This window comes from Lactuca sativa, chromosome 7 (assembly GCF_002870075.4).
Source record: "Lactuca sativa cultivar Salinas chromosome 7, Lsat_Salinas_v11, whole genome shotgun sequence".
Lineage (NCBI taxonomy): Eukaryota > Viridiplantae > Streptophyta > Magnoliopsida > Asterales > Asteraceae > Lactuca > Lactuca sativa.
Window position 1 is genome coordinate 59,700,279 of NC_056629.2, and position 72,089 is coordinate 59,772,367.

Genomic DNA, 72,089 nt, shown 5'->3' on the forward strand with positions numbered 1-72,089 from the left:
TGTTGGATAAGGTGTCTAAGTCCATAACTTATTTGGTACATACTTGACCCGGCCCGGCATGGTCCATTTGGGTTTCACTTCACCCAAACGATTTATGGATAATTTTATGAGAATTGTATACTTACGATTTATTAATATATTATAAGTTATAATATATTAATATGAAGTCATGTTATTTAATTAGTTTTAGTCTTAAATTAATTATGAATTAATTTAAAGATTAAAAAGAAGACTGATTAAATTATGGGCTATTATATTTTATATAGTGTGGGCTAATACTAATTTGTTAATGGGCTAAGCTTATATGAAAGTCCATGGATGATCCATGGAGCTTTTAACCCACGGATCCTTGGAAAGGAAAAGACATGGGTTATTAGGGTTTCACCCTAACCATGCACACTACATAAAGAAGCATATGATGCAAGAAATGTGACACTAGTAGTGTGAGACTTAGTGGTGGCCGATTCCACAAGAAAGTATACTACTCTCTCAAAGTTTTCCAAGTGTTTGTGGTGATTTGTGATTCCATTTGAGGCATTCACACTATTGGTGCTTGGCTCTCAAACTCCAAACAATCAACCATCATCAAAAGGTATGTATTTCTACTAGTACTTTTATGATTCATAATCCTTATGCTATGCTAGTTAGGAAGAAACCTTCGAAGTTATTATTTGCATGTATTTTAGAAGAAAACATAGATCCAAGGTCATAGATCCAAGGTTTATTAGGGTTGCATGCACACTTAGGAAGTGTTAGATTGCTCAAAACCCAACAGTAATCCCTTTATGAGCGGATCCGCTTTTGATGGAGTTTGTTCATATGTGCTATTTATATTTCCATTTTGCACTATTATGTTAACAGAAGGAAACTTGATGTCAATATGCTTTGACTTAATAGAACTTCTGTTGTTGGAATATAACATTGCTGACTCATTATCACAACTTTAGTGGTCTTTCAATACCAATAATGTGTAGCCTCGTGACAAATTTCCGCAACCATATTCCATGCTACAAATTATGATGCCATTATGGAAGAAGCTACCGAAATTTATTCCATGAAATGGCTCATTATGCTAAAAATGTAAATGTATCCCGATATGGATCGGTAACCATTTTGGCATCTAATAAAATTAGATTCGTAAAAATGATCTCCAAAACATCTTATTTCCTATAGTTGAGCATATAGCCTTTTGTTATGTATAGATATCTCAAATCTATTTGGTTGCTTTCTTATGATCCAAACATGGGTTCCATAGATATCTGCCCAAAACCAGAAAGATAAATTTACTCCCACTTAATCTGTGATACACAAAATCATCTACTGTATTTACCTCAAAACCAAAAGAGATAATAAATTGATGAAAAATGTGGTACCACGCATAGGATATCCAAAGTTGAGGTTGTTGAGTTTGTGTATTCAAAATAAGAGGTTTAATAACATTGTCGATCACCGATTCATAATTTGCATACTATTGAAAGCAATAATAGGAATCAAGATTGATTCCTCCTTAAGGACAATGTTTTAACCTTGTTTCTCACCTAAACTCAACATCTTCAAAGAATGTTGGTCTACCCAAAAATGCAAGGTTAATATCCGTGAAATTGAGAATTAACATAATGCCATCATTCCATTCCTTAAAGTTAATATCATTGAGTACATAAATCATAAATGAGATCAATTTTAGCAGATATAATACCATAATTCAAACATAAGCAAATCTATTTTTATGCTCATTAATCTATAAACCGTAATCAATAAATTCAATTTATTACATCTCTACAAGGTATCGACACAACATTAACATCAAGTCTTTGGACAGTGATACTAATTTACAAGAGATAACCTTGTTTTAGAGATAAACATCAACAATAAATCATGTCAATTAACGAGCCCCTCTTTGGATTGACTTATTAATCACATGGAACCAAATAATCGCCACATGTTTATCACTACATATATGTTTATTTGGCTAAATGTCAGTCTACCTTTGGGTCGGCTGATACCCGCATTAATGAAACACATAAACTATAAATTTTAATAATAAGAATTGACAATATATCATGTCAATTAATAAACCCGTCTTTGAATTGATTTATTAATGACATGTAACTTAAAAAATTGTCGCATATTTATCATCAAACATGTGTTCATCCGGCCAAATATTAATCCACCTTTGGGTCGATTAATATTCGCATTAATAAACACAAACCATAAAATTTAAGTTCTTAGAAAATTAATTTTCACAAAATGGATCACTTTGGCGATACATTATGTCAATAAACTTTCTATAAAAAATGATAAATAAAATAAAATAATAATATCATAACTGAATTTATTGACAACCCACAAAGTAATATTTCATCGTAAAGGAAAATTAAATTACATACTTTTCCTTTTGCTAAATTAATCTATAAGATGACCATACTGAACAAATTTATTCTGATACCGCATTAAATGATTTCATTATTATCATAATTTAACATAGGACCAGATTGAAACAAATAATACAAAATAAAACCAAAGGCAGTAAATTAACAAAGACAATATGTCAATCTGCTTGGAAACTTTTAAATGTGGTATAATTTAATAATACAAAATAAAACCAAAGGCAGTAAGAAGAACTATAGCCATTTGGATTGAAAAGCAAATATAGTGAGCCGTCACAATTCAAAAGTTTTCTTTATTACATTTATATGTAGCGTAATGCACCAAGTAAAGTAAAAAGAAACCAGAAAACCCTCCGCTTAGTTTTCAACGAGGTTAACAAGAAAAGGTTTTCAAATAATAACTAGTCGTTCAACAAACATGTATGTTATAATCAAAATAGTAACCCAAAATTTCTATTAATAGATTCAAGGAGGCTCTGATACCAATTGTTGGTTATTTTGATAACCAAAAACTTAAACGCGGAAGCATGAACTTTGGATCTTTTGATCTCGAATCTGTCAAAAGAAAACTTTAAACATAAAAACGATTACATACCTGATTTCATTATGATCTTTGGATCTAAAGAACTAGAGTTGGGTTTTCCAGTTGATTTCAAGAGCTCTCTCTAAAATCCCTCAACAAACCCTAAACGAATTTACATGTGTATTTTCGTGTATCTTGATTGCTCCTCATCACATGTATATATAGATGGAGATATACCCTAATGTGATAAATGGAAGAGATCTTGAGGATCTTGAGTCAAACCGGGAACTCAACCCACAAGGTAAGTAAATATTCTATAAATCGGTCCATCAGCAATTTATACTCTTACCATAATAACAAGATTTAATAATATATCGTACATATTTATGAAGTGGTCCCATAATTATCCAACAAATATCACACGTTTTGTTGACAGAAATGGAATGGAATTCAGTTCCATTCCTTTGTATATTTCTGTTTTTAAATGATAAATGGCAAAACTACTCGTTTTTAAATGAATATAAATGATAAATGGTTTTAAATATTATAAACAATGATAATTACCCTTTGGAAAAATATGTATTCTTAACAAGGAGATGCTTGGATTTGAATTCCTTAGGACTTAGAATGAAATGTTGGAATCAAAAAGGATTTTGTGAATTCCAACTCAATTAAATTCCATAGTCTTTTACAACCAAACAATGGAATGGAATTACAAATCCCATGGAATCCAACAAACCAAACACCAAAAAGATTTAATTGGGTTATTTTTTAAATGATAAATGACAAAATGCAATTCTTTAAGATAAAATTTATATTGTCTTTTGATGCACTCGATTTTGTAAAAAATGTAATCGCTTTCGGTTTAAGTTTCCACAAAGAATTTGATCAATTCTTTAAAGTTCTTTGTCAACATAGAAAAGGCGGCTATCACACAACGAAGATATATAGTATATGCTCGGAAGTTAGAAATTGGAATCTCTACAAGTACAAGATGACTTTTAATTGTTTTATCATGGAATTGTTTTTTTGTTTACTCGTTGTTATATTATTATAATACTTTTATATTAATTATTGGTTTCACTTGATTTTGTTAATTTCTTATAATTTTTTGTAATTTTTCTGATCTTTTAACTTTGTTTGTATTTTACAAATATTGAAGTGAATTATTTGTAAATTTTAATAGTAAAATAAATGATGCATTTTGTCTTTAACATTTATAATCTTTAAATTTAAGTATTCAGTTTGTTTATAATTTGTAGTTTAAATACTAAGTTCTAATATAATTGTATAAATATCTAGTTTTTATGAGAATTTTTAATAGTTCATAAATATTTTTGTTTTAGGATTTAATGCAACAAGTAAATGATCATTTTACCCTTTTGTTTAAAAGTGATTGCTGAGTAAGAAATGACTGTTCAATTTAGAAACTGTTAGAAATTAAAATTAAAAACTTAAGCCATTAAGATGGGTGATATGTATTTTAAGTTAAAATTAAAAAATAAAAAGAACACAAACAAATGTAACAATGCTGTTTCATTTTAAGACTATCAGGAAAGTGGAGAGTATGGATTTCAAAGTGATGACGGTCAGAGGTACAACTTCCAAACAGACAAGTGATATATAACGATGATGGTCAAAGTGATGATGGTCAAAGTGTTGATGATCAAAGTGATGATGATCAAAGTAATGATTGGAAAACTTCTAGTGAATCCGATTAAATTAGGTAGTATGTGTAATTCTATGAAACTTTTATACATTTCAGATGAATGTTATGGTAAATGTAAGACTTTAAATGTTTTGAGATTATATTGTATTTTAATATTTTTAGATTGTATTGTATTTTAATGTTTTGAGAATGTATTGTATTTTAATATTTTGCAATTAAATTTACCGATTTAGCTATTTTGTAAATTTACTATTGTTTTAACAATTTGGAAAATTATAATGATTAAAAGGAGCTATATGGGCATACCTATAGAGACGGTACGTATGTTTTTATAGGGGTATCTATAGAGACGACATGTCGTCTCTACAGATGCATCAACCACGACGTTCCACCGCTGCTATAGGATGAAGACTACCCACTACATATCCATCTATGGAGACGACTTATTGTGTCTATCGCTGCATCTATGGAGACGACATGTTGTCTCCATAGCTGTATGGATGCGATGATAGATTAATCTATATGCACGATCTGTCGTCTCTATAGTTGTACTTGTGGAGACGACAAGTTGCTTTATGGATTAATCTATAGAGACGACTTGTCGTCTCTATAGCTTTATCAATGGAGACCAATAACTTATAGCGACGAGTCAGTATAGGACGACATATCATCACCAAAGGCTAACAATTGCGACGAGTTTATTAGCGACGACAATGCAGATCTATTGCGACGGGGCTATGGAGACGAGAGCTATAGGGACGACATATCGCCCCAGACACCTATAGGGACGACTTTTGGAACCTATAGAGACGACAATTGTCGTCCCTACAGGTCCCGTTTGTTGTAGTGCTCTAACTATATTAAATTAATAATTGATTCTTTAATTCAAATTTCAAATTTTAAATTTCACACATTAGTTACATTAAATTAATAACATTAGAATAAAAAATATAATAAAATTAATATATATCATAAGATGATATAATTTCATGTATTTGTTTAAATCAACGCTTATAATTTATATAACTAAAAATATCTCTTAATCAATAATTTATTTAAAATAAATTATTTGAAATAATTTCTTAATAATTTTGAATCTTTATTATAAAAGTTTAATTAATTTTATAACCGTGATTCTCACGGGTTATAAACTAGTAAATGAATAAGTTTATTCTTCTATTGACAAATGTCATGATATTAGAACTTCTCACTAATATTATATGTCACATATCATGTCATTTGTCAACCTATTAATTATCAATTTTAAATTTTAAATTTTAAATTTCTCACTCTAATTACGTTAAATTAATAATTGATTCTCCATTTTAAATTTCAAATTTTAAAATTTTTCACTCTAGTTATATTAAATTAATAATATTATATTAAAAAATAAAATAAAATTAATACAAATTATAAGGTGATATAACTTCACGTATTTATTTAAATCAACGATTATAATTATATATAAATAAAAAATTATCTCTTAAGTAATAATTTATTTAAAATAATTGATTAATAATTTTGATTTTTTAATCTTAAAGTTTAATAAATTTTATAACTGTGGTTCTCACGGGTTATAAACTAGTACCCATATAAAGACACACTAGAAAAACGAAATTTATTTAGTTGATCATAACACCTGTTATGTCCTTTTGTTTTAGAGCAAAGTATAAGTTTAGTCCTTGAGTTCTCATCTAGAGTTGCAGTACACAAATCCAGACATAACTTTGAGGCTGAATGGTTTTAGAACCAAATCTTGTAAATGCAACTTCATTAAGTTTTTAGAGAGTCTGTGTTTTCTTAGGTGGAATGAAAAAGGGTTTCAAAGCATGTCTAAAGGATTTTATTGGTTTAGAAGGGGCATTCATGAAAGGATCTTTTCCACCAAGAGATTGACTGTAGTTGGGTTAGATTTTAACAATGGTATATACCCATTGGCATATGCCATTGTTGTGTCATAGAACTCACAAAGTTGAAAATGATTTCTTGAGTACCTGTCGGATCTATCACCACTTTCAAACTTTACTTTCATACATGATAGACAAAAAGTAAATGATTTATTTTAGTTTTCTAATTAATTTTATAATTTTTTTTAAAGTAATCAATAATTCCTACACTACCACAAGTTAATACATCTTAGTTATCATCATACAACGAATAAGAAGGCAAACATACGACAAGTTGTGGCGCTAAACTTTTTTGTATGGTAAAGTCAATTCTTTTGAAAACTACATCCATAGATCTTGGGGATATAACATTGAACTTATAATATACTAATTATCCTTTAACGTCTTTGTAGGGCTTAATTCCAACCATTTCCCTGTTGTTCCCAATTAGGTTAGTTGCTGAACACAGATTCTATTTCAAACATTTATATGAAAACATGAGGAAAACATGGAAAACTAGTGAATACAAAGAAAGCATATGGAAGTGTGCCACAACAACAACAGTGCAAGAGTTCAACCATATGATGAAAAGGAATTCAATTCATATGACAAAGAAGCATATGATTGGTTGAAGAAGATACCACCACAACATTGGGCTAGAAGCCATTTCGAAGGTATACCACTCTCAATTCAGTGACAAATTATATGCATTTGATTTTTGTTGTTCTAAGTTACTATTATGTTTGCAGGTAGACCAAACATGCTTTTGAATAACCTTTGTGAAGTGTTTAACTGTAAACTAAAAGATGTGTGGGACAAACCAATAATCGGCTTCTTAGAGTACATTATGGAGTATATGATGAAGAGGATTTGCAATGTGATTGATCAAGGTGCAGGTGCATAGACTCCAACAACAACAAAGATCATGGACACAAATACAACAAATGCTTCTCAAATACATAGAAGGGTGGAATTCCTCAAACAAGTATGAAGTAGAAGGACCATGGCAAGATCAGCATGTTGTTGACATGGGCCAAAGGGTATGCAGCTGTAGGAAATAGGAATTAATAAGAATTCCTTGTAAGCATGTGATTGCAGTGCTATTTGACAAAGCAAACAATGGTGAAGATGTTCAGAAGTGGTTTCAGTTGTGTTCTGTTTGGGCTATATATGGCTGCAAAGAATTGGATTAGCCTTTGAGGATCGATCAAAATAATTATTTATATTTACTGTTCAAAATTATTTTCAATCGATCAATAAAAGGTGCAGTGGTGTCAATTGGCTGTTTAATCCCTACACTGCTTTCCAATCTTCTGTGTAGGTCGTCTCTATTTTCTGTGTTATGTTCATTAGGAGGGGAGAGGCTTGCTTTAATTTTGATTTACTCTGTTAGTTTTAGGTACGATAACTTTTTGGTTGACCTTGTTATTGCTCAGCGTTTTAGTTACTTTATTGCCCTGTGTTTCTGGATTATTTCTTTTTTTCTCTGTTAGCTCCTTGCTAGATGACTGTTTCCATTTATAAAAGTCCTTTGCTGTTAAAAAAAAAACTATAATGGTTTAGTCACCACAGAAAATATTCAAAGAGACTGAATTGATTAAAAAAAAAAGGATAAAGAGTGCCCTCCTTAAGGAAAAGGGTGAGTGACAATCGAACAACCAAACTGTTACTAAAATAAATTGCAAGATGCGAAGTTCTTAACACTTGAAAATGTTCTACATATAGGAAATTGGTACTCCATAATAAAAGCAAAGATAAGAGTGCTAATTAAGAAGTCATCGTTCATCTAAGAGATGAACATCCGAACAATCATGGGGGAAGTACCATACCCGTCTATAAAAGAACATGCAGTGTCCACTTTTATCATTATCAAGTAATTGATCATAGCTCTTGTATTGTGTCCGAAGTCCAGCCCATGACTTTGGTTTAATAGCAGCAGAAGGATTCAAAATGCTAATAAAGAATATATATTCACTAATTGTCTTTTCGGGCAACACCCATTTCATTTCACCAAAATCAAGTTCCAGAATCTTTTCCGGTTTTGAAATCCGATCTATCAAATAAAGTTTTTCATTCGAACTTACAAGCTCTGGTCTCAACAAGTCTGGCTTCAGAAAATTCTTGATTTCGAGTGACATTGGTTCGCGTTTCTGTTTCCAATTTAGGGTAAGTTCACCTAAAGAACGATCGGTGTGTAGAGTATATATCTTCCCTTTAAAAAAATGTAAATCAAGGATGGGGATAATGGAGGAGACATGATTCCATTTTTCTTTATCCACGGTATAAATTACTATATTTTCATATAGTATAACAAACACCCACCTAGGTATCGAAGGTGAAAAGACAAGAATGGTCCTGATTCTATCTAGATAACCAACACTTATATCACGGGGGAAATTACGGAAATGAAGTTCATGTCTTGTGATAGGATTCACAAGCCAGAAGTTGCGGGTTTTCCTACTGAACAAGACCAAGTAACCACAAGTTGATCCAACACAGATCCTCTCAGCTAAATGAGAAAGGATGGGTTTGAAATTTCTTCTTTCAAAGTCCTTTAGATAGTAGCAACACTCATCCTCATTATCCTTCATAGAGATACATACGGACATGGGTGGTATGGATGCCATGAATGTTTTCCTGTTAGAGATTGCAAATGACCTCCATGACTTGCAAACTCCACTGAATGCAAAAAAATCAACAAATCCCAGTTGCATCATTACTAATAAAAGCACATCATGGTCAAGATATGACCATGATGCATCATCATGATGATGATTCTGGTTTTTAGTCATACTCCTTGTCTTGGTTATTGTCACACTTGCAAAAGGAAATACTGCATAAGATACAAGAGTTGTAAACAAGATGAATACTATCCAAGTTTAATCAACGTTTATTAACACTAACTCTGTTAATGAAACTGATTTAAGGAATATGCTATTAATTTACAGTTGGTTCAAGAACAAGTTCAAATATACAAATATACAGTGTACTCTTTATAGCATCATTCTCGGCTATGGTTTCATAGCTGTTCGTGCTTTTAATTGTTTTTAATATATAGTTAAAACCCAAAATCATGGTTATATTTGTTTTTTTAGTTTTATTAACATGGTGTATTTGTGCTTTTATGAAAAGGGAATTTTATTTAGGCTTTTCATCGATCGCATGTGAATTATAATGGAGTTGGGATTCGACAATTAAAGACGAATAATTGAAGAGAAGGGAGCCCAAAGATACCTGTTAATTAAAATTACCGATGGAGTTTTAGTTGATTATCAACAACGAACCTTCAACAATGAGTCTGCTCATGGTTTGCAAAGAGTTTCACGATTTTAAGATTACTCTGTTCAGGGTTTATAAAGAGTTTCATGAGTATAACCCTGTAGGAACTATTATTAATAATGCACTTATATAACGGGCAATATATATCCAAAATTATTTTATTTTTGGTTCATAAAAGATATCACATTTTATTTTGATTTTGTGGGTGGGGTTGGTAGATGGACAGATGGAAATTCGAATCAAAATCTTTGTTGTTAGCCAAATAATATCAGTTTATTCAAAAACGGAATTTAATAAGAATCTAAAATTTCAATTGTTTTGATTTTATCAATAAAATGTAATTTTTAATGAAATTAAAGTTCTAATTTTCCAAATCTTTGCCAAAACTAAACATGGCACGACAATGGCCTAAGAAATCACATCCATTAAATGCCGATATTTTTCCATATTGCAGTCCTGTCCATATTCCCAAATTGCAAGTGGCTCTTAGCTATATGTGATTTAGGTATATATATATATATATATATATATATATATATATATATATATATATATATATATATATATATATATATATATATATATATATATATATATATATATATATATATATATATATACCTACACATTATTTTCGGATCATGGGCCGAAAATTGGCCAGAATCACGGTCCATACACCCAAATCACAGGTAGCTTATAGATGCGATTTCAATGGCTACTTTAACACCCCACTCCCGAGTTGAACTTAAGGAGAGAAAAGAAAGGAATTGGGAGGAAATGAGAGGAAAACAAGAGAGATTGGTGCTCCCGAGTTTCATTAAAGGAAGAAATTGGAAGGAAATGGAAGGATCATTTTCCCTCCTAACTTGTCCGATTTGGAAGGATTCGGAAAGAAAGAACAAAATGTTTAATTTTCCTTTCATTTCTCTTCAACTCGGGAGCATAAAAGAGAAATCTCTTTTCCTTTCTTTTCTCTTCTTTTCTCTCCTTATTTCTTTTCTCTTCTCTTTCTTTTCTTTGCTACAACTCGGGAGCAGGGTGTAAGGGAAAAAAAATACATTTTTTTGCTATTTTTTTAGAAGTATATAAAAAATTGCTAAATTTGTATTTTTTTTTAATATTTGCTTATATATGTAATCGGTTGAAAAAATCAAGGTTCTAAAGCTCGTCATGGTTTCGCCATGACACGTCATTGCTCCAAGGCTTGTACTTGCCGCCGAGTTTTGAGAAAATGTCATTTTAAGTCATATATGTATATAAAATTTAATAATAATAGAAAATACATATAAAATTATTAATTATATACAAAATTATCGTTTTAAGTCACGCCTTACAAACGATGTGGCTCGCCACGGCTCGAAAAAGCTTGAATAGGGGTGTAAGTGAGACAATCCAACTCGCAAGAAACTCGAGACCGACTCGGAAAATACTCGAAATCGACTCGACGTTAATCGAGCTGAGCTCGAGCTCGAGCTACTCGAGTACTTTATCGAGCTGAGCTCGAGTACAAAAATACTCAGCTCGTAAGGCTCGCGAGCTTAGTCGAGCTTAATGTAATTTACATATATGTCATTTCTTTATAATTGTTCATTTATAAGATATATGTCATTTCTTATAATTATTCATTTATGACATATATGGTTGATGTTATATTGAGATTAGGTGATTAATAGTGGTTTTTTTTGGTAGTTTGGACATTTACATGTGGAATGTTTACTATTTCTTACTCAATTTAGTGATTTTGATTTTTTAAATTATTAGTTGAGCCGAGCCGAGCCGAGCCGAGCTCGAGACTGTCAAGGATTTCACGAGCTCGAGTATTTTAGTCGAGCCGAGCTTCGAGCTTGGTAGTATTCGGCTCGACTCGGCTCGTTTACACCCCTAAGCTTGATGTTTGACATTACCGACAATTCATGTCTTACATTATTTAGAGCCTTGAAAAAAACTAATAATAAAAGAAATCTTGGCAAAAACATATCAATTAACATTTTTTTTTAAATATTGACTTAAAATATTTTTTTAATAGCTTTTTTCAATTTTCAAAAAAGTTTATAATCTAAAAATTGTGGATGTTCAAGTTCTGATTAAACCATTAAACCAGAGTCATGGGCTGGCCCTCCGACACAATACAAGACCTATGATAACTTCCTTCACACCAATGAAAGTCGACAACATCACGACATGTTCTACTATTATAACTGGATGTGGTACTTCCCCCATGAGTGTGTGAATGTTAATATCTTAGATGAGTGATGACTTGTTAGTGTTGTTATCTATCTTTTAATTATGAACCTTTAGAATTCCTATATGTAGAAGTAGAACATTGTCATAACTGGCGGTGTATTTGCATTTGCAACTTATCATATGGAAACAGTTTGGTTCTTACAAGATATTTTTATACGTAATGAGCATTTGCTTTATTTAAGGACTATAGTCTGGGGACACTCTACAAAGTGTTTCACATGACAAGACCATTGGGGTAAAGATATTATTTGCTCAATGTCTATGTCGTTAATGCTCGGGTTCTAGTTTGTTCCATCTCTCCTGATATCAACTGGCGGTGGTCTATTAACAAGGATTCGTTACAACACGAATGAGTATTGGTGGCTGAGCTTTTGATTTGTGCTATCTCGCAAACATATTCTTCTTTCAATCCTCGAGACACTGGAATCAAGGTACCCTTTCATGCTTGTTGTAGGTTGTTAGTTAAACTGTTTGCTCAATTTCTCTCATATAAGATGCACGAAAACATGAACAGTTTTTCAATCAAGAACTTTGGTAACTAAATGGAAAGAATTTTGAGACTTCCACGGTTAAAAAAGTAAAAACTTGTACAAATAAAGCCTACAAGCCCCCAAACACAAGCCCTTTAGATATTGACCACTTTTTTTTTTTTTTTTTAAGAACCTAACCTTTGCTGCTGTTGCTACGATCCAATAAGCCAAGAAGGTAATTTTTTTTATTATTCATTTGATTTTTATGTAATTTGCAAAATAATATTATTTCGATTGGTAATTTAGTTTCTTGTAATCCTATGGTAAATTATCACATAGAAAAGAATCATTGATTCTTTTTTCAAACAAAAAGAAAATTTTCATGACGCAAAATTTCATCTTGTTAGTGAGAATACTGGGCAAGATTTTCATAACACATGCTAAAAACCTAAAAAAATATATGCCATTTTTTTGTAAAATGGAGCATATGCTCTAACTAGTTATTTTAATACTAGAAGGTTGTTGCTGATTACTGAGAATATAACTTGTCACACCAAATAAGGTGGAGAGACGATAGATTTATACAAAAAAGAATTTACAAGATACATCCTCAAAGAATTAGAAAACATACAATTACATACACACAAAATAGAAGATGTACAGGAGACTTAATGTTGTCTAATATCCCCCTTCAAGCAAAACAGTGGCGGAACAATATGTAACATTTCTCGAAAGAACTCAAATTGATGACGCGGAAAACTCTTAATTAGTGAAAATGTAGCCACTTGAAGCTTGGTAGGAACAAACTCGGTATGAAGTTTCCCAGACGATACAAGTTCACGGATGAAGTGGTAGTCAAGATCAATGTGCGGCATGTTTGTGAGAGACCGGATTTTGAGTCAGAAAAAGAGCACTTTGATTATCACATAGCAACGTTGGTCTAGAGGGTGGAAGAGCATGAAGCTCTCGTAGTAGATGAGTGATCAAAATAATTTTTGCAGCAGTGTTGGCCATAGCTCGATATTCACATTCACAACTGGATTGAGAGACAGTTTGGTTGTTTCTTGGCACTCCAGGATACAAGATTGCCCCTAGAAATATTAAGTAGCCATAAGTAGAGCGACGAGTCTCCAGACATCTAGCATAGTCAGCATCCGAATAACCCACAATTGTTGTAGACTTTGGTTTGGAAAAAGAAAGACCAAAGGGGATAGTTCCCTTGATGTAACGAAGTAACCGTTTAACTGTCGGATAATGAGAAGTAGTGGGAGCTTGAAGAAACTGACTGAATTGGTTAACAACATATGAAATATTTGATCGAGTGATTGTAAGATACTGCAAGGCACCAACAAGAGATCGATAATGTGAAGGATTGCAGTAAGGATCACCCAAGGAAATAAATGGTGTGTTGGAGGTAAGCGAAGTGGGGATTGGTTTAGCATCAAGGAGACCAGCCCGTGTAAGGATGTCATAAGCATATTTAGACTGACTAAGAAAGATACCAGTCGATGTGTACAATGCTTCGAGACCCAAAAAATAATTTAGTTGGCCAAGATCTTTAATGACAAACTCTATATCCAAACGAGTGATGTTGAGGAGACTTAATGTTGTATGTGTATGTGTATTGTATGTTTCTCCTCTGTTTACAAATCTTGTATGTTATGTGGTATTTATCTTCCTTTTTCACGTTTAGGAATGTCCAAGACAAACATGTCCGACTCAACCAGTTTGGGGGCTCCAAGCGAACCAAAAATTTAGGGCCCTTTGACATTTACTATACTTAATGTTATAAACCCTCCTCCTTTATCCATCCTTTATTCAGGCTTGGGACCGACAATATTAAACTAAAAAGTTTACAAATGACGGAGTTATTTTATTTTATTTATTTTTATTTTTTTTATGTTTATGTTTTTTGTGAATATATTTTATGACATAAAGTTAATTTTTCTATCCTTTTTAGATACAAATTTTTTAATGAAATTTTCATAATCAAATTCTTTAATTTACTAACTGTTTTTCAATTGACGAAAATCCGATTATATAACAGGATGGCAAACAAGAACCTCATTCAAAACAAAACCATTTTATGAGGTCAAAAAACTTAAAACTTTTTAGGTAATCAAGTTAACAGTTATGTGACAACAAAAATATAAATTAAAAACTTTTTCTATTTTGAATGCTATATTTCTAATAAAATCAATTATATACAATCTAATTGAAATCTCACATGCAATTCCACATTATTCTATCATTAATCAGGAACAAAACATTGTCCAATACTATCACATGTTAGTTTATTATGAAAAAAATCATTCATTAGATTGCACAAAAGGTTAGTTTATTATGAAAAAAAAATCATTCATATGTAGTCTCTCAGTGTCAACATTCATGGCTGCAATCAAGTGGATTAATAACTAGTTAACTACTGATCCTACAAGACTGACTTTGTAAATTCTCTACGTATGTATTAGTTCTTCAGTCCTTTAACAAATGACATCCATAATTGTGTCATGTCCATTGTGAAAAGATTAACCCTAATCAATTCATTCAATTGGCTATTAACCCCAATTACATAATCAGAGATAATAGAAAAATCAAAACTGAAAAGTGAAAATACAAGCATATTACCGTTTCAATGACAGCAAAATAGCATCAGATCATAAAAATCAATGATTTTGAGCAATGGAGAAACCTTAACCGAGAATGAAGAAGGAAGAAGTTTGTGAAGAACAGCAGTGTGCAGCAATTCAGCGAAGCGATTCAATGAGACAACAAATCAACAGAAGAGTAGATTAGTAGAAGAAACGATTGGAGAAGGCCTAGAATCGAGAACGATAATGGAGAAAAAAATTGGAAGTTTAATGGTCGTATGTACTCGTCGGTTGAAGAATGGATCAGCAATACACGTGATTTTTTAGAAACTACTAAGCTTGGATCAAAAGAAAACGTGGACCCTTACAATTAGGGCCCTAAGCCCTACCTTTACTCATCAGACAATAAGGCCGACCCTTAGACAAGACGTGTGGCTAAAAAATGGATAAAAAAAGTAATCACGAATCGTTTCATTCTTATGTATTACATTTCCCGTATCAATGTCTTGGAGGAAAAACGTTTCAGGGTAAATGTTTTATCCAATTTTCTAATAGTTATTGAAACATCAAGATCAAACGTAACAAACGACCAATGGTTTGTGGAGATAGAGTTGAAATGTGGTTATCTTGATTTTCCAAAATCTCTTTGCCAACAGTTTTTGGATGATTTTTAGACCATTTCCCAAATCAATGTAGCAACCAATTTCTAATGACAAACAAGAAAACTAAATGCAAACATACATGTACATTCTCAACAAAGACAATTTTAACTTCTTTGTTTCTCCCTGGTTTACAACTCTTGTATCTTATGTGGTATTGGTTCTCTTTTTTCAAGTGTAGGAATGACCAAGTTAAGAAGTATGACTGGAAACTGGAATCATGATGACAATGATGCATCATCATCTAGTAGGAAGAGTTTCAAGAATTTTGACAAAGATGGTGTGGCATCTTCGTCAGATATAAACCATGATGTGCTTTTTCTAGTTATGATGCAATTGGGTTTTATTGATTTTTTTGCATTCAGTGGAGTCTGCAAGTCATGGAGGTCATTCACACTCTCTGAGATGAATACATACATGGCCTCCATACCTTCCATGTCGATATGGTCCGGTAATCAAGACTCGTATTGGTACTTGAAGGAATTTAAAGAAAAAAAAAATCAAAACCATAATTCCCCATTCTGCTGGAAGGGTCTGGTTTGGATTAACTTGTGGTTACCTAATCTTGTTCAGTAGGGAAGCCCGCGACTTCTTACTTGTGAATCCTATCACTCGGCATGAACTTCATTTTCCTGATTTCCCCTTACATGAACCTTTTGGTGATAAAACAAAGGCTATCCTTGTGTTTTCACCATCAATATTTGGGCGGGTGTTTCTTGTGTTATGTAGAAAAATATCATTCTGTATAGCAGGTAAACAAGGATGGAATCATGTCTTTACTCTCCCAATCTTTGATTTCCATGCTTTAAAAGGGAAGATATATACTTTACATATTAATGTCTCTGTACATGAACTAAGACTTGATCTGAATCATAAGTGAAAATGGACGTTACTCGACACCAATAATTTTCCAAAGCCATACTGGTTTTATTTGGAGTTTGTAAGTTCGGGTGAAAACCTTTATGTGATAAATCAATATGCACCAAACATTATTCTGGAACTAGATATTGGTGAAATGAAATGGGTGTCAACAGAAAAGACAATAGGAGAATATGCAATTTTCATTAGCGGGTGTGGGGTGAGGTCTTCTGCTGCTATTAAACCCGAGTCAAGGGTTGGCCCTTGGACACAATACAAGAGCTATGATCACTTTCTTGAGACTGATAAAATTCAACAACACATTGATAATTATAAATGGATGTGATACTTCCCCCATGAGTATTCTAATATTACTATCTTAGACGAGTGATGACTAGTTAGTACTGATATCTTTGTTTTGATTATGGACTATGGATCACCAGTAAGCCCGACTACATTATATGAATGGCCTAGTGGAGTGATGGACTTAATGGATTAAGTCCTTAATGGGTTAAGTGTTTTTACTTAACCCTAATCGTCATATTATGTGAAAACCCTAATTTTTGTTAGGGCCTTGAGTTGGGCCGGTGTATTTGCATCTTGCAACTTATCATGTAAACAGTTTAGTTGCCACTCTCATCTTTGTTTTTTGTTTAGGCTATAGTGTAACGCTCTAAAAATTCCAACCAATTAAAACTTTTCAAAAACAGCCCAATTTCATAAAGTTATTACAAAAAGGTTTTCAATACAATTATTATCAGAGTCTTCCCAGAACCATATCATAAAACATAAACATGAGGAGCGGTACGATCACGCCTTTGCCTTGCCACGGTCTCCTGAAGTACCTGAAACATTTAAACCACAACTGTAAGCCCGAAAGTTTAGTGAGATACCCCCAAAATACCAACCACAATACCATACACACAACATGTCATATCATAACAGAACAGAACAGCCATGCACATCGGGTGTACTGTGTGACTGGTCCACCACACCGGGCCTTCAATCCACCTGGTCCACCCTCCGAGTCTATCCATATACATCGAGTTTGCAGTCTGGTTGGTCCACCCGCATCGGGCCTTCAACCCACCTGGTCCACTCTCTGAGTCTTCAGTATGACTGGTCCGCCCGCACCGGGCCTTCAGTCGGCCTGGTCCACTCTCCGAGCCTCGGCACGTCTGGTCCACCCTCACGGGGCCTACATCCTAACCGGACCGCTCGCTGGGCCTTCGGAATATCCGGTCCGCCCTGGGTATGTTGGCCTACAGCACAAAGCAGGACCCGCCTCAACCCAACCCCAGTCAACCAACCATGTGCACATAAATATACAATCATATAACAATTAATTACCAATCAACCGTTCTAGCAGATCACATACATAGCATACTCTAACCAGGATACCGACCTAATCGGTCACTAACATAGCATCATCCTATATTCCAGGATTCCGACCTTAACCAGGTCTCTAACATATACCATCCTAACTACCAGGATACAAACATATAGCAAAGCAATAACATAACAACTACTCAGATTTCCATCCGATAAAGGGCCGGCCTTGGTGCCTTAGACCCTTTTGATATAGTGAGGATAACTCACCTCGCAACTGCCGAAACTATGAACTGAAGAAGCAGATTCCCGAACCGTCGCCTCACCAAAAATCCCGAACTATCCGAAGCAACAAAACAATCATTAGTCCAAGCACAATATCCTTCCAAGGGTAAATTGACCAATTTACCCTTAACTCAATCTGGTCCAAGACTAAGGCCCATAATCAAAATATGAAAGGCCCAACACTAGGTAAGCTCTTAAGCCCACTAACGGCCCAAAGACCAAAAGTCTGAAGCAAAGCCCAATGTTGGCCCAATTTACTAAATTGGGCCCACCCCACCAAATGGGCCTAGATCCAAAGTCCAATAATAATTAATGAGTCCAAATTACTCCATCCATAATGTCCAGTCACGGCCCAAGCTCTATTAGCCCAATAACAGCCCAATCTCTTAAGGCCCAAAAATGAAAACTCAACAGAGGGAGTACACTGGGCGTACCCTCCTTAATATGTTATGTTGGGCGTACAACGATGCTCGCTGATTGGAACCGGGACACAGACCCACTACGCTGGGCGTACTCCTATTTACGAGGGGCGTAATCTCGCTGAACTACAACTCCACATAAGATCTTAATGGCTTAAGCTCATAAGCCCAAACTTCAGATCCATCGACCAAATATGCCTAGGATTCAAAAAGTCTCAGACTTTATTGCTTGGGACGTCCATAAAGCTCTTATCCCAAGGTCTTAATTCATTAAGACCTACCTATACCACATATGAGACAACCAAAGCCCTTGGGACCTCATTTTTCTTACTCAAGACCTCTCCTAAGGTCTGAAAGGACAACTAATCTCGACCAACTCAAATCATGCATCAAGATGAGGTTTTTGGGACAAGAATGGTGTCAAAACTTCACAACACATAGATCTATACCATAAGATTATCAAGCCAGATACTTTTTACCTTTACAGGGCTCCAAAAGATGATGCCTCTCCAGATCTATGAGCTCCAGCCACCCCACTCCTTCTTTGACAACTTTCTATTCCTTCTTCTTAGCTCTCCTTTGCCAAAACAAGCTTTCCAAGGTTAACCACACCCAATAATGGAGGTGGAACGGCTATCTAGGGTTTTCTGAGGGTAAGAGCGTGTTTATGGAGGCTAGGGTTGGAACGATAATGTTCCTTATATAGTGGTTGGCCCCAAATTTAGGGTTTCTGGATGATAGACGTACGTTGGGCGTACATCCAGTATGCTGGGCATACGTCGAGAGACCCCCGCGTTCATTTACTCCATTACGCTGGGCATACATCCAGCTTACGCTAGGCGTACCCAACCAAACACGTGCATGCATGCTTGGCATGCGTGGGACCCTTTTGCTAAATTTCCCCCTTAGGGACCATTGTTGCCAATATCTTTAATTTACAACATCTCCTCCATCATAAGTCCGTTCCCGTCGAACTCTATATCCACATAAAGGTGACGAGAAATCCTACGCTTCTAGCGACACATCCCGACCCGGATCCCTTTTCGAATAAAACCCAATACCCATAAAGGACCAGAACGCCCTTACTCTTGATCTCGGGAACCCATAAATAGATATTTTAAGAACGGGGTGTTACATATAGTCTGGGGACACTCTATAAAGCGTTTCACATGACAATACAGTCGTGGTAAAGAGTAAATGTTCTCGATTCCTACCTCTCCACTTTCAAATTCTTATATGATTTCATGTTGGAGTTCTAGTTTGTTCCATCCTTCATGATGTAACCTAGTATTATCTATCAACATGGAATATTCTATTAATTTAATTACAGTTGATTCAAGAACAAGTTCAAATATACAAATATACTGTGTATGTACTCATTATAGCATCATTATTGGCTATGATTTCATGGCTGCCATGTGTAACCTAATGCAAAACCATCTCATTGTTGGAAAACAATCCCTCAAGTCGTCTCTCAAATAACACAAACTCACAAGTGTATATACGTATGCACAAAGAAATATGGAGATATGGAATTAATTTGGACTCAATAGCCACACGCTCCATTCATATTCAGAAAAACAAAGGTGATATATAGCCTCTACATATCCAATGGAAATAAGCAAAAACCAACCTAAAACTAAGCTAACTATTCCTAAACAATAGGTTCCTTTGATGAGCAAGTTCACCCACATGCACATACACTTCCAATTACCAGGTCACCCTTTATCCAAAAAACTAATTAAGTCAAATAAATACTAAATATTAACCCATGCCCATTCTTGACTTTGGTCAGCTCAATCTTCCAGCATCAAGATTATACCCAACAATCACCCCTTTAATCTTGATGCTCTTGACCTTGCTTAGACTTCTTGCTGTCTCATTCCTCTTGGTTCTTGCATTTTGTTTCTTGTTTGCTACTTGCTCCAAACCTGAAACTTTCTACTTGCTATGATTATCTTACCTGTTACTTGCTATAGACTATGTAACTTTCTTGCTTGTTGTTTGCTATCGTTCATACAAAAAAATATGTTGCTTCTTTCTTCTGATCACCAAACGTGATCGGGCTTGCTACTTGCTTTCATTCTTTCTTCTTTCTTTCTTTCTCTCTTTTTTCTTTCTTTTGATTGTTGCCAGTCAAACCTTCTTTCTGTTGCCGAACTGTTGCTTCTGCTGCTCTCGTTGCCCTGGAACCAAAGGCTCCTCCCTCTAAAATTTAACTCTCAAACCAACCTTCTTCAACCTAATACCAAATGCTTGAAAACATGCCCTCAAGTTATCTCTCAAATAACACATATATGTATGCAGAAAGAATATATAGAGACTTGGAAGTAATTTAGACTCAAAAGCTGCACTCTCCATTCATATTCAGAAAAACAAAGGCTATATTTAGTCTGTACATATCCAATGGAAAAAAAAACAACATATTCAGCTCAATTTTCCATCATCAAGGTTATACCAAACACTCATCGCATCTCATAAGAGTGAAAATGGATAAAAAAAAGGTTATTTTAAGAGCTAAAACCCACCATAATAGTTAGAATTGTTTTTTAGTCTTACAGGGGTATCCCCTCCAGTAGGCTTGAGGGTCGGGGGTTTCATGGCGAGACAAACTGCATTAAACGATACTACATGCAAGGTCACCAAACAAGAGAAATCGTGCATGAAAAATCAACATGTGTCCATACCATTTACATTTGATACGTTTAGTTTCCTTGCGCCGGATACGGTGGAGCTTTATAATAGAGTATAACGAATCATGCATAACAATGTTATATCCCTAGATCTATGGATGTATTCTTCAAGAGAATTGACTTTACCATACAAAAAGACTTAGCGGCGCAACTTGTTGCTTGTTTGCCTTCTCATTTGTTGTACGTTGATAACTAAGTTTTATTAATCAAAAACCATATTGTTGTAAGAAAATCGTGCTTTTATAAAAGGGAAAATGACTTATCGGGGTAATCATCTTTATCAATTTGTTCACATTTAGGTAACTTCTTTATTTTTCTATACCTTTGACCATTTAACTTGTTATATATGTTCACATATTGCCATTGTCACCGGCTATAGCATGTAACAATGGCAATATGTGAACAAATTAGAGTTAATTACACGAATGATCCCTATGGTTTAGGGTAATTTGCACGTTTGGTCCCTAACTTATTTTTTTAACTCGGAAGGTCCCTACTGTTTCTTTTTGTTACGCGTTTGGTCCCTATCTTACCTAAAAGGACTATTGTGCCCTTGATTTTTTTTAATTTATTTAAATAAACACACCCCTAATCCCACCCCCTCACCTTACCTCACCTACCCCATCATTTTTTTCTTTTTAAATAATAGTCTTTTTAGATAAGACAGGGACCAAACGCGTAACAAAAATAAACAATAGGGACCAAACGCGTAACAAAAACAAACCATAGGGACCTTCCGAGTTAAAAAAATAAGTTAAGGACCAAGCACGCAAATTACCCCAAACCATAGGGACCATTCGTGTAATTTACTCAACAAATTAACAAGTTAAATGTGTACAAAAAAAAATTGTCTAAATGTGAAGAAAACGAAAAATTAATTACTCTGATAAGTCATTTTCCCCACTTTTAATAGCGATTTTATTTTTCATATTTGTTTGTATTATTTTTTTTCAAACATTATTTTTAAAATATCCATAATTTCCTAAATATTAATTAAATACTTATCAATTTTAAGCTTTACCTTTTAATTAATAAATATGTTTTTGTTTTGTGAAATATTTAAATAGCCTCTTATAATTTTTTTTCTTTTGTTTTTAAGCATATACAATATTTTTAAAGTAAATAATATCTAACAATAAAATTAAATAAATTAAATATGTAACAATAAGTATGAAGGGTCTTTTAAAAAAATAAAAATAAATATTATTTCGCAAATATAAAAAAAATCTATTTAATGAAAACGTTTTAAAATTATTCCAACTTTTTAATACTTTTTAATTAGAAGTTTAAAAACTTTTAATTTATTTAATACAATGTTTTAAAATAGTATTTAATGAAAATATTTTAAAATGTTATAAAAAATATTAATTTGTCATACAAAATCTGTGAAACACTCTCAAAATATTATAAAAAAAAAAGTTTCGAAATAAATGTATGAAAGTTAAGAAATTATAAAAAATATCTTAAGAAATTTGTAAAAAAAAAATTGTTCATATTTAGACAAATATCTTTTTTTGTACACATTTTACTTGTTAAATGTGTACACATATTATCATTGTCACCTAAAAAAATAGTTATTCAAACGTATATAAAACGAAAAAGTAATTACCACGGCAAGTATAAAAAATGAGTTTTATTTAGGCGTTTCATAGTACACTTGGTATGCATGCAAAATACAAACATATAATGAAAAAACAACTCGTATGCAGGTAAACTACAAAAGAGTTGGGATTTGACGATGACGAATAATTGAAGAGATCGAAGCCCAAACATATATGTTAATTAAAATTGCTAAAGGGTATGGATTTTTAATCGATTATCAACAACGATTCTTCAACAAAGAGCCTCCTCAGGGTCTGTAAAAAGTTTCACGATTGATTGCTCTACTGGCCTGAGGGGTTGCAAAGCGTGCAACCACACAGGGCCCCCAAAAAATAGGCCCAAGTTTTACTGAAATTATATATATATATATATATATATATATATATATATATATATATATATATATATATATATATATATATATATATATCAATTTACGCAGCAAATTTTAGAAATCTATATTAGATCAACTGGCTAGGACGCATGCCATTTACTTTTTAATAACTAGTAGACCAAGGATTGAATCTATTTGCGTCCACGATATGCTTTATTTTTTTGCTAATAAGTTTCATTTCTACCACTTTGTTAATCCCATTAACCACCATGTATTTTTTTATTCGCTTTAACATAATTCCCATTAAACTCAATTATGAGTCCATTAATTTTTTTTCTTTGTTTTTTCTTTCCTTTTATTTTTTTAAATCCAAGTCTCATAAAAAAAAACTTAATTTCTATTTCTTTTGGTCAGCAAGTCATAAATGCAGTTACATCTGTTTTCTCTAATCAAATTCTTATTTATCGATTTATTAAAAAATTTATATTTAAGGGCCCATTTTTTATATTTCGTATAATACCCTCAAAATTAATGGGACAGATAGCTGCTCAGGATTTATAATTCTGTAGGAACTCATATTAGTAATGGCCTAATGGACTTATACAATATATTAATGGGCAAGATATATCCGAAGATTGTTTAATTATCCCGATTTTTGTGTTCATGAATTTGGCTCAACTCCGTCAAACGCTTGAACGTCGGTCCTCAGTAATTATCCATTACGAATTGCAATTATTAAGATTAGTTGTTTAGAGTTAATTATTGGTCAAGAATCTTTATTGAAGAACGGTGGTTGAAAAATCGCTTCTAGCAATACTTAGTTGCAGGTATGTGTTTTTCCATTTTTCTTCCGACTTTGTCTCTATCAAATTCCAATCCAGTTGAGATTATATATCTTTTCAACATGTTTGTGCTTTTATGCACATGAACCGTAAATGCCCAAGTGAAATTTAGACAAAATTGTAAAAATGGTCCCTGTGGTTGTCAAAATTATTTGTTTTTGGTCCAAAACGAAATGTTGATGCACCACTGGTCCAAAATTAAATCTTTTTAGTGATTTTGGTTCCTATCCACTTAAAAAGACAATTATACCCTTTATATTTGTTTTTCTTATTTTAAATAATTAAAAATTAGAGAATGACTCTCTCTCTCTCTCTCTCTCTCTCTCTCTCTCTCTCTCTCTCTCTCTCTCTCTCTCTCTCTCTCTCTCTCTCTCTCTCTCTCTCTCTCTCTCTCGTGAAGAATACAAATTATCATCTTCTACCCCTTTATCAGTGTCGTCGTAGCCGTCCCCGGTGATGGAAGATGTTAGGCGTCATCCCCCGCCTCATTCCCCCAAAATCCATTGGTGAAAATCCCCATTTTTCAGTGGATCGATCCACAACATGTGTATGAAAATAGAAGATGCAAACATGTTTGATTTCCCACTTCTCTGCCATCAAATCGTCAGCCACCACCAGATGCAAACTGCGATTTGGTTCCCGATCTTGTTTCCACTTCTTTCTTCCTTAGATTTCATTAGATCCACCACTTTGATTACCTGGAAACTGATTTGAGTTTTGTTATTGATTTTGGTTTAGTTTTCTCTCCATTACCCTTCCAGCTTGCCCTTGAACCGATAGTCGGTGAGGAAGAAGATGATGTGGTGGTTGGTGTGATCTACAAAGTGGATGGATGGAAGGCGTTTCCGAGGGAGCAATTTAAGCAGCAACAGTCGTGCAGGGGAGGGCTTTCGACAGTGGTGCTCAAACGGAGGAGGTGAGGTATGCGAGGGGTGGCACCGGTGATGATGGGGACTACCCACCACAGCAACGGTGACGAGCGGTGGTTGCATATCAGTTCTGCTGCTTCTGTCTTTCCAATGATTGACAAGGAAGAGAAACAGTAACAACAGTGGATGGTTGTGGAGATGTTCAAGGTTGGGCTTGGTCGACCAAAATAGTGGCGGCAGTGGGTGGTGTCGGGCAGTAGGAAGTGGTGGAGTGTGACCGGAGCAAGGCGGAGGAGGGTCGGTAGTCACTGATCGTCGGTGAATCAAGAACTTGAGGGGGAGTAGGTTGTAATGTTGTATGAAGTCAGATATGAGAGAGAGAGGGAGGTTATTTTCTTTTTATTTTTTAATGAAAATAATAATAAAATGCTAAAAATAAATAAAAAAGAATTATCAAAGGGCATATTCATCATTACAAGTTGGGTCAGGACTAAAAACATACAAAATGTCAACTATAGGGACCAAAATCACACAAAATATCTAAAATTGGACTAGTGGTGCACCAACATTTCGTTTTGGACTAAAACTATAGAATTTTGCCAACCACAGGGACCATTTTTGCAATTTTGTCTGAAATTTACTTTTCAATATCGAAAAAAGAAACTTATTTGATTAAAAGGAGTATATTTGATATCGTAGTGTTATAATAAGTGTAACAAAAACTAGGGGGAACGATAACTTGTATAAATTTCTATTCATTATAGGACATGATTACAGAAGTCTCGCTAATGTGCACCAGTTTCACGGAGCACTGAATTGTTAAGAACCAAAATTGTTGCATTGTCACAACACACCGTCATTCATAAAGAGTTTGATATCTTAATTTGGTTATCCATTCACATCCTAATCCATTTATAAAGGGAAAATGACTTATAAACCACAAAAACCCAATTATGTTTTTTCTGTTCAAGAAAACCCAACGAACTAACATTTTGTCTAAAAAAACCCAACTAACTTACACTTTGTTCACTTTTCATTTAGGGTCAACCGGTTAATAAAAGTCAACGAATGACATGGTTTATGACGTGTATTAAATATCAGAAAATGACTTGTAAGACCAACGAAGTTTCAAATCCGTTCAAAAAACCCCAATCATATTTTGTTTGTTGAAAAAAACCTAACGAACTTACGCTTTTGTTCAATTCTCATTAGAGGCAACCAGATTCATTATGTATACAACTAGTTGGCAAATGACATGACATTATATTTAATAACATAAAATAAATAGATTAGAATTATGTTTTATATATCGATTTAGGGTTTCGAGAAGAGAAAAACAAACAGTGTCTGTGTTCGAACTCTTGTAATAGCTACTTCTTATTCTTCCTCTCAATCGTTGATGTCCAACTCAATATCTACAAAGAAGATATTTGATGATGAAAACCCTTGTGGATGTGGACGCTCTTCTTGGATTTGGACATCTAAAACGGAGGATCATCCAAGAAAAAAAAAGTTTAGGGCTAAATCGATATATAAAGGGCAATTCTAATCTCTTTATTTCATGTCATTAAACATAATGTCATGTCATTTGCCAACTAGTTGTATACCAAATGAATCTGGTTGCCTCTAATGAGAATTGAACAAAAGCATAAGTTCATTGGGTTTTTTTCAACCAACAAAACATTATTGGAGTTTTGTGAACACTTTTGAAATTCCGTTGGTCTTACAAGTCATTTTCTGATATTTAATTACACGTCATAAACCATGTCATTCGTTGACTTTCATTAGCCGGTTGACCATAAATGAGAAGTGTAAGTTAGTTGGGCTTTTTAGACAAAATGTTAAGTTCGTTGGGTTTTCTTAAACAGACAAAATATAATTGGGGTTTTTTGAACGGTTTGAAAACTTTGTTGGGCTTATAATTCACTTTCCCCATTTATAAATGACACAACCCATTTATTGCAACGGGTTTGAACTTTGCTTTCACAATCTTGCAAAGTTAGTTTGTCCCATAAATAACGCTAGAAGTTGAGCTTAGTGTTTCCCTTACATAAAATTAAATTTGTAAGTCCTTTGTCTTGTACGACATCCCTCTTTAAGGAGTCTCCTTTACATACCTCAAAATTTTATATAGTTTTCGAAAAAAATTTGTCCAATACATCGAGAAGGCTATTATATGTTTGTATGTGCATGCTTGTGCCCAATTTACAACTCTTGTATCTTATGTGGTTTTTACTTTCCTTTTGCAAATTTAGGAAGGGCCAAAACAATGAGTGTTACAAGAAATGATGATGATGATGCATCATCATCGTCATCATCTAGCAGAAAGAAGTTGAGGACCTTTTGCAACAATGGTGTGGCATCTTGGTTAGATGTTAACCATGATATGCTTTTTTTTAATTATGATGAAACTGGGAGTAGTTGATTTTTTTTTCGTTCAGTGGAGTTTGCAAGTCATGGAGGTCATTTACAGTTTCTAACAGGAACACGTTTATGGCGTCCAAACCACCCATGAAGATAAGCATCGGGCCCCTCCTTAATAAGGAAGACTCCTATTATTTCCTTGAGGAATTCAAAGAAAGAAGATTTAAAACCATTTTTCCCCATTCTTTTGGCAGGACCTATTTTGGATCAACTTGTGGCTACCTTATCTTATTCGATAGGGAAACCCGCGACTTCTAGCTTGTGAATCCTATCACAAGAGATGAACTTCATTTCCCCAATTACCCCTTAAGTGTAGGTGCTCATGAAAAAGGAATGACGGCTATCAAGGGTATCCTTGTCTTTTCACCTTCAATATCTAGGCGGGTGTTTGTTGTCTTATGTACACAAATGGTATCTTTTTCTATTGTGGATAAACAAGGATGGAATCATAGATCCGCTAGCCCCACTCCCTATATCCTTGATTTACATGTTATAAAGGGGAAGATATATAGCATACACATGGATTTTTCTTTATGTGAACTCAGACTCGATCAGGATCAAAATCTCAAATGGACTTTACTCGAAACCAAAAATTATCCAAAGAAAAACTGGTTTCCACCAGAGTTTGTAAGTTCAGGAGAAAAGCTTTATATCATATATTGGTCTAGATCATCACCAGAAAAGCTTTTGGAATTAAATTTTGGTGAAATGAAATGGGTCTCGGCTGAAAACATAACAGGAGAATATGCTTTCTTTCTTAGCAGGCTCAGTTCTTGTGTTGCTATTAAACCGGAGTCATGGCCTGAAACTCGGACACCATACAGGGGCTGTGGTTACTTTCTTGATGACAATAAAAGTCAACAGTGCATGTTCTTTTATGAATGGATGTGGTACTTCCCCCATGATTGTTTCAGTGTTAATGTCTTAGATGAGTGATCGCTTCTTATCACTCTTATCTTTCTTTTGTTAATTCCTATCTGTGCAACATTTTCAAAACCTTAAGAACCACTAGTGTACGTGAATAATCTTGCAATTTATTATTTAAATATATTTTTTTGCTCTTTTGTGGGTTTTGTTTTGCTGGTTAACCTTTCGGAAATTTCGAACTGGGCTTCTCTTATATTACTACTTCTCCACTGCAATGATTGTTTGTTTGCCCCCGAGGAAGACAAAATGCAACATATAATAGATGATTGAAATTTCTTTTTTATTTCAATTACGTCTGTTCAATTTTATATATCAATTGGTATTTGCGTAATGTCTAGAATGATGAAAAAAACTTTGTGCAAATTGGGAAATTCTTCAATCCTCGAAATTTGCTTCCTTAATCCTTTTATATTTTTCCAATTCATAAACACCACTTTTTACATTTGATTCTTTTTTGAATAATGTTATCTGCTCCGTAATTGTAAGGTAAAGGCTCAAAATTAATACGCTTCAATGTCCTTTTGTTCAAAACTTGCGGATCTTTCGACGTAAGATTGTAAGACATTGGGGTGTTATTTTCCTTGAATAAAAGTTTGGGTTTTGCTAGATTCTGATTCCTGAACCATATGAGTAACGCTCTGTTCATTTGAAAATAAGTTGGATTAGGTACAAAATAGATAATGGATTCCTTTGTAGACTTAAGACCTACAGCATTGGTCAGCAAAGCTTATGTAATTTCTCACACAATCATTCCTTGACTGATCACATGCTTGTAGTTTTAGCTTAAGGTGCTCCTTTAATTTCTACATACTTGACTCAATATGGATGGGTTAATAATTATCAATCCATGTTTAATTAGGTAATATGTTAAAATCACCACAAGTACCTATTGTTGTTACAAACAATTGAGTAACTTTTTAAACCATCATTTTTGGTTTTTTGTCTAAAAAGAAAAAACACAATTCCTACAAAACTGGAAGAAAAGGAAAGGATAGTACCAAGAGCTAAGGAAAGTAGCAAACTCTAAAATTAACCATGTGTATTAAGGATTGTCAATTTCAACCATTTATAAAAAAAACTCATTCAATCAACAGGGCCGGTCCTGAGTAATTAAATATACTGAAAGGCCTAGGACGAACAAGGGAAAAATGGCCCTTATCGTTATTATAAGTTTTGGTTTTTAAATAAAAATATATAATAAAAAAATCGGGTCATATGCAGCTGTCCATTTTGTTCTTCCTCAATGCCTTCATGTCAATCAATCTATAATTTAAAAATATTATATCAAACGAATAAAATGAAAAAAATTCTAAAAAATGGATAAAATTCCCTAAAAAGGATTCGAATCCTTATGTTCTTTTTTTTTTCTCTCTCTCTCTCTCTATATATATATATATATATATATATATATATATATATATATATATATATATATATATATATATATATATATATACCGAAGAAAACATATTATAATTTTAATAATATCGTATGCGTAATTATATTTAATATATTAATTATTTGAATAGTTCAATAAAAACACAATAAATAACTAAATAGTATTGGAAGAGCAACATGAGGACTCATATTCATTTTGATCCATTACATAAAAATCCTCAACCGATTTGTTTTGCCATATCTTGTGCATGGACCAGCTGATTCTAACAAACAATCATTATAATAGAGGTGAGCGCGGTGCGGTTCGGTGCGGTTATTAGCCAAAACCTCACCACTAACCGCAAATGCGGTTAATTCATTTTCAAAACCGCATGGTGCGGTTATTTTTGCGGTGCGGTTAAGCGGTTATTTTTGCGGTGCGGTTTTGTTTTTTCTGTGTTGCGGTTATAAACCGCATGGATTTGATGCGGTTATTTTGTGTGGTTTAAACCACAGTTTAGAGCTCAAATAGTTTTAAGAGCTCAAACATATTACTTGTAATAATAATAAAAACCATAAGGTATAAGACAATTAACTAATTAACTTAAACCACAAACAATTAATATCTTAAAAACGTTAAATCAATAGTAATTAACAATAAATATCTTAAAATTGTCTAATTTCATCCTTTTTTCAAAGTTAAACATAAGAAAAAACCAACACTTTTGTCTTCTAGTATTTTATCCGTTTTTCATTCATGAAATTTGTCTTATTTTTAATATTTAATAAACTAATTATTGATAAAAAAAAAAAAAAAAAAAAAAAACTGTATATAATATATGCGGTGCGGTGCGTTTTTTTGCGGTTTTTGAAAATTAATAACCGCACCGCACTGCAAATTTGCGGTTTTTGAAAAACAGAAAACCTCACCATCGGTTTTTATTGCGGTTGCGGTTTTTCGGTTGCGGTTTATGCGGTTTTTGCGGTTATTTTTAGTTGCGGTGCGGTTTTTGCTCACCCCTACATTATAACACGAATTTGAAAAAGAAAATGACCTTTGATGTAGCGGCATGGTAGAATTAAGATATACAATATGAATATATTAAGATTGTGGTTTCTCATTCAAAGTTCTAAATCATTTCACATCTCTATCTTTAAATAGATTTTTCATTTTTTTTCTTTAGAATTATATTTCATATTTATTTAGTTATTATACTATGATTTAATATCCATAGTTTTCAGTTTTCGGCTATTAACTTCTTATTATCGGTTAGTTTTGTTAAACAGATTCTTAAAATGATTTGTATTAATGTATTGAAAACTTAATAGAACATGTTAAAATTTAAATAGATAATGATATATATTCAAATGCAAAATTATAAAAAAAAAGGCTGTGGAGAAATTTTTTAAGATAAACATTTATTAATTAAATAAAGCTGATAAATTAAAGTTTAAGTATTGTGAACTACGGAAAAATTATGTGGTTGTAAATGTTAATTTGTAAAAAGATCCATATTAGAAAATCTTTTTTTAATGAAATATGTTATGAAATATTAGTTTATTAATGACCATTGAATTCTCCATTTCTCGTATAGTTCCATCATTATTTAGCATTAGTAACAATCATTTTAATGTATTTTATGAATGTAATAATGCACCATCATAATGTCCATTCATATTATAACTCATCTTTCATCTTATTTTAATAGTATAAATAGTGAGTCATATGTATTAGAAGCTTGATGATTTCATCACAAGTATTGGAATAAAAGTTCTCTTCACTCTCATGTCTTTCATTATGTACTCTATAATTTATCTTGTTATTAGCTACATATTTTATAACACATTATCAGCACGACTCTACCATAAAGTTCCAACTTCTTGTCATTCTTATCATTGTCAGGTGTGTGTGTATATATATATATATATATATATATATATATATATATATATATATATAATCTTTTTAAGTTCATATGTATAATGCTCACAAGTAATTTAATGATACTTCTTAACTAACATTCCCCTAACATACAACTCTTTATTTTGATTAGTACTTTCACTATGACAAACCTTAGCAAACTTGAGTTTATGGCTCTTGACATTTGTGGAAAAAAATATTTATCATGGATCCTTGATGCTATGGGTCTTGGAAACACCATAAAGGATGTAAATCCTTAAAATGAAGTATCAAGCCAAGAAAAGGCTAAGGCGATGATTTTCCTTCGCCACCATCTCAATGAAGGATTAAAAGCTGAATACCTCACTGTCAAAGATCCAATTGATCTTTGGAATAATTTGAAAGAGAAGTATGATCATCAAAACACGGTGATACTTCCTTGAGCTCGTTTTGATTGGTTACACATTCGGCTACAAGATTTTAAATCTGTGAGTGAGTATAATTCAGCCATGTTCAAAATTACTTCCCAACTAAAACTATGTGGTGAGACTATAACTGATGAAGACATGCTAGAGAAAACCTTCTCTACTTTTCATGCCACTAACATGCTACTGCAGCAGCAACATCGTGAGAAAGGTTTTAAAAATATTGTGAATTAATCTCATGTCTTCTTGTGGTTGAACAAAATAATGAGCTCTTAATGAAAAATCATCAATCACGTCTAACCGGTTCTAGTCCATTCCCTGAAATGAATGCGACATCATCTAATTATAATGGTCATAGGTCTAACCGTGGTCGTGGACGTGGTGGAGGTCGTCATAACTATCGTCCCAATAATAATAATAATAATAATAATATAAGTAACCACCAGAAGTTATATATATATATAACTTATGATTCACATTTGATCCTAAACTTATATATATACATATATATATATATATATATATATATATATATATATATATATATATATATATATATATATATATATTACTTTATTAATATTTTAGGATCCCGATGAATCACCGCGTAATCCAATTAATCGTTTATCGTCAGTCGACCGTCGAACGATTTTCACAACCTTGATATATATATATATATATATATATATATATATATATATATATATATATATATATATATATATATATACTTTCGCCAAAGGATATCACAAACAAAGTGTAGTTCGATGGTTCAACGCCTCGGACTTAGAGTTTTAGGTCTCGTGTTTAATTCAAAAAGTAGCTTCCTTCCTTTTCATTCAAATGCATGTGGTATCCTACATTGTTTGTGGTGTGCAGCACATGTCTACGTTATCTTTCAATATAAGGTTTCTTATATTTTGAAGAATTGCTAAGTCCAATCTAACCATTAGTTAAATGGTGATTTTGTGGCTAAATTTAAAGTTTATGGGTTTAAAAACTAAGTAACCCGAAACTGAACCCGGGAAAACTGAGAAACCTAACCTATTGGTTTCAGTTTCGGGTTGGGTTTATATTTTAGAAACTGGATCTTGTTGGTTTGGTGCCACTAGTGTTGAGAAATTCTGGTGTCCGCCCCTCGAGTTATACTCGGATGCTATTTTAATCCCCTAATCTAATAAATAAAATCAATTTTGCCACGTGACATTCTTTTAGCCCCCAAATTGATTTTTCCCGCTCAAAATATCAAAGTGAATTTCCCCAAATGCCCTCCTGCTTCAACTTTAATAGTTATGCATTGACGTGAATTGATATACCAAATTATCGGCAATCAGTTTCGAATTCGATAGCAATAAATCAGGAATTCCATAGCAATAAATCGGGAATCATAATCATATCCAAACTTAATAAAAAATTCTTGAAGGTATATTATCTCTTAAACCCTAATCCTCTTCCCTCTCCATCAATGGTTTGTTGCAAAAAAACGATGTTCGAAATGAAGCATTAAGTGAAATCAATGGAAATCAGAGAAGGTATCATAAGAAACGAATGATCTTACTACTGAGGTCTGGAACATAAATCGAAAAGTAGAAGGAATTTACTCTAGGTTTGCTCTTTTTTTTCATCTTCCAAATCCTCAATTTCATGTTTTTTCTTCTTCTAACCTCTCTTTTTGTTTGTGTCTTCTGCAATCAGATTTTTATTGCAGAAATCAAAAAATAGAAGGAATTAACTTGAATTGTTAAGTTTCAATAATTCTCATCGATGATATCATAAATATGGATCCTTCTTCCTACAGTTTCTTGGATGTGAGTTCTCTCAAAAGAGATAATCAAGTAAACCACTCTTGTTACTCTACTTCTCTCTCCCCCTCTCTCTCTCTCTCTCAAATGTATGTGTTTGAATCGGCTATTAAACCCTTCAGTAGAACCCTATTTTACCCATTTTGTTTCCAATGTTGTATATTGTGTACATCAGTTTTTGTTATTTTTTAATATTTTGTCTTATAATTATTATTTGTCATAATAATGCAGAATTTCCAAGCTTTTAGTTAGAAGTAAGGTTGTAAAAATCGATCGACGGTAGCTCGACAATCGACTGTTGTTGAGGGATTAATCGGGAACCATAGATTATTAACAAAATATTAAAATTAATCAAATATTAATATATCTTAAGAAAAACAAGTACTTCAAAAATAGAAAATAAGAAAATTTGAAATTTGAAATTTTAAAAATACAAAAATATGAGCATGTTGGTATAATATTTGAAATTTTGAAAATTTGAAAATTTAGTAAAAATAAAAGTTGATTTTTTGAATTTTTAAATTTTTTTTTTTGTCATTTTTGACTTTTTTGTGACCTTTTTTTGACTTTCGTTGACCTTAATCCCGCCAAACCCAATTAATCCTAAATTTCTGATTAATACCCTAATCCTCGATTGTTGGAGAACCCAAGCAATTAATCGCCGATTAATCCTGATTTCTGCAACTATAGTTAGAAGTATAAAGCCAAAGTTGAATCACATAATTGAGAGTGTTATGGGACCTTAAAAGCAACTCTTGCCCACCAACTATTTGCTAAAATGCTTAAACGAAAAGGCTTGATTCTATTTGTTCGTTCTTTGCTTCATGTTCAACCTCTTAGTGATTAGTTTGAAAAGAGGTATGCTCTCTTGCTGTTTTATCTTGCTATCTTGTGCTTATTGAGTTAGTTTGAATCCTTATGTAATTTGTGCGTGGCTTTTTAGGAACTAACTATGGTTACTTAAACATAATTCTTTTTATCATAACTGTAGGGACATATGGTGACATCCATCCTTCACATCATAACAAATTTAAAGCTCATAGACCCGAGAACACAAGAAATAGTCGAGAAATACGGTTGTTGGTACCACTCCATTCCATTTAATGCAAAATGACATGAAGTTACAGATCCACTATATATATATATATATATATATATATATATATATATATATATATATATATATATATATATATATATAGTAAGAAACATATAATTCGGTCATACATGTTTTTAAGCTTTTTCTAATGTCATTTCTTAGGTAAACCTTGTGCTTACTTTCATTTGCATATGTACATGGACGCAACTTATGCAAAACATAGTAATATAATCTTTTTTGGGGGGATGTCAACAGTCAAGCCTTCTGTTTACTTTCTTTAAGTTTATGTATGGAAGTGAAACTACATTGGCTCTATAAAGAGTAAGATTTTTTTATTTTATCTCCTCTCCATCATAAGATTACTATTAAGTTTACATGAAACATCATACTATTAAGTTTATAATCATAAGTTTATAGCTATAGTTGTCTGGCAAAAGTGAGAATATCTAAACCAATACTTGAGAGTTTGTGTGATATTGATTATGATCTCATTTCATGAAATGCTCTTTGCTTGTGTTCATTTATCTACTCTTTGCTGATAATATTTCTTTTTTAATCTTATTGACTTATAATTGTTGTGCATATATAATTTCTTTAAACAAACCTACATTACATTCACATCTCTTGGGTCAATTTTTTCTTGATCGAGGATTCCAAACCCTTTACTCCAATTTAGATTGCACAACCCATCTTCCATCTTATATTTGTGTTTGATAAGTTTTCATGATAATACTTAATATCAAGTTTACAATCATTTTGTAGACTCATCTTAGAAGCAAAATTGTAGTTGGAATTTGAGGAGGAGAGCTCCTATAATTGAACCAAATACAACAGATTCTACTGAGTTGTGGCTTATAAAGTGGCCTAAAGATCAAGATCACGTAAGAGGTAGATGACATGTCAGTTGTCACCCTCTATTTGTTAATTGTTATTCCATTAGTGATAACCCAAAAAAACATCATTTCTCATGTACATGGGTTCTTTTGTAAGTCATATGTAGTCACTGAAATTTTGCAATTGAGTTTTGAACAAATTAAAGGGTTTGTTGGTTGGCATTGTACATTCCTTATTTTGATGGGTAACAATTATCCTTGGAACACATAGATTGTTTAACCATTGAAAGTTTTTAGTGAATATAAATTTTGATTTTGTATTTTTGTATATTTTGTTGGTTTGTTGGTAAACAAAAACAAGTTACAATAAAAAGTCAGATTTTTTGTTACATTTTGTACGTTCTTGAGTAAAGTGGGTAGATCAATTTATGTTTTTTTCTAATGTCATTTGTTTGTTATACATGTTATATATGTCTTTCTAATATCTCTCAACACATGCAAACTCTTTTACGGTATGGTATGTAATTCTGTAAAACAATAGAAACAATAGAACATCTTAAGTTTTGTTTCTACTTCAATAGTATTAAGATGTTTAATAGATTATATGGTTGACTTTGTAGTATTATACTACCATGAATTTTAATAAGTAACGAAGAAAGTAATTAAAGATTACATCACAAGTCTTGGTAAGGTAGAAGATACAAGCAAGTTGGGTGGCTAAAGATATTTATCCCTTTGGTCTTACATATATTGTATTTAAGCTTATTTCATATATTGTATTTACATTTATATCATATTTTACAAATCATAAACTTTTTAAATAAATACAATATTATAATTTATAAGCTTTCTAAATTAATGATATATTATTTTATTACACAATTAATTTTTTAATTCTTTTTAAAATTAACACCGGTGGATTCTACGGTTTTAACCTAGATAATTCTATTTATACCATATTTTTTAATGTTGTCCTTTTAATGTATTAAGAACCAAGTTGTATTCAGTTAAGGTACCTTTGGCAGCAAGCAATTTTGTTCCTCCGTTTTTTCTTGTTTCCCCTGTTCTCGTCCCTCTTTTCTTCTCCCCTATTTCTTCTGTTTTCCCTTGGTGAACAAGTTGGGCTACAGCTGCGAATATCACTAATTACATATTACTGCTATTACAATCGAGAAACTCTTTACAAACGCTGAAAAGTGTCATAAAATCTTGAAACTCCTTATAAACTCGTTATTGAAGAATAGCTGTTAATAATCGAGGGTAAACATCATCGCCTCTAGTACATAAAGTAGCAGGTAGGTGTGGGCTTCTTTCTCTTTAGTTTTATTGGTCTTTGTCAAATACCAATTCCATTCTAGTTATGAGTTACTTTTTCAACATGTTTGTAGTTTATATGAATATGAAGTATTTGATGAAATGCCTAAAAGATACCACCAGCTGATAAAAGTATTTTCAAGTTTTCAGAAAACGTGTCATGTGGTGGGGTTTTTAAGAAAAATCGTTATGGAAGAATTATAGGTCTAACCATCCAAATACCCTAATTACGATTAAGTCTTTAGATGGACCAAATCCTAGTTGCTAGTTAAGCATACAAAAGCATGAACACACCATCTTAATAAGACTAAAACACGATTACAACCATCATGACAGGTTTTTGCTCTTAATTAGAATAAACTAGTTTTTATCAGTTATTCTCAGTATTTTCTTTGATGAACTTTTTTTTTTTCTACTTCCATTCATGCTTTGTAAAGAGTTTCAAACCTATCTTGTCCAAACATTGCGTGAACCTGATATATTTAGATGGGTGAAATAAACATATTTGGATGAGTGCATCATGCATTTGTTCAACTATTTTTTATTTGCTTTCTTTATATGCTGATTCTTTTGTGCTTGTTTTCTCTACTTCTTGCAATGTTTTGAGAAGGTTAGTGTATGCTTGTCCTCTGTTTACAACTCTTTATGTGGTACTTATTTTCCTTTTGCAAGTGTAGGAGTGGCCAAGACAATAATGAGTATGACTAGAAACCAGAATCATGATGATGATGATGATGATGATATGTCGTCATCATCATCAAGCAGGAAGTGGCCCAAGAATTTAGACAACGGTAGTGTAGTACCTTGGTCAGACGTTAATCATGATGTGCTTTTTTTAATAATGATGAAACTCGGATTTGTTGATTTTTTTGCATTCAGTGGAGTTTGCAAGTCATGGAGGTTGTTTGCACTCTCTAATAACAACATTTTTATGACTTCCAAACCACCCATGAAGATATGCATCTCTAGTGAGGTTAATGAGAATGAGTGGTGCTCCTTTGAGGACTTTGAAGGAAGAAAGTTGAAAACCATTCTTCCCCGTTTTGCTGGAAGGATCTGTATCGGATCAACTTGTGGTTACTTGGTCTTGTTCGGGAGGAAAACCCGTGATTTTTGGCTTGTTAATCCTATCACAAGGCAAGAACTTCATTTCCCTTATTACCCCTTATATGTAGCTGCTCGTATAAAAAGAATGAGGACCATTCTTGTCTTTTCAGCTTCAACATCTGAGTGGGTGTTTCTTGTGTTAAATAGAAAAATATCATTTTCTATAGTAGGTAAACGAGGATGGAATCATGTCTCATCTACTCTCCTTGATATCTTCGATTTACATGTCTTTAAGGGGAAGATATATATACCTTACACATCAGTTGTAGTTTATGTGAACTAAGACTCAATCTGAAGAATAAGCGCAAATGGGCATTACTTGAAACCAAGAATATTCCGATCCGATACCCGTTTCAAGCGGAGCTTGTAAGTTCGGGTGAAAACCTTTATGCGATATATTATTCAAACCCTCGAAAGATTATGGAAATGGATTTTGGAAAAATGAAATGGGTGTCGCCAGAAAAGACAATAGGAGATTATGTGGTATTTCTTAGCTGGGTGAAGTCTTCTGCTGCTATTAGATCAGAGTCATGGGTTGGCCTTCAGAGACACTACAAGAACTATGATTACTTCCTTCAGACACAACACAAGAGCTATGATTATTTTCTTGACACCGAATACACATTCTATGTTAAACGGATGTGGTACTTCCCCCATGATTAATTGTTTGAATATGAATCAAGTAGATGAGCGATGATACGATTGCATTCTCATATTTGTTTTTACTTTTTATTATGGAACTATAGAATCCCCATCCATATATAGAGTATTTTCAAAATGTTAAGAACCACCAATATTGATGTCTTTGCATCTTGCAACATATTATTTAAAGAGTTTGGTTGTCACTCTTGTCTTTGCTTTTTTATTTAAAGACATTATTACCCCTTGCCTGCGAAGATTTTAGCGGTTTGGTTGAAGAATAGAATGGGTTCTAGTTGCTTATTGACTAATAAGCAATCAAAAACACCAATACACCATCTTATAATAAGACAAAGGAATTACGTACAACCATCATGTTGGATTTTAGCTCTTAAAATAAACTTGTTTTTATTAATTCTGAGTCTAATTATGGTTATGCACTAATTACATATGACAGCCATGAAGCCATAGCCGAGATTATGAGATGTAGACAGAGATAGAGATGCAACAGCCATTTTACATTGAACTTAAAAGGCTCATTATTTTAACTTCATGAATGTCATGGATGGAAAGAAGCATTTGTAACAGATGAAATTCATAAATAGAATACTTTTAAATAAATGGTCCTTATGGCATGAAGGGCAAATCGGTAATTTCATAAGAGACTTAACTGAAAACAGTTAACACAATGACTGTCTTTCCAAGACCTTGAAACCATAGGGACCATCTACACACAAAATTTGTTATAAAGACCAAAGTTTGTGAATTGTGTCAACCACCAGAACCATTTATGTAATTTTGTCTTTAATTTTGATATCTATCTGGTATTTTTCATTTTCTACTTGACCCAGCTTTTTCTCATTTCTCTCCTCTTTCTAAGCAAAATTGAAAAATAGACCAATCTCGTCTCTATCAAACCGAATTTTCTGTTTATAAATGGCTCAACTCCGTGAAACACTCTTGAACGTCGATCAGCAATAATTATCCATTATACGAATTGCAATTATAATAATCATGAAACAATACAAATTGTGAGCTGGGCTAAGATTAGCTGTTTAAAGTCACGGGGAGAACTTTATATTGGTCAAGAACCTTCGTTGAATAACGGTGGTTCAAAAATCGCTTCTAGCAAATACTGGTATGTGCTGTCCTTTTTCTTCAGATGGAGTATTTTTTATTCTATCAAATTCCAATCCAGTTTACTAGTTTAGTTTATATATCTTTTCAACATGTTTTGAATTTTATGCACATGAACCGTTTGATGAAATGCCCGACTGAAATTTACTTTTTGATTATCTGAAAAAGGAACTGAAATTGATTAAAAGGAGTATGTAACTACATTTGATTTGATTTTGTTGAGTTGTGATAAGTGTGTAACAAAATATAGGGGGAGCGATAACCTTTATAAATTTCTATTTCATTATATGACATATCACCAGAAGTGGCTAATGGTGCACCATTTTCCACTTGCAGTTGTAGTATTTGTTGAGTAATTTAAATTTGGCTAAAATTCATGCTCATTTTTGGTCCTCCTTGGTACTCACAAAATGTGATTCAAGTGTTTATATAGTTATCTTCTATGTATGCTCTTCACCTAGTTTTCTTCTACTCTCTATTTTTTTTTCCTAGTTACCCGTTAGCACTCATGGTTCACTTGACTCGATATTAATTATCAAGTCACAGACTCACAGTTGAAGGAAACTGATTCTGTGCTATGTGTCACTTTCCCCTTTCGATGCTGTAGAGTGTCAAAGTGCTTCTTTGGTCATCCTATAGGAATGTTTGCCAAAATATAGGGGGAGCTGATTCTTGTGTACATGTTTTCTCCTTTGGTTACAACGTTTTGAGAAGGGTATTATCTGTTTGTATGTGTCTGCAAAAAGGGTCATTCATGCAAGTTTTGGAAGACACAAGGACCATGTTCATCAAAAAAATTAACAATGACTGACTTTGTGACTTTTGGCAACCACATGGATCATTTTTGTAGTTTTGTCTTATAAAAAATAAAGGATAATTAGGATTCAGAATTATCAATATTGTTTGTCTTTTTTAACCGTGGTTTTAAACCTAGTTGACATATATATACCAATCTCATCTCTACCAAACCGAATTTTGTGTTTATAAATTTGGCTCAACTCCGTGAAACACTCAGCGTCGATCTGCAGTAATTATCCATTTATACGAATTGCAATTATAATATTCATGAAACAATACAAATTGTGAGTTGGGCTAAGATTAGTTGTTTAAAGTCGCAAGGAGAGTTATTGATGACGGAGCATCTAAAATTGACCTGGTTCACTTGGTGTGAATTTTTAATTACGTGCAGGCCTTTTATTTATTTATTTATTTGGTGGTCAAATTAATTTGTTTTGACTTTTTAGTATTTCCTTGCCAAGTTTATTAGACTTTCCAAAATGTTGGTTTTGCTTGCTTTTTGTACCGAACCCTAAGCCAGAATCGGCGGTTTTTTTTTTGTAATGCTACTTTTTCTTTGGAATATTCACGTGAAAACCTTGTGTTGAAGGTTTAGCCTCCTGTTGATCATCTTAATAGGGTTTTTCCATTTGATTGTGAAATTAGAACGCATCATTTGGTATCAGAGCTCTAGGTGAATCAAATGGATGGCCGTTGTGGACGCCCCCCTCTTCGTAGAAACGCTGACCGAGGCAACGAAGAAGAAGAACGCGATCCACGAGATCGTGAGATTGAAAGACTCCAACAACGCATCAGGGAGTTGGAATTAAGATAGGAGGAGCAACATGAAGAAACAGGATCAGAATTTTGGGATGAAGAGCCAGGGAGGACGTAAACCCTTATGGCTTTGACCGACTCAACACTTTTGCTACATACCAGCAACATGCCCGGAGACAAACTCACGAGGACCCTTTGCGCAATTTAAGAATGAAGATAGAAATTCCTGAATTTGACGGTAAATCCCATCCTGATGATTTCATAGACCGGTTAAGCACCGTAGAGCAAGGTATCCCTGATCCCTTAAAGGTTAAGCTAGTAGCCATTAAACTACGGAAATCTGCATAGCTATGGTGGGAACATGAAAAAAACGTCACCAGCAAGCTCAAAAATCCAAAGTTGAAACGTGGGCAAAGTTCAAGAAGTTGTTATAAGGTAAATTTCTACCCATCAATTACTGTCAATAAGCCTTCATGGAATATCACACTTTTGCCCAGAAAAACTCCACCGTGACCGACTTCATCGCTAAGTTTAAACGACTCAGGATACGTTGTGCCGTTGAGGAAGAAGAAGAACAGACCATAGCCCGATTCCTTGGGGCTCTCAAACCAGAAATCGCCGATGTCATTAACCTAAAACCCTACTGGAGTTATAATGATGTATGCCAATTAGCTTTGAAAGTCGAAAAACAACGTGCAAAGTTAAGATTAGGATCTCGAAACTTTGCTAGTCCTAAGGTTCCACCTGTTTCCCCGCCTAACCCGCCAGCCATAGTCAAAATAAACTCCTCTAACCTATCAAGTTCATCGGGCTCATGAGTTCTCAGGTGTTTTCGATGTCAAGGGGTAGGGCATGTGGTGCGTGAATCTCCCAATAAGCACCTGGTCACTCTCGTCGAGGACACGATTACACAATATGACGAAGCAATCGATGATAACACGGAGATGGATGTAGAGGAAATCATAGGTGCTGATATTGGGGAATCGTTAGTGCTTAGGCGAGTACTAAACACCACTCAGGTAGATGATACAGATAAGGATGTTTGGAAGCGGAATAACATCTTTCGAACTAAATGCACAACTAACGAGAATGTCTGTGACGTGATTATTGATGGAGGAAGCTGCGAGAACGTAGGATCAACCTTAATGGTAGAAAAGTTGGGACTTCCAGTAAAGAACCACCCTCAACTGTATCAACTCGCATAGCTAAAAAAAAGGAACATGGTCACAGCTGATAAGAAATGCTTAGTCCAATTCTCGATCGACAACAAGTATAAGGATGAAGTGTGGTGTGAGGTAGTGCCGATAAATGCCTGCCACCTCCTACTTGGGCGGCCATGTCAATTTGACCGGAAAACCATACACGATGGTTTCAAAAACACATACCGTTTCAAGAATGATGGAATAAATATTCTTCTTACCCCCTTGGTCCCACAACAAGAACCAAGGAAAGAAAATTCTCTCTTTATACCCCATGCAGAATTGCAATGTAACTTGAAGTCAGGAGGTAACTTTTTTGCTTTAATAATTTTAGAGTCTAATAAACAAACAAGTTCACCGCTTCCTCCTGGAATCCAATCACTAGTGGCATATAATTCAACGATGTTTTCCCAACCGAAATTCCACTAGGTTTACCTTTGATGAGGGATGTTCAACATGGCATCGATTTTGTACCTGGTGCAGTTATTCCGAATAGACCCGCTTACCGCATGAATCCCAAAGATTACGAGGAACTACAAAGATAGGTCTCTGAATTACTCGATAAAGGATTGATTCAAGAGAGCATGAGTGCATGTGTCGTTCCTGCGTTGTTGGTACCAAAAAGCGGTGGAAAATTTCGGATGTGTATCGACAGCCGAGCCGTCAATAAGATCACCGTTAAGTGCCGTTTTCCTATCCTTCAATTTGACGATCTTGTTGACCAGCTACACGGGGCTAAAGTATTTTCGAAAATTGATCTTCGTAGCGGGTATCACCTAACAAGATGAGGCTCAGGGACGAATGAAAAACGACTTTCAAAACACGTGACGGGTTATACGAGTGGCTAGTCATGCCCTTTGGTGTAACCAACGCCCCAAGTACATTTATGAGGCTTATGAACCTGATTTTTAAGGATTATATTGGAAAATTCATGGTTGTTTACTTTAACGATATATTGATCTTTAGCGACTCTACAAACCAACATGTGCAACACCTCACCCAAGTGTTTAATGTCCTCAGGTCACAAAAACTATATGCTAATGGAGAGAAATGCAGTTTTCTTGTTCCAGAAGTAACATTTTTGTGTTATATTATTTCGGGGGAAGGCTTAAAGATGGACCCTACGAAATTGGAAGCAATTATCGAGTGGCCCGTACCTCGAACCATACACGACATACGTAGCTTTCACTGGTTGGCTTCATTTTATAGGCGATTCATACGAAATTTTATCACAATCATCGCGTATATTACCGAGTGCTTGAAGGGCGGTCATTTTCAGTGGACAATTGAAGCTTCTAAAGCCTTTGAGGAACTCAAAGTCAAGGTAACACAATCTCCGGTCTTAGCCCTACCTGATTTTTCGTGTGCCTTTCAGGTAGAATGTGACGCATCCGGTGTGGGGATTGGTGGTGTTCTAAGCCAAAACGCTCGATCGCTTTTTTTAGTGAAAAGTTAAATGAAGCCCGTCGCAAATACTCTACGTACGAGGAGTTTTATGCCATCGTGTGGGCCCTTGAAACATGGAGACATTACCTCATTGGTAGCGAGTTCGTTCTTTTTTCCGACCACGAAGCCCTCAAGTATATTAACGGAATCCATAAATTAAACCCCCGTCATGCAAAATGGGTTGAAACATTACAAGCATTTTATTTTGTTATAAAACATAAGGTAGGGGCACAAAACCAGGTGGCTGACGCCCTTAGCAGATGCTATTCTTTACTCAGCACAATGAGTGTGCAGGTTCTTGGGTTTGACACTTTCCGTGACCTATACCGTAATGATCCTGATTTCCAAGATATATGGGCAGCATGTGGGTCTGGTTCATTTCAATGATTCACCAAACAAGATGGTTATTTGTTTCGAGAAAACCAATTGTGTATTCCCGACAACTCTTTACGTGATGCGATTATTTTAGAGAGCCATGCGGGTGGACTGGTCATTTCGGTCGTGACAAAACTATAGGGCAGGTCTGGGAACACTACTACTGGCCAAGACTAACCAAAGACGTTGGTCGGATTATCGCAAGGTGTCGGGTATGCCATGTTGTCAAAATGCATGGTAGTAACGCGGGCTTATACTTACCGTTACCGGTACCTACCGCCCCGTGGGACGATATTAGTTTAGATTTCGTTTTGGGATTACCTAAAACTCAACGGCAAAAGACTCAGTGATGGTAGTAGTTGATCGTTTCTACAAGATGGCACATTTTCTCGCATGTACATGAACGTATGACGCCAGCCAAGTGGCTCGTTTATTTTTCGTTGAAATCGTCAGGTTGCATGGAGTTCCCAAGACTATTACATTTGATCGTGACGTTAAATTCGTGGGATATTTTTGGCAGACTCTATGGAGTAACCTCGGGTCCAAACTACAGTTTAGTAGTGCCCATCATCCCCAAACGGATAATGCAGATGGAAAACAGCATGCAGATCATATCAAGGAGCTACACCAGTAGGTACAACAGAACATTATCAATGCTAACAATCATTACTGGGAGCAGGCTAATAAAAAACGTAGACGAGTCATTTTTAAAGAAGGCGACCTGGTCTGGCTGCACTCGCGCGAGGAGCGCTTCCCTGGTGGACGATTTGGTAAACTTCATCCAAGAGCTGATGGTCCCTTTCAAATTGTGAAAAAAAAATAAATGATAATGCATATAAGTTGGATCTGTTGGGTCGTTACAACGTTTCAGCTACCTTTAATGTGTCGGATTTAGCACCATATGAGGGAACAGATGTAGAGGACAATGCATGTGATGAGGAAGACTTCCAAGCGGGGGAGGACGATGACGGAGCATCTAATCTTGACCCAGTTCAATTGGTGAATTTTTAATTACGTGCAGGTCTTTTATTTATTTATTTGGTGGTCAAATTAATTTGTTTTGACTTTTTAGTATTTCCTTTCTAAGTTTATTAGACTTTCCAAAATTTTGGTTTTGCTTGCTTTTTGTATCGAACCCTAAGCCAGAAACGGCGGTTTTTTCTGGAATGCTACTTTTTCTTTGGAATATTCACGTGAAAACCTTGTGTCGAAGGTTTAGCCTCCTGTTGATCATCTTAGTAGGGTTTTGCCATTTGATTGTGAAATTAGAACGCATCAGTTATTAGTTAAGAATCTTCGTTGAATAACGGTGGTTCAAAAATCGCTTCTAGCAAATACTGGTATGTGCTGTCCTTTTTCTTCAGATGGAGTATTTTTTATTCTATCAAATTCCAATCCAGTTTACTAGTTTAGTTTATATATCTTTTCAACATGTTTTGAATTTTATGCACATGAACCGTTTGATAAATGCCCGAGTGAATTTTACTTTTGATTATCTGAAAAATAAACTTAATTTGATTAAAAGGAGTATGTAACTACATTTGATTTGATTTTGTTGTGTTGTGATAGGTGTTTGTCTTTGATGAAATGTTTTATCTTGCTACTTTAATGCCTTTGTTCTAGTTTTGCAAACCAACTTCAACTATTTTGCATATGTGTTGTTCTCATTGGGATCTCACTTGGTTAATATTCTGTCTGCTGATTCTTGTGTACATGTTTTCTCCTTTGGTTACAACGTTTTGAGAAGTGTATTATCTGTTTGTATGTGTATGCTTGTGCCCTGTTTACAGCAGCTCTTGTAACTTATGTTGTTTTTATTTTCTTTTTGCAAATATAGGAATGGCCAAGACAATGAGTGTTACAAGAAATGATGATGATGCATCATCATCATCAAGCAGGAAGAGGTTCAAGACTTTTGACAATGGTGGTGTGGCATCTTGGTCGGATGTTAACCATGATGTGCTTTTTATAGTTATGATGAAACTGGGAGTTGTTGATTTTGTTGCATTCAGTGGAGTTTGCAAGTCATGGAGGTCACTTGCAGTCTCTAACAGGAACACGTTTATGGCGTCCAAACCACCCATGCAGATAAGCATCGGGCCCCACGTTAATAAGGAAGACTCCTATTATTTCCTTGAGGACTTGATAGAAGGAAGATTTAAAACCATTATTCCCCATTCTTCATGCAGGGCCTATTTCGGATTAACTTGTGGTTACCTTATCTTATTCGGAAGGGAAACCCGCGACTTCTGGCTTGTGAATCCTATCACAAGGGATGAACTTCATTTCCCCAATTACCCCTTAATTGTAACTTCTCATGAAGTACAAATGAGGGCTATCAAGGGTATCCTTGTCTTTTCACCTTCAATATCTGGGTGTGTGTTTGTTGTGTTACATAGAAAAAATATATCATTTTCTATAGTGGGTAAACAAGGCTGGAATCATATCTCCTCCCCTATCCCCACTCCTGAAATCCTTGATTTACATGTTTTAAAGGGGAAGATATATAGCATACACACTGATTCTTCGATATGTGAACTCAGACTTGATCAGAATCAAAATCTCAAATGGACTTCATTCGAAACCAAAAATTATCCAAAGAAAGACTGGTTTCCACCAGAGTTTGTAAGTTCGGGAGAAAAGCTTTATATGATATATCGGTCTTCATCATCACGGAGAAAGGTTATGGAATTAGATTTTGGTGAAATGAAATGGGTCCCACCGAAAAAGACAACAGGAGAATGTGTTTTCTTTCTTAGCAGGTTCACTTCTTGTGTTGCTATTAAACCTGAGTCATGGCCTGAACTTCAGACACTATACAGGAGCTGTGGTTACTTTCTTGATGATGATAAAAGTCGACAGTGCATGTTCTGTTATGAATGGATGTGGTACTTCCCTCATGATTGTTTGAATGTTACTGTCTTGGATGAGTGATGGCTTCTTAATTATCACTCTTTTTTTTTTTTTGTTATGGACTACATAATTCCCATCTGTACAACATTTTCAAGACCTTAAGAACCACTATTGGTCTACGTGGATCTTGCAACTTATTATTTGAATATTTTGGTTTGCTGTTTTGTGGGTTTTGTTTTGCTGGTTTTCCATTTGCAAATTTCAAACTCGATTACTCTTATATTACTACTTCTCCACTGCAATGATTGTTTATATGACCACCGACGAAAAGAAACTGCAATAATAGGTGATTGAATTTTTTTTGCTTATTTCAATTACTTTTGTTTAATTTTATATATCAATTGGTATTGTAGACGGTCATTGAGTAAAGTCCAAAACGATGAACAAAATTTTGTGCGATTTGGGAAATTATTCAATCCTTCAAATTTGCTTCCTTAATCCTTTTCTATTTTCCAATTCATAAACACCACTTTTTACATATGATTCTTTTTTGAATTATGTTATCTGCTCCACAATGGTAAGCTAAACACTCAAACTCAACAAGCTTCAGTGTCCCCTTTGTTCAAAATCTGTGACAGAGCTTCAACTTTTGATTTGGAGGCCGGGCCAAAAGTATACTACGTATAAAAATTAGAGAAGTGGGGGGCACAATCAAATTTTATAGTTTTAGGCCTAATATGTAAAAACTTTAATAGCTATTGACTAGTTCTAAAAAACACAACATGGGACACAGCCCCTCGTCGCCCTTAAGAAGCTCCCTCCCTGACGCCAGATTATAAGAGTGTAAGACATTGGGGTGTTATTTTCCTTGAATCAAAAAGGTTGTGGTAGTGCCAAGTCTAAATAAAGTTAATAAAAATTTGAGTATTGTGAGCAATTATGTGGTTGTAAATGTTAATTTGTAAATGGAAAATCTTAGAAAAGTCTCAAATTTTGGGTCAGTTTACAAAATAGTCTCAATTTTTTTTTTTTTTTTTTTTTTTTTTTTACAAAAAAGTCCTAGAAAACATTAAAAGGTTGCTGATAAGCCCCAACTTTCCTGGTTTATAGCATAGGGGTATTTCTATCTTTTATCTATTTATTTTCCTATTATTGAGTCTACAACCAATTCTGGCTGTTATTGGCTGTTTTGTTAGTGGGAACATCACCTGATTATGTTGATTGTTATTCCCTTTTGTCTCGTCTCTAGTGGTAGTATATCACTACTAGAAACATAGGTTTTAGAGACGGATGAGTCCGTCACTATTCCGTTGCTAAAGAGTGTTTGCGATAGACAAGCAACATATTTACTCTATAGCCAATTAGAGTGTGGCTAATGCCTTAGCGAGGGGTTTAGTGACGGATCAGTTTTTTTTGCGACGGCTATAGCAACGGAATGTCCATCGCAAATTGGTCAATTAATATGATTATTTAGGACACTAGCGACAAAACGTAATACAATATTCCGTCACAAATCCCTTGCAAAGCTTTATTTTTTTCGTCGCTAATCCCTCACAAATTTAAGATGCGATTTTTTCTTTTCATTTTGTAGCTAATCCCTCGCAAATTTAGGATGTATTTTTTTTTCTTTCCCTAGCTAATCACTTGCAAATATATAATATGATATTTTATTTTGGTTACTAATGTAAAACAAAAATGACAAAAACATCAAATAATTATAAAATCTCAAACTAAACATTAACATGCAAATACCAAACATATCCAAAAATTATACAATCCAAACATTAACATTAAAATACCAAAAGCATCTGTCAAAGTTTAACATTGATTAAGTTTTGATTTCAAAATATAAGGTACCATAATTCTTAATTTCATCTCATAATTTGCATTTCCACATACATCTTCTCCATTTCTTGATATACGTCCAAAAGAAGGATTGGAATGGAACTGGCCCCGATTCTAGTTTAGACCCATAGAAATAGGACCACATGCTACTTGCTTTGATGTCTTCCAGCTTTTTTCTGGATCAGGGATCTTTGTTGGAAGCAAATGCAGGACAGGAATGGAATTGAATTCCGATTCTGACCAAAAAGTAAAAGAGGAAGGAAATATGGTGTTTGTCGATTGGTCTTCATATTCGATTTTTTGAACATTTGTGTGAGTCTTATGGACCATCTACCACACAAAAATTAACAACACAGTTAACATTTTTATAAAAAAAGGATGCAATATTTTGAATTAGGAAGGAAATTACAAAACTAACCTTTGTGGTCTCAAGGTCATGCCATGTGCCTTTCTCTAATTGCATACAACCGCCTTTATCAGCAAAATTTTATAACACGAGGAACTCTGAAAGTAGATTCCTCAGAAATAGGGAAAAAATGCACACATTATTTTAAGTTTATATCCATGAAAGATTATTTTATAAAACTAAAAAAAAGTGCATACCATCGATCATTTCGAGGAGTTGGAAATACATTAAACCTCATAAACAGTATAAGTGACAAATAACTCATTTTTATTCCAATTACCTTCTTTCATTTCAAAAGTCAGTTGTTGACTTAAGTAGGAAAAAGTGGAAATGGTTGTCTTGAATCAGAATCAACACAATGACAACGTGAACAAAAATTAAAAACAAGTGTTACAGATTTTATAAATAAGTACCTGTTGTTGCTTTTAACAGGTTCCAATTCCAACACTCTGTTTTCTTCATCCTTAACTTTTGAAAGAGGGGAAAAGAACTGGATATAGAAAAAGAAGCAAAAGTTGGTAGAATGTTTATGAAAGAAATGGAATCTATCAAAGGAATTGGAATCTCCAATTCCAACTCCATCGGAATCCACAAACCATTTACCTGGTGCATTGATATGAAAACAATAGAAATTCCTAGCATGGAATTTATAGTCAAAGTATGACCATACAAAGCAGCAGATGCAAAGCCTGTGAAGATTGTCGGAACAATTGATGAGTATTTTTTTTAAAATTGTATCTGCATGACACAAACAAATAGTATTATTACTAAAAAATAAATAAGTTATATTTTGTGGTTTTGTACAAAAAAATATAATTTACTTATTTTACCTACATATTTGAAGAAAAATGAGGATAAAACTCCTTGCCCTACAATGTTTATAATCAAAAGCATGGTAGCTTTTGAATGTCCAATTGTCCATGCAAAATATCAAAGCTTTCGGTCCCTAAAAAATAAAAAAATAGGACATAAATTAATTGGTTTGCATTCTTTTGTTGTTCAAAAATAGGACATAAATTTCGGTTAGTAGATTACATGTAAATAGAGTTATCGACTAGTCAACTCAACCATTTTTTTTACATAGGAAGGATTTGATAGTGTTCCACAAAAGCCTAAACTCGGACCATAAACTGATTCGGTATATGAAGTTCTCAAATCTACATATGCATAGCCCAATTCAGTATATGAAAAAATGAAAGTGAAATAAAATTAAAAAAAAAACAGAAACTAGTGTAAAGAAGCAGAATGAAAGTGTCTTACAACTGATTGTTTATGTTGATTCACTGGAGAGATCACATATTCACATACCCTCCCAAGTTATAATTAGCACCAATGTTTATGTAGATATAATAATCCATCATAACCTACATTTAACACAAGCTCTCATAAAGCCTTTTTGAATTACACTACCCTTCTGAAAATAGAAGTCCCATCTACAAGAATAAAAGAATTGACACTTTAAAGTGCTTAAAGAATTACAATTTAGAAAAAAAAAAAGTAAACTTCCAACTTACCATAATCAGTTGCAATACTATGTGATGCTGCAGCATTGGTTAATTTCTCTGTTATTTCTAGTATTTGGAGACTAATAGCAACACTAACCTAAAAAAATAAGTCTTTTTGAGGGATAGTTTCTATAATGTTTTAGAGAAACAAACAAGTGTTGATAGTTATGTTTCATTATACCTCCAACAATGAATAAACCATCTAACTTCAAGACCTTGCATGCAGCCATGACAGAATTTACTTGATCTATGGTTCTTATTTGGTCCTTTGTTCGTCCCAATGGATCATAACCACCTTCAAAGGGTTAAGATAGTCATATATGAAATTACTTGAAGAAACTAGAAAGAAAGAACAACAAAATTATATTTCTCATTAAGTACCTTGATTTTTGTAGGTTTTCTTCCCAAAGTTCCTAAACAAGAAATCAATACACCAGTCAATGAAATCTACAATTTTTCTAAGTATCACATGTATTTCAGAATACATACAAGTTTTTGCCTCAAAATAGGATGTGGAGATTCTCTCAGTGCTTGTGTTGAAGCTCCAGTTCTAAAATCTTGTGCTTGAGCCAAAGCTTCTCTTAAAGAACACGATTGGCTAGAGGAGCTGACCTGGGAGTTCACTCTTTGCCACAAATATCCATTTTCAGATGCACCTTGTGGCTGCATTTCATGTGATGAATTTAGAAATACAATAAACAGGTGTCATGATGACTGAATATGACCAGAAGGAAGAGATTATAACAAAATATACCCTAATTTCTTGACGAGATGCCTTAGATAGATATTGATTAATGGCAGGTGAAAGTGGAGACGATTAACATATATATAGCTTTATCTAAAAAGGTTGCTTAAAATACATAAACTATTTGATACCTTTCCTTGAATGCATTTCCTCCCATTGTCCACTACATGAATGCTTGAGTCCACAATTACACTTATAATTGGATCCTGAAACAAAGAACAAAACTTTTACTGGTCACATTAGGTATTATTCAAATAGTGAGATACTCAGATGATAATTGCTCTCTATGGACTATTGGATGTTAACTCTAAATACCACACATCATGAACAAAGCTCTAACTCAATAGCTATATCCTTGACCTAAAAGTCAAACATGGATCCTACAAAGATAATTACAGATAATGATCCTATACATTTTGGAAATCATGACCGATGTCATTTTGAAATTGAGCCCTTTGTCAAATGCATACACCCAATACTAAATTTGTGTCAGTTTAAATCTAGAAAAGAATCCATCTGCTAATATATAGTCCATAATATTACGATCACCAGGAAGTAAAAATTAGAGTTAAGATGATAATCAATATGAAAATTCTCATTGACTAAAGATTTAAACAATCATAAAAACTCATCCAGAGACCGAGGGTTTTAAACTGTAATAGCAAAAACAAGATATAAACAATGAGAAAACCTTAGGAAAACCAAGGTAGAGCTTAGAAAGAGAGTCGTGATTTAAGCTAAAATTGAAATAGAGTTAAGAGTGCTACATGGAAATTGGAACTTACACACTACTAGAAAACAAAACTGGAAGCTGATGAAGACTCCTTTAGATTTGGTCTACTTTATAAGAGAGGATGAACCATCAGTTCAAACAACGTTGGCAGGGAAATGACGAGTCAATGAGGTAGGCCAACAGACTGAAATGAAAGCCAACGAGAATATGATTTTTAAGGTTTTCCAATACTCTTCAAGCGATGCAGGTGGACGGTGATGGAGGTGATTTTCCGGCGGAGGAGGGATTTGAGTCGACACATGTTAGAGGGTGTTTGCATAGGGAAAAAATGCCAACTTATTGCTTATTGCTTATTCTCACCACAATAAGCTAATTTAAGTGTTTGGATAAGATGCTTAAAAAACCAGCTTATTGTGGTGGGAATAAGCTAAATAAGCTGATTTTAATAAGCAAGGGGGTAATGCTTATTGCTTATTGCTTAATTGTAATGAATTCGAAAATTACATAAATACCCTTCAAAGCAACGACACAAACCCATAACCCTCGGTCGATCAATCGATCACTTGCTGTCGATAGCTATTCCCTGATGTTGCGCTGCCATCGCCGATCTTCAAGCAAGCAGCCATCGACGATCAATCGGTAAGAATTCTACTGCTTCTTTTTTTTTCTCACCTGGTAACGAAATCGATCACTTGCTGTCGATTGCCATGTATGCGTTTTTTTCCTTTTCTATGATCGATCAAGCAATCGACTTCACTGTAATTCTTGATTGTTCCTTTTTTTCTTCATTCTTTGATTGTTGTTGTTATTAGCTTCTGGTTATTGCCCCTTTTCTTGCACTGTGAATTGCACTGTCGATAGCCATGTAGTTTCTTTGTTTTTTTCCTCCTACATGCACTGTGAATTGCACCTGTGATTATGGTAAGTTGTTTTTTTCTTTGTTTTTTTCCTCCTAAGAGATCTAACAGATGGGAGAGTCAAAACGTATGGCTCTGCTTTAGGTAAAATCCATTGACTAACTCTTTTAAACTCCTATTCTAGATTCTTAATACATAATGTGATAAGATTACAATTGATGTTTTGTAGGATTGAAGAAAAGAGAGGAAGCTTAAGGGAAGAAGTGAGCAGAATCTAACCGTGAAGAAATGGATTTCGATCACATTACTTGAAGATTAGATTCTTGAGCTACTACTTAGAGTTAGAATTAGATTGCTAAGAAATATGTATTAGCATAGTTTTTTAATGAATTGCATTGTAAGGACAAATTTTTTCCGCAATAAAAAAAATTTGATTTTATATTATTTATTTATCCTTGCAATGGCGTGTATGAAAAATTGATGTTTGAATGTTTCTATTATTAGAAATAATGGATTTGATTCTTAATTATGGAAATGTCGAAAAATTTACCAAATAAGGAGAGTTTCTCATCGCCCAAGTTTCAGTTGAATAGAAATTTGGAATCACGCAACTTGGTTGCATGATGAATGAGAAAGTTCATATTTGGAAATTAGACTAATTCGTTGACAAAGTGTCAAGTGAAGGACTAGGAGATCGAGTACACAGAGTTGTGTGTTGACCAAAGTCCACCATAAGAGTAACAAAGATATTCGTCATGATTTACTAAAGGTTTAGTAAATATGATTATACTTATAAGATTAAGTGTAATTCTGAATTGATTGAAAAGGTTTAAATCAATAGCAGAACGAATAAAAAGAATAAAGTAGGCAGAAAGATAAAAGTTTCTCCATTCTAAGAAGAAGGGAGAGTACCTTTTACGCTTTATGATAGGTCTTAATGATTAAGAACCATATCTCAATTGATCCTCTAAGTGAGTCTTAGTACAATTGTATGTCTAAGAAAAGGAATCGAGAATTGAAGAAATGGTTAAATCAAGAAGCCAATCATACTTCGTTCCAAAACAAGTCTTAGAGTTAAGATTGTGACATTGAGTGACAAGTCTTAAGAAGGTTTATAACATTCATCAAATGTAGAATTTGGAAAAAGGTTTTCTTATTCTTGCACATTTGAAATTGGTAAGTTGTGATGTCTTGGATTAGACAAAGACCAACGAGGACCAATTTTGTGAAGTGTTTTGTCTTGATAAAAGCTACACTAACTCTTAAATATTTGTTTGTCAAGAAATGTTTATTGACAAGAGAATCTTATATGTCAAGGAGTCAGTGGGTGTCTTAATGGTCTTGAAAGGGTTTAAGAACAAATCAAAATAAACCTTATCGAACATCACTAGCACACGACTTGAGGTTTACAACCTATCGTGTTGACACTATATTGCTTCTGTGTCGTTCCAATTGAGTTAATTATGCATGTGAGTTCTATGAGTTCTCATTTGAACACATAAAAGGCAGGCACCTTGATCAATGGAAAGTACATTGATAGGAAAGGGTGAGCTGCTTAACTACATGGAAGACATGGTGGGCAGCTGTATTACCATAAGGCAAGAAATCAAGATTAAGAAAGTTCGATCCATATGAGTTTGAATTTGTCGTAAACTTTGGTTTTGACAAATTCACATGGATAGGAACACATACACCATAAAAATCTAAGTGTCATAAGAAATTGAATAAATTAGAACGGGTAGAAGGGTTTGACAGGTTCAAAAGGATTGCATACGTTGGAGAATTGCAAGGGCACGTTGGGAATGGGTGATACCTTTACCGATTCTTTAGGTTAGCTAGTATTTTGTTTTCTTTCTTTTGATCCCACGTGATGTACTAAGGCTATATATAGGACTCCTTTTACATATGAATGAATGTGATCACAGTTTTCTTTTGTCCTTGTTTTCTTCTGGTGCATAGTTAGAAAAGTCATTTTCTTATCTTCCTCTTCTTTCTGTCATGATACCTGAGTATTAAACAAACACAATCTATTTCTTTTGGCTTTTATATCTAACACGCCCCTGCTGGAATCAATGAATAATTTCAATTATGTTTAACTGTTTGACTATTTTCTCATAAATCAAAATCATACATGCTTGATAATTTTTAATTCTATTTTATCATGTAATTGTTAATTAATTAATTAATATTTCTGATTGTTAGGACTTAGGACTTAGGAGAATTGTTAGTTAAATGATTTCTCATAAATAAGATCTGTAGAAGTTACGAGCATTGTTGGTTAAATGATTTCAGAATTTTGTAAAATTTTGCAGAAATAAGATTTGTAGAAATTAGCTTTTTTGCAGAATTTGGGTTGTTGGTTTATGAAATATGAGATTATAATTTCAGTTTTGATTTTTATAGATACAATGATACGAATCTTACAATTTTATGGAAAAGATGAAAACCATTGATTCTTTTTTCAAAAGAAAGAATGATGATGAAGAAACTCATAATGAAAACCAACATAATAAACGTCACAAAGCTTCAACAAGTGAGCCGCAACCGCAAGAACATGAAAATCAACAAAAGAATGATATTTTTGATGCTACACAATCAAATCCTAATGAAGTGGATCTTAAAAATCTAGAAAGAGATTCGCTAAACGAAAACAAATGTGGGAATATCCGGTTAATTTAAGGGAATAAGTAAGACAAACTTATATGACTTTAGGACCTTTCCAAATACGTCTTCAAGAATATAATGCTAAAGGTTCAAAGAAACATCCTCATAGATTTCAATATTCTTGGTTCAACATTTTCCCTAATTGGTTAGAGTATTCTCCAACAACACATGTTTCTTATTGTTTTATTTGTTATATATTTAATGATAAACCAAGTGTGTGTCATGGTTACGATGTATTTATTGTTAAAGGATTTGACAATTGGAAAAAAAGTTAACGATGAGAAAAATTGTGCATTTTTGAAGCACTTAGGTTGTTAACAACACAGAAATGCTGTTACATTTGCTGAAAACTTGATGAATCAAGCAACACACATTGAAAATATCACGTTATGAGGAAAAGCAACAACAAACTGAGGATAAAAATAAGGTTGAAGTAGGTGTAGAGTACAAGGTGCGTGTTCCTCACATTAACTGGTACAAAATAAAAACCATTATGGAGAGTAATTATTTTAAAAGAAATCTTGTGCAAATCTAATATAAGTTGTTATGAGTTTCAACCTACAAATTTGATCATTTTGTATCGAGCCCACTGAAGATATGTATCGAGCCCCGTGCTAATAATCAAGACTGTCACATCTACCTGAAGGAGGACTTTGAAGGATGTTGTTAATCACACCTGAATTTGAATGTCAAAACCATATTTCATAAAGTGAAAACCACTTTGATTTTTCAAACTCATATTGATATGACGCTTATAATCATTATTGCCTATTTAATACTTATTAAATTACACAACATTTAAAACTTTATTTTGCCTAATATTTGCAGTTTTCCTTTTTATATTTTTTAGTACAGTCATTTTTATATGTAATTCTACATCTTCACGCCCGTTTTAAATTTTTTTATTTTTTAATCTAAGCAATATATAATATCTTTAGTATTCCTATAATATATATATATATATATATATATATATATATATATATATATATATATATATATATATATATATATATTCAAATTAGAAAAAAATATATATTATTTTTTTATTAAAAATATTTTGGACAAACGAAACGTTAATATTATATGAAACAAATATATTATTTCCTAGTTTACAAAATGCTGAAAAGTTAAGGGAAATAATTTCAAAGGGTTTGTCTATAAGAACACTCCCCACCCCTTCTATTTATCTTCATCATTGTGCAATTGACCTCGTCTTTCCATTTCGTATTAGCCAAAACTAATAACTATATTTACATTTATGGTCCTTTTAACTCACCCCTATAATTATAATAAATATTATATCTTTATTTTAGTGTCGTGTAAATGAATACCACTACAATCAAATCATAATAATATTACTATACTTACATTTATGGTCCTTTAAGTTGCCATACATTTACAATAAATATTTTATCTTTATTTTAGTGCGGTGTAAATAAATACCACTACGATCAAATCAAAATAATATAACTATATTTACATTTATGGTCCTTTAACTTACCTTACATTTACAATAAATACCCTATCTTTATTTTAGTGCGTGTAAATGAATACCACTACAATCAAATCAAAATAATATAACTATATTTACATTTATGGTCCTTTAACTTACCTTATATTTACAATAAATATCTTATCTTTATTTTAATGTGGTGTAAATGAATACCACTCCGATCAAATCAAAATAATATAACTATATTTACATTTATGGTCCTTTGACTTACCCTATAATTTATATAGTATTCATTTTCATGCCTAAAGTTTCACTATAAATGAATGTGTCGCAAACTTCATTTTCATTGTACGATAGTTTGAAAAACGATAGGCTAAGTAAAAGAAAATGAGTTAGCCAGAATATTTGTCATCGTTTAATGAGTTAAATTACGATGTATGTTTGTGTATTATTATTCATATATTTATGTTTCTATATATCACATATTCATATTTGTATGTATTGATTAGGCTAATGATATTCATACAAACAATGCATCTCAAGATGACGATAATGAAAATACTTACTTCATCAGTGACACATCAGAATTTGAAACTAGCGTATAAAGTTTTAGATTTATTAATATTGTTATTAATCAATAAGTTTACTTGTATCTAATAATTTTTTTAGGTATTTAATTCTCGTCAGCAACTAATAGACCAAATATGCTTTATAAGGTATATATATATATATATATATATATATATATATATATATATATATATATATATATATATATATATATATCAAGATGAGTTTTTCTGAAAAGTTTATTCTTTGAGGAGGGACACCCATGAGTAGTTTTGTGAGCAGTAAGTTCACAAATTGAAGTTGCTGACAACACGATTTAGTTTATTAACTTCCTTGCTAAATTTAACTTAACAGATCTTGATTGTTTTTCGTAACAATAAAAAGAGTAAATTACTAAAATTGTTACCATTGTTTGGTAAAAATTGCACGTTTGATACCTAACTTTTATGTTGCACTCGGATCGTTTATTTGGTTTGATTTTGTTGCGTTTTTCGTCCCTATGGTTGGCTAAAATTGCACATTTGGTCCATAACTTTATGTATGTAAGGTCATAACTTTATGTATGTAAGTGATGAAAAACGCAATAAAATTAAAGCACAGGGACGATCCGAGTGCAAAAAAAAAATTAAATACCAAACATGAAATTTCAATAAAACGTAAGAACGGTTTCAATATTTTACTCTAATAAAAATGTCATAAATTGATTGATCATTAAAATTATAAATTAAAAATGTTAAAATATATCATTAATAATTAGTAAAAAATAAATTTTATTGGAAATGGATTTACATTTAAAGCAACACTAAAAATAAAATGTTGAACGTTTTTAATCAATATTATTTAAAGATGCACAAGGTACTAATTAAGAAATATAAAATATAAATACCGGTCAATGATACAAACTTAAAGATTATCAACATATATTTTTATTTATATATTTCAAATAAATAATCAAGTTATTAGATTTTGAAATGAAAAAAAAAGTCTAAGGGTTTGTTTTAAAACTTATATAGAAGTTAAAGGAGTTAAAAGAAAAAAAGGTAAGAAGAATTGAAATCCTATAAAAATGATGCCGCAATGATGATGAATGGTGGTTTTGACTTTCTTAAGAGCACACGGTATGGGCATTGTGGCATGCTCGTTATGCTGATGTGGCACCCTCAACGGCGTTGTAACGGAGGAGAACACCACCCTCTTCTTGCATCTTGTTGTGGTGCTTCTTGTTGCCTCCATGACAAGAAGAAACGAGTTTTTCTATTGGCTGTGAAATCATCTCTCTCTATCTCTCTCCTTTTAGCATGGTGTTATAACACCATAAACACCACCTCATCTTATTGTTGCTTCTTGTTATAACACCACCACAACGGACCCATACCTAATGGTCTAAGTGGTTTTTACCATGCTGCGATTAAAATCCCCCGACTTTGAAGGGCCAAGGTTCAAAACCATCCTTCCCCATTCTTCTGGCAACAGGATCTCTTTTGGATTAACTTATGGTTACTTGATCTTGTTCAATAGGGAAATACGTGACTTATGGCTTGTGAATCCTATCACAAGGCATGAACTTCATTTCTCTGATTACCCTTTATATGCAGCAGTTCATGAAGAAGGAAAGAGGGCTTTCTGGGCAATCAGGGGTATCCTTGTGTTTTAACCTTCAATATCCGGGTGGGTGTTTGTTGTGTTACATACAAAATTATCGCTATTTTTTTGTATAGCTGGTAAACGAGGTTGGAATCATGTCTCCTCGATTCTCCCCACCATTGATTTACATGTTTTCAAGGGGAAGATATACACTCAACACATCGATTGTTCTTTAGGTGATCTCAAACTCGTTCTGTAGTCAGAGTGGAAGGGAAAATGGACGTTACTTGAAACAAATTGTCTTTTCCGCAGCTTGTGAGTTCAAATGAAAAGTTGTATGTGATAAATTGGCTTTCAAGTCCAAAAAAGGTCATGGAACTAGATGTTGGCAAAATGAAATGGTTGCCATCGAGATGGCCACAAAATATATGGCTGCAAAAACATCAAATCTTATGTTCCTCTAATCCTAGACCTGGAACGCATGAACTATGATTCATGGCGTGAGCTTTTCAAGACCCACTGCATTGGGTACGGAGTCTGTGACCATCTCGATGGCACCTCCAACAAACCGGATGACAAAGAATGGTGGCTGATAGTATTGTCAAACAATGGTTATTCTGCACCTTATCTCAACCTCTTCTCAATACCATCATCCAAGCCGATTGTACTGCATCTTAATTATGGAACAACATTAAAAATCTATTTCAAGACAATAAAGAAGCAAAAGCCATGGAAATCGATAATGAGCTCCAAAATATTGCCCTTGGAGACTCCTCTGTCATCGAGTATTGTACCCGGATCAAGACAATTTTAGATTTGCTGTCAAATATTGGAGCCCCGTTCCAGAACGAAATCTCGTTATTTACACCATCAATGGTCTTCCACCCAAGTTTGATCACATAGCCACTACAATTCGCCACAAGTCTCGGTTTCCTTCTTGCCTAGAGATACGATCCATGCTTACAATTGAAGAACATCGCATGCTTTAGAATCAAAGTCGTCTCGATCAAGCTTCACATCAAGATTATTCCTCTGCTCCTACTGTTCTCAACGTCAATCACAATCAAAATCGGGGCTAAATCTTATCTCGCGGGGGCAGAAACTCCAATAGAGGAGGAGGTCGAACTTACCGTGGGGGTGGCAACGGAGGACGCACGGATGGCAGAGGTGGCGGCCGACATCAGCGCACCGTCGACCGGTTCTAACAGCAGCTCCGCTGCATGCAAAACGACCCAGGTGGCTGGGGATGTTGGGTCTCATATCGTGGTCCGCGCCCTCAACAACTACCAACTTTTTTTGAATACGATTTCCATTTAGCAACACAATAACCACCTCCTAACTGGTAAATCTCTCTCTCTTCTCGCTATGGTGCTGACGAGTCTAGCATAGCGAGCCCCTTGGCGCAAGCAAGGGCGGTGTGTAGCAACTCCAACGACCATTCTATCATTTTTCTACAATGCATTGAACTCCATAGAGTTCAATGGATTATCACATCATCTTTCTACAATCCATACAATTCTATCATTTTTTCCTACAATGCATTGAACTCTACAAAGTTCAATAGAATGTTACAAAATGTAAATTATAGTAAATATATAAGAATTAAAAACTTTCCTTTTTTCTATTGAAGAGTTCAATAGCCACTGAACTCCAAATCCATTGAATGCTAAGGCGGCATCTCACAATGGTAGAATTTCATCCATTGAATGACACATACACTTGCCACCTCATTCAACTCTTCCATTGAACTCACCATTGTGGATGCTCTAAATATACACTAATTGGATTGTATATCACGTATACACATTTTGTTACCACTAGCCTCTCATCAACTAGTAGCATTATTCTCAATATATCTACACATAGGACATGAAATTCAACAATTATGACTCTTCTAAGGGAAAATCAACTAGCTAAATAGGTACATAAGGTATTTGTGGCCATCACCAACTTAGCAAGATATATTGGATCACTTTACATTCAATAATGGAAATAAATTAACACATATAGCATCTTAAACTAGAAATACATCATTACACCTTTTCAAAATGGAGAAAGGTAACATATGCTACAATAAGTATTGTAAATATGGGTATGTGATAATTGGTTTTGCAACACTTATTTGTGTGGCATTTTGCTAAGTATTGAAGGCTTGTACAGGAAGAAACTTATCATCATCATGCACATATGTAAACCTTAGATTTGAAATAACCAAACGCTCCACCATTTTAGAACCAAATCATAGCTCATTAGATGGTCCTCATCTTCCCTTCTAACATCTTAACCTCATTCTACATGACACCGTATAACAAAATAACTAAACTCTCAATCCACAGTAGCAGAGCTTATTTGTTGATCTTTCTTACGACGCATAAGCACTAACTCATTACTAAGAGTCCTCAAACTTTTAATGTTATAATTCTTATTAAAATTACCCTTTATATGTAGGTGTTCGTATAAAAAGAATGAGGACCATCCTTGTCTTTTCACCATCAACATTTGGATGGCTGTTTCTTGTATTAAATAGAAAAATGTCAATTCGTATAGAAGGTAAACAAGGATGGAATCACGTTTCCTCCCCTCTCCCCATCTTCGATTTACATGTATGGGGTTGGGTTCAACAATGAACCATTTTAAACCTTAGAACCAAGGAACCAATATTTCTCAGCTTTTAGGGAAATTTTTTCATCAAAACAAAAAACACTAAAAATAGAGAAATTCATAACTTTTTATCCTCCATCCATTGATATCAAATTTGATAAAAAAAATTGACCTGTTCAGATTCACATTGTGAATTTGTTTAAATTCACATTGTGAATCAATGCAGATCCACCCCTGAAATTTGTGCTGTGAAATATGTACAGATTCACACTATGAATCTATGCAAATTCACATTGTGAATTTGTGCAGATTCATGCAGTAACTTTATACAAACTTAATGATTTCTAGTATAGATTCACAATATGAATCTAAACATATAAAAAAAGTAATTTTTGTTTTTATCAAGTTTGATATCAATGGAAAGAAGATAAAAAATTATGAATTTCTATATTTTTAGATTTTTTTTCAATAGATAATAAAATCTAAAACTTGAAAAAATAATGGTTCTTTGTTGAACTTTTGCCTATATATATATATATATATATATATATATATATATATATATATATATATATATATATATATATATATATATATATATAAACCAATTTAAGGGCTTTGCTTCTATATATATATATATATATATATATATATATATATATATATATATATATATATATATATATATATATATATATAAACCAATTTAAGGGCTCTAAGCAAACAAAAAATTTGGGATCCTTCAGGTAAGCAAACAGTTTTGAACTTGAGACCTTTAGTTTTATAAACAATCGCTTTTACCACCAGGCCAAGCTCCAGCTTGTATTTGTAACCCAATAAATGCGCGCGTGTGTGTATGTGTATATATATATATATATATATATATATATATATATATATATATATATATATATATATATATATAATTAAAAAAATATGCTTTAAAATTGGGGGCCAGAGCCCTTGCTTAATATTTTCAAAGGGTAGAGCCAGCCATGTTCCAAACCAATACCCGTTTCAAGCGGAGCTTGAAGTTTTGGTGAAAATCCTTATGAATATATTATTCAAATCCTCGAAAGGTTATGGGACCGGATTTTGATGAAATGAAATGGGTGTCACCATAAAAGATAATAGAAGATTATGCAGTCTTTCTTGGTTTCAAGTCCTAATTTTTTGCGAAAAAGTGAGAAGTCATTAAAGGGATTTGGGCTATATTTGTCATTTTCTCTTGATTATTCTATTTGATTACTAGGTTACAACATGTGGAAACTAGGGTAAAAATAAATATTGAAAAATTAAAATAATATAAAAACTATTTATAATGAAAACGTTATGTTAAATGTAAAAATAAGAAACATATTTTTTATTTACTTGTTTATTATAACAGCCCGAAAGAAGTATATAATTAAGTTGCTAATTTTAAGGGATTTGAATTTTAATTAATGAAATGTCCAGCGATTTAAAAGCAATGTAAGGGTATTATAGGAATTTAACTTTCAAAAATAATGGATGCAGGACAAGTCACAACTAGGGTCACCTCGACATCCCCTACAATTCTAGGGATGTTACTCGGGTCGGAATCGGACCAACCCGACCTGAACCCGAATAACCGGAAAATCGAATAAGGGTAATTGGATGAACTGAAAACCGAACCGATTAACCAATACGGGTTCGGTTCGGTTCGGCTATTTATCAATTCGGTTCGTTTATTACCCGAATGACATGCACAAGATGATTAAAGATCTAATATTATCGAACAAAAAACCTAATAAACCGTATTAGGATTCTATAACCACCTGAATAATCCGAATAATAGAATAACAATCTAATTTTATATATCAACATTCAAAGACTAACATAACACAATAACACATTGAAATAATAACATTTACATAGTAGATTAACATAATGAGAATTAATTTATTACTTGAGTTTCTTGAGTTGGAGCTCAATTTTCCATGACTAAACAAAGTAGGAATTCGTGAATCATTAAAGACAATAAGAATGACCAATTTTTGAATGTTTGAAACAAGAGGAAGGATCGATAGAAGTGATTTGGAGTTTGCAAATAGATAAGAAGATTGATCGATTTTGAAATGAAGAGAACGAGCATTGTTTTTTTTTTTCCTGTTATAAATGACGAGGACAAAAGTGTGAATCTTTTTTTTTGATTTCTACCGATTAAAGAAAAGGGAGGAGGAATGCTTATTCGGGTCGGATATTTAGAATCCGAATAAGCTCTTATTTGGGTAACCCGAACTAAATAACCGGAGAACCGAATAACCATGATATATCCGAAACCCGAATCGAATTGCTTATTTGGGCCTAATTCGGTTCGGTTCGGTTCGGGTTTTCGGCCAAATTCTCGTCCCTACACAATTCTACGCTCAACGCCGTGTCTTCATCGGTATATTTTACTCTTCGTCTTTCCATGTCGAGTTCTCTTCTCTAGTTGTTCTTCACCCTTTCTACTCTCTACTCTATAAGTCTTTTTAAGTTATCTTCATTAAAACCTTTTACCCTAATTTGCTTTGTTGCTCAATGCTACATAATCTATTGCAAAATCTGATTTAGCTGTAATGGATTTCAGCCTACGAATTTGATCTTTTCGCCCTAATCTGATTATTTTTCCTTAGTTTGGTCTGACCTAATCGTCCTGATTTGAGTTTTTGCCCTTATTTGATTCATCATGTTCTAATCAGTTTAATTTGGTTAATTAACACTGGTGCTTACACTTTACAGTTAGTAAAAGTGCAATTTAGTTTGCAAAATGAGCTGTTGTTTCGCAAGGTAACTTTTTTGCTTACAACCATGGAAATGGAAGTTAATTTTGTTTTTCTTATCTTTTAGGGGTTGTTAGAAGTTAGTAGTCTCTAGTTGGTTTATTCATATGTATTGCACTTCCCTTATCGATATTGTAGAGGGACATATAAACCTATGATTTAGACTATTTTCCAAATCAGTTAGCTATATTTCCTAACTACAAACAGAATTTTAGGAACTAATTAGGGCAATTGTTTTGTATTAATCAATCATACTCTGGCTACTCTACTTACCCTATACCACTCAGCTCTACCATCATCATTGCTCTTAATAGTTGGCACCCATTTACAGCAACAAAGTTTTTACCATATTAATCAATCATACTCTGGCTACTCTACTTGGTTTTTTACATGTAAACAGTTTGGTTGTCCCTCACTTTTTTGCTTTGGATAGGCACTATTATCTTTGTTTTTATTTTGGACTATAGTCTTGGGACACTCTACTATAAAAGCGTTTTACATGACAAGAAAATCGGGGTAAAGAGTTAATGCTCTCGTTTTCTATCTTGCTACATTCAAATTTTAAGATCATTTCTTGTGATATCAACTAGTGGTGTCTATCAACAAGGAATTGTTACACTATAACCGGATGGATAATGTCCAAGGTCAAGCAAACATAATCTTTCATTCCCTGGGCCACTGGAATCAAGGTAGGCCTGGGTTTAGTTGTTATACGTTGACTTTAGTTAGTTAAAGTAAGGGCATTGTGGTCATTTTCTTGTAAATAGGACTGTAGGAGCATAGTTTTAGCCGTTTGTATCTTGGATCAGAATTAGTGAGTGAGACCCTTTTGTATTTCTTTTGAGTTCAGCCCCAATCATTCAATCGAGTTTTATAATTTTGGAAATAACCCCTAGTCTATAGTTTGTTTTAGAATTGTTAAATATAACATGTTTGCTAACTTTCTCCTGCATAAGGTGTATCAAAACGTGAACAAGTTCTCAATCAAGAATTATGCATTTGCCTTCTTGTACCATGTTTAATATTTTAATCATGAACCTGAAGGGATAATGGGTAAGTATAACCTTGTGATATTCGAATAACAGTTTAAAAAGAGTTTGAATCAAACTAGGTTGGATTGGGTTTAGTTGTCCCATTAAGATTATTAAAGTTTTATTTGACTTCCATAAATAACTGATGTAATAAATATGATTATAAAAATTGAACAGATATAAAAAAAAAAAAAAAAAAACTAAAGTGGATAAATTAGACGGTTTTTTGGAATTTTCTATTTAAAAAGTTAAAGAGTCTGGACTTTTGTGTTTTCAGAAAAAAAAAAAAAATATGGTTTTATTTAAACATTTTCTAAAATATTAAGATTTTTTTAAAGATTTGCATAATTAGATATATATCAAATATTAATAGTACTCAAGTTCAATTGGGCCCGAATTCGTTTATATGTTCGTATCAATTGGGCCAAGTTCGTTTTTGCGTTAATATGACGCATCGCGTATACTCTCGTTCAGTTGTTTAAGCAAAGCAAGTATTCAGCAAATAGAAGCGGGAAATTAAAATTGAAGTCCGGTTTCTGTATGTGGAAGGAAGACGATAGGCATGAAACAAAATCAATGAATCAATGGTTGAAGGCGATTCATTGATTCAATTGCATCAACAAGCCAATATTCTTTTCTCCTGTTCTCGTCTTCCCGAATCCAGATTCTCTAGCAACACTCTTTTCACATGTTCTTATTTCCCCGAATCCGAATTCGTATCACCACATTCTTGAATCCAGTAGGCAACAAGTCGCTAAGCAGCAACCAAGTCCGATTCTGATTTTACTCTCCGACTCTCCAAGGTTCTTGTCTTCTACTTCTACGCATTTTCTCTACCTGATTTACTTGCTCTAAGATTCAAGTGATTTTAATTTTGAAATCTCTATTTTAGGGCTTATGTTTACTAAATTGCACCCGGCTTCTGAAATCTCTAGGCTAGGCCATGATGTTCATGCTACAAAATCTGATTTACTTGTTACAGATTTCAGCCTACGAATTTGATCTTTTCCCCTTGATCTGATTTTTTTAACTTAGTTTGGTCTGACCTAATCAACCAGATTTGAGTTTTTTCCGAAATTGAATCATTGTGATCTAAACTGCTTAATTTGGTTAATCAACAATGGTGTTTATTTACACTTTACAGTTGGGAAATGTGCCATCTACTTTGCAAAATAAGCTGTTATGATCTATTATTCTATAGCAAGTAGTTCTGTAGTTGTTTCCGCCACTAAGGATTCTCATGTTGAAAACTGTCGTTTCCATAGGGTAACTTGCTGGTAACAACCGTTGAGATGGAAGTTTATTTAGTTTTTCTTATCTTTTAGGGGTGGTTAGAAGTGAGCACTCAGTAATTGGTTTATTCATGTGTTACACTTTCCTTATCACTATTGTTTAGGGGAATGTAAACCTATTATGATGTAGACTGTTTTCCAAATCAGTTGGCTATATTTCCTAACTACAAACAGAATTTTAGGAAGTAATTAGGGCAAATGTTTTGTATTAATCAATCATACAATGGCTGCTCTTCTTACCTTATACCTCTCAGCTCTACCATCATCATTTAATCATGTGGGAGATCTTCATTCTCTTAAGTACCATTTTGGTTAAGACCATTCCTCTCTTCTAGAAGTGCTCTGAAAAGGGTAGCACATATTTGTATGTGTATATGTGTATGTGGATGTTTCTCCCCTGTTTACAACTCTTGTATGTTATGTGGTATTTGTTTTCCTTTTTCAACAGTAGGAATGGCCAAGACAAGAAATATGACTGGGAACCGGAATCATGATGACAATGATGCATCATCATCATCATCATCATCTAGCAAGAAGAGTTTTGACAAGGGTGATGTGGCATCTTGGTCAGATCTAAACCATGATGTGCTTTTTCTAGTTATGATGCAACTTGGATTTGTTGATTTTTTTGCATTCAGTGGAGTCTGCAAGTCATGGAGGTCATTGGCACTCTCTAGGAGGAGTATATACATGGCATCCATACCTCCCATGTCAATCCGGTCTGGGTCTGGTAATCAAGATTCGTATTGGCACCTGAAGGATTTTAAAAAAAAAACATGTAAAACCATTATTCCAGATTCAGCTGGCAGGAGATGTTTTGGATTGACTTGTGGTTACCTGATCTTGTTCAGTAAGGAAACTCGCGACTTCTTGCTTGTGAATCCTATCACAAGACATGAACTTCGTTTCCCTAATTACCCCTTATATGTTCGTGCTTATGAAAGCATCAGGGCTATCCTCGTCTTTTCACCTTCAGTATCAGGGTGGGTGTTTGTTGTGCTGAATAAGAAGCTATCATTTTGTATGGAAGGGAAACGAGGATGGAATCATGTCTCCTCCACTCTCCCCATCCGTGATTTCTATGCTTTCAAGGGGAAGATATATACTCTACATACCGATCTCTCTGTATGTGAACTCAGACTCGATCTGAATGGGAAACGTAAATGGATGTTATTCGAATCCAAGAATTTTACGAAGCCAGACATATCACATCCAGAGCTTGTAAGTTCTGGTGAAAAGCTTTATCTGATATGTGAGCATGCAACACAGGACAAGGTTTTGGAACTAGATGTTGGTGAAATGAAATGGGTGTCTCCTGAAAAGACAATTGGAGAATATGCTTTCTTTCTTAGTAGTGGCTGGAAGAAGTCTTCTGCTGCTATTAAACCAGACTCATGGGCTGCTGCCCATCCGACACAATACAAGACCTATGATTACTTCCTTCATGCTAATGAAAGTCGAAAACGACACTGGTACTATTATGAACCACTGTGGTACTTCCCCCATGATTGTTTGACTGTTAATATCCTTGTTGACTGATGACTTGTTAGTATTGACTGTTGTCTTTTGTGTACATAATAAGTTGCAAGATGCAAACATAATCAATCTTCTTTCATTCCTTGAGCCATTGGAATCTAGGTAGCTACCCTTTCATGCTTGTGTTACACTTCTAAGTAGGCCTGGGTTTAGTTGTGATACCTGTCTTTAGTTAGTAAGGGTAATATGGTCATTTTCTTGTAAAGTCTGTTTGGTCAGTTATAGTGTTAGTAGTTGTATCTTGGATCGGATTTAGTTGAGTGAGGTCACTTGGCCTCTAAAAACAAGCTTGTTCTTGGGTTGTTAAAGAAAACATGTTTGCGAACTTTCTCTGGTATAAGGTGCACCAAAACATGAGCATGTTCTCGATCAAGAAATATGCATTTGCCTTTATATGTTAACAAAAAAAAAAAAAAAAGATAAGAGGGGTATGTATGACCTTATATGGGTCGAATAACAGGTCAAAATGAGTTTGAGTGAAACTGGGTTGAATCGGGTTGGGTTGTCTCATTAAGATTATTAAGGTTTTATTAGATTTTCATTACAGTATTTCAATAATAATTTAAATTTTTAAGTAAAATGATACAAGTTTATTTGAATCTGTATACATTTTAGGCGACTTTTTCTTTTCATTTTTTGTAGTGAATGTTATCAGTTTTGTTATCAAGAAATTATATGCATGGATGTGTTTGAATATATCCATTCATCCTAATGGGCTGAAAATAACAAACACAAGTCTCCAAATGATATGATGCTCTATTATGGTATAAACTATAGGTATCAATTAGGGGTGTAAACGAGCCGAATACTACCAAGCTTGAAGCTCAACTCGATTAAAATACTTGAGCTCGAAACTCGGCTTGAACTCGACTCGAACCTTGATTTTAAGCTCGAGCTCGGGCTTGTGAAATACTCGACAGTCTCAACTCGCCTCGGCTCGGCTCGATTCGCCTCGGCTCGACTCGCCTCGACTCGACTAATATTTTAAAAAAACCTAAATCACTAAATTGAGTAAGAAATATTAAACATTCCACATGTAAATGTCCAAACTACCAAAAATATCACTATTAATGACCGAATATCAATATAACATCAACCATATATGTCATAAATGAATAATGATAAAGAAATGACATATATCTTATAAAGAAAAAAACATCATAAATGGTCCCTGTGGTTATCCAAAATTTGAAGTTTAGTCCTCGTGGTTTAAAAACCTCATAGATGGTCCTTGTGTTTTTAAAACTTTTGATGTTTGGTCCTTTTTGCTAACTCCGTTAAGTTTGTCCGTTAACTGAAGGGTAGTTTCGTCATTTCACCACCATAGGGGACCATTTATGATGTTTTCTTGTATTTAAAAAAAAAAAGAAAAAATTTAACATAATTAAATATATAAAAGTTCTCTCTCTCTCTCTCTCTCTCTCTCTCTCTCTCTCTCTCTCTCTCTCTCTCTCTCTCTCCTACGACTCAGATCATCTTCTTTCTAACTCCTTTCAAAACAGACACTTAACATTATCAAGAACATATACACACAATCTCAAGAACATCTCCAACTTGAAAAGATGATTCACCGCCACCACCATCCATCACCAACCACCTCTATCTTCTTCACCCTAATCCCCTGTATCTCCTTACTTAATCTGATGCGCAATCGATTTTCTGGGTTTTCTCTTCAAGAACAATCGAATTTTTGGGTTTGTTTCTAGAATTGGAATCAATTTCTGAATCTAAAAAAGCTTATGGGTAATGAGTTTTCAAGAACAATCGATTTCGCATGTGTATTTTCATATCATTTCTAGGTTTATAGATTGAGTTAGAAGAATGGTGGAGGAATAAACCGTTTTGGTTTATCGGAGGTACTAGCGCCCATTTGACTGCTGTTCTTCAAGGATTTCTGAAAGTGGTCATCGGAATCGAAATCTCATTCACATTGAAAGGGTATCAGGCACGATTCTCATTCAACATTTCAAAACTTTAATCGAGCCTAAAATAAACACATGTTTCCTCCATGGTCTCCAGTCACTCTCTATCCCTCTCAGTCAAATATGAAGTTGTAGCCATACCTTCGATGTTGATCTCTTACAGTCTCATCTGCTCCCTACTTTGTTTGTCACTGCTCACAGTCGCACCATCTCGTTGACTTTTTACTCCGGCGGACAACTGCAAGCGGGAGACGATCTTCTGCTCCTCCATGCCTTTGACCTCCATCAGTTACTCACTCACAATAAGCCCGCTTAGAATCTGATTTTTGTTCAGATCAATTTGACACTTTCGCTTTATTGTTTTTGGTATTCTCTCGTTCCAATATGGTTATGTTACTGTGTGTTAATTGCTAGCTGGTTGTGTGTTTTTGGTCGGTTGGGTTCATCGATTTGCTTTGATTGTTTCGATTAGTTTCAGTTTCATTTGAATGTGGGTTGTTACAAGGATATTGTTAACGAGAGAGAGAGAGAGAGAGAGAGAGAGAGAGAGAGAGAGAGAGAGAGAGAGAGAGAGAGAGAGAGAGAGAGAGATTAAATTTAATTATTTTTTTCTTTGTAAAAAAATAAAATAAAAGAAAACGTCATAAAAGGTCCTTGGATAGTTAAATGACGGAAATACCCTTCATTTAACGGTAGAAAGTTAACGAAGTTAGCAAAAAGACCAAACATCAAAAATTTTGAAAACATAGGGACCATCTATGAGGTTTTTAAACCATGAGGACTAAACTTCAGATTTTGGATAACCATAGGGACCATTTATGATGTTTTTTCTGTTATAAATGAACAATGACAAAACTTCAAAAATGGTCCCTGTGGTTTCTGAAAATATCAAGTTTAGTCCCTAAGTTCAAAAAACCTCACAGATGGTCCCTGTGGTTTCAAAACTTTTAACATTTGGTCATTCCGGTTAACTCCGCTACCATTTAGCCATTAAGTCAGAGGCATTTTTGTCATTTCACTATACATGGACCATTTATGAGGTTTTTAATTACTTTTTTTTTTAAAATAAATAAATATATAATATTTAATATTAAAGGGGTCCCACCCTCTCTCTCTTTCTCTCTCTCTCTCTCTCTCTCTCTCTCTCTCTTTCTCTCTCTCTCTCCAAATTAAAAGTCTAAACTTCATCTAGATCTGCCACCACCACAC

The 72,089-nt window shown here is 33.7% G+C and overlaps 3 protein-coding genes and 2 long non-coding RNA genes across 6 annotated transcripts; 4 read left to right on the forward strand and 1 right to left on the reverse strand.

Annotated features, from left to right (window-relative positions):
* Positions 1-8,240: 8,240 nt before the first annotated feature.
* On the reverse strand, positions 8,241-9,257 carry LOC111883781 (uncharacterized). Its single transcript, XM_023880098.1, has one exon. The coding sequence runs from the start codon at positions 9,255-9,257 to the stop codon at positions 8,241-8,243; it is 1,017 nt and encodes a 338-aa protein (XP_023735866.1).
* Positions 9,258-24,239: 14,982 nt separating this feature from the next.
* On the forward strand, positions 24,240-25,397 carry LOC128127445 (uncharacterized). Its single transcript, XR_008225252.1, has 2 exons — positions 24,240-24,705; positions 24,809-25,397. It is a non-coding gene; the product is annotated as an uncharacterized LOC128127445 (long non-coding RNA).
* Positions 25,398-27,249: 1,852 nt separating this feature from the next.
* LOC111883854 (uncharacterized) lies at positions 27,250-28,483 on the forward strand. Its single transcript, XR_002847526.3, has 2 exons — positions 27,250-27,990; positions 28,128-28,483. It is a non-coding gene; the product is annotated as an uncharacterized LOC111883854 (long non-coding RNA).
* An 11,088-nt stretch (positions 28,484-39,571) lies between these two features.
* LOC111883918 (uncharacterized) lies at positions 39,572-47,574 on the forward strand. 2 transcript variants are annotated; one of them, XM_042896576.2, is made up of 3 exons: positions 39,572-39,924; positions 43,697-45,837; positions 46,335-47,574. In XM_042896576.2, the coding sequence occupies exon 3, from the start codon at positions 46,337-46,339 to the stop codon at positions 47,429-47,431; it is 1,095 nt and encodes a 364-aa protein (XP_042752510.1). In that variant the 5' UTR covers positions 39,572-39,924; positions 43,697-45,837; positions 46,335-46,336; the 3' UTR covers positions 47,432-47,574. The 2 variants fall into 2 exon arrangements, with proteins under 2 accessions (XP_042752510.1, XP_023736016.1); XM_023880248.3 differs by lacking the exon at positions 43,697-45,837.
* Positions 47,575-66,351: 18,777 nt separating this feature from the next.
* On the forward strand, positions 66,352-69,283 carry LOC111883926 (uncharacterized). Its single transcript, XM_023880257.2, has 2 exons — positions 66,352-66,933; positions 67,871-69,283. Exon 2 carries the CDS (start codon positions 67,876-67,878, stop codon positions 68,959-68,961), a length of 1,086 nt encoding a protein of 361 aa, XP_023736025.1. The 5' UTR covers positions 66,352-66,933; positions 67,871-67,875; the 3' UTR covers positions 68,962-69,283.
* The last annotated feature ends 2,806 nt before the right edge of the window (positions 69,284-72,089 follow it).

Bases quoted from the DNA above. Each gene is read 5' to 3' on its own strand.
- LOC111883781 (XM_023880098.1), bottom strand. From the start codon at position 9,257: ATGACTAAAAACCAGAATCATCATCATGATGATGCATCATGGTCATAT.
- LOC111883918 (XM_042896576.2), top strand. From the start codon at position 46,337: ATGGCCAAGACAATGAGTGTTACAAGAAATGATGATGATGCATCATCA.
- LOC111883926 (XM_023880257.2), top strand. From the start codon at position 67,876: ATGGCCAAGACAAGAAATATGACTGGGAACCGGAATCATGATGACAAT.